Here is a 72,089-nt window from a genome sequence, read left to right as displayed (position 1 = left end):
AGCCCATAATAATAATCGATTATTTGGGTAATAATCGATTATCTGGGAGATGAAGAATTCCAAGAGCCTCTGTAATAATCGATTATTTGGGGTAATAATCGATTATCTGGTAAGAAGAATTCCAAGAGCCTCTGGAATAATCAATTATCTAGGGCAATAATCGATTATCTGGGAAGAAGAATATGAAAAGCCTCTGGAATAATCGATTATCTTGAAAATAATCGATTATCTGGGCAACGTTGAAAAAAACAACCCTCTAGAATAATTGATTATTCTAAAAATAATCAATTATTTAATGTAGACAGGGTTTTTAAAGGCTTTTACTAATACAAATAATCGATTATTTGTATGAATAATCGATTATCTGCGCGACGTTTGGTTTTTCTGAAGCATTTTGAACGGTTTTTATGCGCGCCAAACCCTTAACTTCCCATTACTCTTCAGTTAAGTAACCTCTCCCCACTTAGAAACGTGCTAGGGCATAAGAACCTCCAAACCCTCTCATTTCTCCATATTCTCACTTTCTCTCAAACTCTCAAACCCTAACCTCTTCATCTCTCTCATTCTCTTCTTCTCCACCAAAACCCAACCATGGCTTCTTCTTCCAAAAGACCCAAGAAGCTATAAGTGAGGGGGAGCAAGCGTCCTCTACCCTCAGGGCAACTAATTTCCAAGTGGTTTGCGGATGAGAAAACCCAGGAGTACTACTTCGAATGATATGCGGGTCAGAGAATCATCCCTCCCAAAACCCTGAAGTTGGAATGGTTCAAAAATGAAGGGTTTAGCTTCCCCACTCTGCTAGAGCACCAAGACGTTGGGAAGTTCTTGGAGCTGGAAGGACCCTACTACCCTGAGCTGATCAGGCTGCTTCTCTGCTTTGCTACCAGCAATGAAGGGATAATGCAATCAGTTGTGAAGGGCAAGCTGATAAAGCTTGATGGACCAACCTTGAAGGCGGCTGCCAGGCTGAGCGGAAATGGGAGTTCCAAACCCCAACCCTTCAACTTTGGTGATTTTGAGGAGCTGACGACCTTTAGAGATTGTCAGAGGAATCTTGAGAACACCAACTACAACAAGTTCTTGGCGGGAGGTATGAAGAAAAATTCCCATTTGATTTCTTTTATTATTTCCTGGATGATTAAACCACGTTTGCACAACCATGCTCAAATGTCAAGGGATGAAATTTTGCTGATGCATGTGATTAAAAAGAAAATTAAGATTGATTGGGTGTCAGTGGTGAATGACTGCATGTGGAAGGCGAGAAGGAAAGAGGATGGTCCAATTCCTTATGCCTTGTTGCTGTCTAAGATTTTTGAGAATGTAGGGGTGAAATTGACAGGGGAGAAGAAAATTATTCTCCATGCTTCTAACAAGATTGAAAAATCATCCTTGCATCACATGGGGATGCTAAAACAGGAAGATAAGTGGGTATTCAAAGGAGATGTACCTCCAACTCCTGAACCGGCAACAGATAAGGATGGCGTTCCATCTCATGATGAGGACCAGCCACCACAGGTCGAAGCTGAACCTGACAAAGAGCAAGAGGCGGAGCCTAAACCATTCTCTCTATTCGAGCAAATTATGATTAATAAGCTTGATGTTGTTATGGAGATGTCTAGAAGGCATGATTCAATCTATTCGGGTATTCTTGATCGGTTTGATACCCTTGATCATGAAATTCACCGACTTAAGACTCACCTTGGGATGCCTGAAGACTCAGATTGATTAGTACTCTGTTCTGTTTTGTTAGGAAGTTTAAATTTCTAGTTTTTAAAATTTCAATTTCGATTGGGTTGTAATCATTTTAATTTTGGAACAAATTTATTGCTTTTTGATGTTGAACAATTAGATTTCAGGTGAAATTTGAAGTTTAAATTATGATATATTGTGGTTGAATGATTTTGGTTTGGTACATTGGTGGTATGATGTTCTGTTTTGAGCATTGATATATGGTGTGATGTTCTGTTTTTTGAACATTGATATATGGTTCTTTAAAATTTGGTTGGCATTTTTGATCATGATTTTGGACTCTAAATTGTGATAATGAATGGAATCGTGTGATTTTAGCTGACCAATTCATGTTTTAGTTGCTGATCTGATGATTATGACTTGGATATTATAATTCAAGTTCACAAAGTTTTTTTTGGCTGACCAATACCTATGATATGATAAATCAGTTTTTGGTATTGTTCTGAGCATATAAGGAAGTGTGCATGAGGCTTATACTTCTGGACATAACAATGTTGGTTTGTTTTTGATGATGTCCAAAGGGGGAGAAAGGTTTTGTGCTTGGTTTGTTTTGCAGGTCTTGAATGTGAAGAAAAAAGGGCAAAGCAAAATGGACAAAATGGCTTAGCTTAGCTTGGTTTGTCATCATCAAAAAGGGGGAGATTGTTGAGATTGGGGGAGATTAAGATTGTTGAAATCACCTCTGAAGATTAAAGGTTTTGATGATAACAAATGTGTGGAACAAAGCTGACCAAGGACATCAACAACTTAGAAGTCAAAAACAAAGTCAAAGGAAAATGTTATGTAATAGGAGTAGCTTTTAGATTGTTTTTATTGAGTTTATATTTTGTGTGTGCTTTGTGCATAAGCTAATCTTTGTCTAATCTAATTAGGAGTGTATGATGATGAGTTTAAAAAGGTTTAAGAAGTTATTTTGAGACTTAAAACAGAGTTTTCAAAACTAACTCAAAATAATCGATTATCATTAAATACAATTGATTATTCCAGCAACAGGCAAAAAGGATGCCTTGCTGCAATAATCGATTATTTGTGAAATAATCGATTATCCTAGAAATGACTCTCTGGAATAATCAATTATCCAGCTAAATAATCGATTAAATTGTTATTGGTTGATTTCCAGAAATCATGAAGAACAAAATAATCGATTATTCTTTAAAATAATCGATTATCTGGTTCTGAAAAACTTATAAATAGTTTGACCATTTTGAAACTTCAGAACAGAGTTAGAATTGAGAATTAAAATTAGAAAAACGTGTTTGTGAAGTCTTTGTGACATTCTTGGAGAGTTTTCTTTGTGAATCCAAGAAGAAAAACGTTTTTGAAAAGATTTGAGAAAAGATCATCATCATCACATTCTTGAAAGGAAAGAGATTAAGATTTGCTTCTGAATTCCAGGTGAATTCGTTCCTTAATTCTTTGTGAATACTTGTAAATCTTGAGTAGGTTTCTCAAGTGGTAAGGAATTCTTGTAGTGGGTTTCTACAAGGGGTGCTTTCTTGAGGTCAAGAAAGTGGTTATCTTGAATGTAGGAGTGTATGCATGTGTGGTATTCTTGTAAACCTTCTTCATTAAGATAGTGGAACAAATCTTAATCAGGTTATGATTGAGGACTGGATGTAGGTCATATGTGGAGTGGCTGAACCAGGATAAAAGACTTGTGCAATCTTCTCTTACCCTTATCTTTTACTTTGTGTAATATCTTGATTGTATTTTGAAAAGATTATTCTTGATTAACATGTTTGCATGAGCAACATTGGTTTGAACTGAGCATTACATATTGTTCTATTGGTTAATCAAGAAAGCATATATGATTCATTCTTCATTAACAAGTCTTTAAGAAACTTCATTGAAAATTCATTTTTAGAAATGTTTAAATTGAAATAAAGATCCTAAAAACTCTGAAATTTTGTAAAGTGTCATAGAATCCAATTCACCCCCCCTCTTGAATTGAGCCATTCTTTTTTAACACCTTGCCTACCAACTCAAGGGGCATTCCACATCATCAATGGGAGGATACCATTGCATTCCTCAAGTCACCTTTGTAGGCCTGGAGAGGTCGTGCTGAAATACTCACCTTTGTAGGCCTAGAGAGGCCGTGCAGAAATACTAACCTTTGTAGGCCTGGAGAGGCCGCGCAGAAATACTCATCTTTGTAAGCCTGGAGAGGCCACATAAAAATACTCACCTTTGTAGGCCTGGAGAGTTCGCGCAAAAATACTCATCTTCATAGGCCTAGAGAGACCATGCAGAAATACTCATCTTAGTAGGCCTAGAGAGGTCGCGCATAAATACTTATCTTAGTAGGCCTGAAGAGGCTGTGTAGAAATATTCACCTTTGTAGGCGTGGAGAGGTTGCGTAGAAATACTCACCTTTGTAGGTCTGGAGAGACCTCGTAGAAATACTCATCTTTGTAGGCCTGGAGAGGCCGCACAGAAATACTCACCTTTGTAGGCATGGAGAGGTCGCGCAGAAATACTCACCTTTGTAGGTATGGAGAGGCCGAGCATAAATACTCACCATTGTAGGCTTGGAGAGGCTGTGCAGAAATACTCACCTTTGTAGGCCTAGAGAGGCCAAACAGAAATACTCGCCTTTGTAGACCTGGAGAGGCCGCGCAGAAATACTCAACACCAAGAGCGGTAAAGGTTGTTGGACCCTCAAAACCAACACAAGAGCGATAAAGGTTACTGGACCCTCAAAATCAGTACAAATAAATAAAGTCACACTATCACTAAAATAAGCAGAAACAGCATGGAGTCTCTACATCAAGTCGGACGCCTAGATGGTACAGTTTATCATCCTTGTTACCTAATGGAGCAATCAACTCAACACTCAGCTACTCCAAAGGGCAAGAATATAGGTAAACCCATCTACCGAAGGAAACAATGTGGAAGCACATATTGTCAAAGCAAAAGAGAAGACCCGAATCTTCACCTCACTATCACGAGGAAGAAACTAGAGGAAGTAACATGGAGCATCCACACGAAGAAAGAAGATCAGGTGGTATAGTTTGCCATCCTTGTTCCCAATGGAGTATGCAACCCAACACTCAACAACTTTGAAGAACAGGGATATAGGCAAACCTATTTGTCCAAAGGAAATAGTGTGTAAGCATCTACACGAAGAGACAAAGAGAAGACCCAGATGAAATGTTTACGTCTTTACTTGCCTTTGGAAAAGCAACACATAGCTATCTAAAAGAACAAGTAAAGAGGGGCATCTGTAGACACCTAATTTCATCCGGGCACAAAAACAAAGAAATGGACTTTCAACATGAAGAAAAAGCTTCCAAAGGCCCTAAAATAACACTAGAGTAGGCCAAAATGACATCCAAGGATCCAAAGAACCAAGTACCAAAATTAGTAGCCTGGAACAGGCCGTTCCCAAACTAGAATGGGACGTCCCAAACTTAAAAAAAGGCCTATAACCCTAGGTCAGAATGCCCCATTCTAACCTAGTCTATTATGAGTAAAATTCAAATCCAGAATGGGCCATTTCACTTTAGGAACAAGCCGTTCCAGATTCAAATTTTACACATAATAGAAGTGTCGAGAATGGCGCATTCTAGAATTGGAACGACCCGTTCTGGTTGATTTTTGTGCCTATAAATAAGTAGGCTCAGGCATAGTGCTCAAGATGGAAATTCCTATATCTGATCAGTCTCTCTAAAATCTAATACTTTTCTCTCTCTCTTTTATTGTATTTCTTGAGATTTGTGAGGCATATTGTAGTGTGAAAGGGGACCAAAAAGTGCCTCAAATATTCCACATCTGAAGAAAACTTTATAAAAGCTTGCTCAAGAGGTATTCCTACCAATCTTCTTCTTCATTTTCTACTTCTTTTATTGTAAATATTGCTATAACTAAAAGAAACAATCATGTAGACATCTTAGGGTAAATTAGGTAATTTAAATTTAAAGCATGTAAATAATCATTAATAAAGGGAACCTAATATTTAAATTATTGTTTGCAATTTTGCTAGTTTCGTCATAGGATACCGATTTAGGGCATAGTAAGATGCCTAATACTTTCCCTACACGTAATCGACCCCCGAATCCAATTCTAGTGTAAAGGCCATATTGGCATTTTAAAATCCTTTTCTTCTTTTTTTCGATATTTTGAGTAAAATATTGATGGGGACTCCATGAACTCTTTTCAAAACCATCAGTTAGGATTAGTCTACTTATCTCTTATCATGTCTTGAACATCCATTATCCCTGTACTATTTCCCTTTCTTATTTTTGTGTAAAATACTTTCTTGTTCTTTGTCTAAGTCTGCCATCAAACATAAGTTTGTTATTTATTGTGACACCCTCTACCCCATGTACATAGATAACTTTAAAACTTCTTAACACAAAAAATTCACAAAGCAAATCCCTTTTGTTGAGTGACTCAAAAAAGGCATACAATAGAGGAAAAAAATTGATGAATTACTTATGCTTCGTTGGGTGAATTTATCACAAACCCATATAGAGACTAAAATTCACTTAGCCAACAAGCTTTGTTAAGCTAACCTAAAGGGACCTTGACACTAAAAGAGCTTGGCTTAGTGAATAATTGTTCGCTCAACCAAGATTTATCATGTTCATCCATTTTGTTTAGCAGGATTAATCTTGTTGAGTAAAAACTTGCCGCTTTCCCCTTTAGGCTTTAAGCTATGAAGGCTCCTTGATAAAACATAAACTAGCTAAGCGAGAAAATTTAGAACACTTCACATGCATGACTCTCCAAAGGTCTAAAAGTAGCACTTCAAAACATCAATTATAACTCCAACACAAAGATCCTTGCATAAAATAACACGTGCAAATGCCAAATGAACCAAAATCAATCCATAAGTAAGACACAAAATCCCAAAACCCAACAAGGAGAAGATACTCTAAATCTCATCATTTAGCCATCAAATTTGCTCAAAACAACATGAAGATCACACAATCAACCAGAATTTAGGAGGTTCAAGCTTCCTTTACATCAATTAGCTTCATAGAAACTAAAATCGAAGGAGAGAAAAACATCCCCCAAAACTTCCAAAACCTAGTTTTCTCCACTCCAAGATCAACAAATTTCTTCTCTAATGATCTCCCTTCAACTATACGAGGCTTTGATACGCATTTGGCAAGTGTATCTATTGTCGTAGGTAGTAAATTGGACAAAAGTTCAAGTTATCAAATCTACAAAGACTTGAGTTATAATCATTTAATAAAATTTTGGTTCTAAACAGATGATTTAATAAAAATTTATAATTATTTAATGATAATTTGATGAAAATAAAATAAAGAAGTAAATTGTGAAGATTTTAAATTTATAATGAGAATAGTTAGAGACTGATTCATCAACTTTCCCCATGCAAATCCTTTTAATTTCCCATTAAATGTTAAAATTATACAGTTAATTCAACAACTCACAATTATATTTAAACCCTAATTTCTTACGTGAGAAATTCTAGGTTATTTAAGAAATATGTCAATTCCTTGGTGTGGTTCTTGCCTTTAGTGTGATCCATGGAAAAAATGTTATTTTGCACATGCGTTCCTTTAAAGAAATTATTTTTTTTGAAAAATTACCCCATGAAAGCCCCACGTGTAGATCTTTCTTTGCTCTTATCCTTGTGTTTTTATCTTCTTGTTTTATACCATCTATATGTATCATTTGTTAAGTGTTTTTGAGTGATGAAAAAGTTTGTGATATTATTCAACTTCCCTTCTAGTATATATTTTTTTCCCACAATATAGTATCAAAGCTCAATCCTTAAGGGGTTGAGCATTTAAAAAGTGCTAAAGGAAAATATTCAAGATGGCTAACTGAAATGGATAGTTCTTGCCTAAGAGTACTTCTTTACAAGATCACCTATCTTTAATGGCGAGGATTATCCTTAATAGATAGACATGATGCATATGTTCATTAAGTCTATATTGTACAACATTTAGGAGATCATCATAGAAGAAGACATTTTGGTTTCAAAAGTTGTAAGTGAATATACTCGGGAAGATTGTAATATCTTGTAACTTAACTTTAGAGCAAGATATATCATAGCTTGCTCCTTATCCATAACTTTGGAAGATCATCATAGATTCGTGACGCCATTAAAGTTACTCACGAAAGAACTAAAGATGTCAAACTAAGGAGAATTGCTACTCTTTAGAGGCACTATAAGCTTTTCACCATGAAGGAGACACACTATTGATTAAATGTTTGAAACATTCTAGACTATCCTTAATGGTCTCAAGTCCTTAAGCATTAAGTTCACCAAAGTTCAAAATAATATGAAGATCCTTGATAGTCTGCCTAAAGTCCAAGAGCCTAAAGCTACAACTATTTCTAATTCTCGAGGTCTTGAGACTTTTACTCTTGATAAGCTTTTAAGAGCTCTAAGAGTTCATGAGATTCATTTGTTCAAGAGAAACAAGATCAAGACTAGTGAGTCTTCTACTTTCAAGACAAGTGAACCTAACTAGAGGAAAGATAGATGCAAAGCTTTCAAGGTGCATTCTAAACCCTCTGATTTAGAAGTTGACTATGAGGATAACACAGATGATGAAGTATCTTTGATATCCAAAAAGTTCAAGAAGATGTTGAAGAAGAAAGGTAAGTTCAAGACCTTCCAGCGAAGATAGAAGAAAAAAAAGTTCAATAACCCTACCAAGAATAAGGAGGAGAAATCATATGCTTTGATTGTAAAAAGTCAAGGTATATGAATGTCGAGTGTCATCCTAGACTAAGGGAAAGGTAGACCAAGCAAAAAAAGAAAAAGGAGAAGAAGAACTTGATGGTCACCTAAGATGACCTGGAAAGCAACAATAGTAGCAGTGGTTCAAATGATAAAAAAAGCTAACATCTATCTCATGGTAGATATAATATAAGAAAAGGTTAATGTAAACAATGATCCCAATATCTCATATGATAAATCTAAGTGTAGCTCAAATGATAAGGAGATGTCTTATATATGTGAATCTCTTGGCCAACTCACACATTATTACTCTTTAGTACAAAAAATTTAAAGAAAATATGTATAGACATATGAAGACACAATTAATTTCTCAAATTAATGATAGTAACATGAAAGGGCCCAAGAAAAATTAGATTATCGATTAGAAATGATATTTTTTGTTATTACCATTATGGAATTGTGCTATGTTCTTAAAATGTACTTTGAGAAAGTATATTTTGAAAGTAATTTTTTCCTCTTCCAAAAATTTTTAAAAATAATTTTTTACTCCTTTTATTTGGGAGTGAGTGCTAAAACATACATCTAAAAAGTTTTTTTTTTGAAAGAGTAAAAATATATTTCCAAAAACAATTTAGAAAAGTTCTTTCTATTCTAAAAAAGTACTTTTGGATAAAAGGTATTTAAGAAATTAAAAAAAAGAAGAAAAAAAGGATAAGGAGGTGTAATGTACACATATATTTAACAAAAACCTATACATCAAAAGTTTGGGTCAAATCCAACATATATGGATCAAGTAATGAATTTTGATTTTTAAATTCAACCCAACCATACACATAACATATTGTTAAATTTATTATACATATATAAATTAAAAATACAAATTAAAAGTGCCTAGCCTCAAATTATTTATATTGTTTAATGTATTTCATAGAAATTTTTTATTTTGATACAAATAGAGTATGTATATATAAATATTAATTTACTTTTAGAAAGATAAAATATATATATTTTTTATAAAAACATAAAACGATTTTAAATGACGTGAATAATTGACTAACAAAAAATTACCCAAATTAAACTTAACCTAACCGAACTAGTAAAATTTTGATCCAGTGAAATAATTAGCTTTTAGTCAAATTCAATACACACTAACCCGTCAAAATTATATATACATTTATTTATATATATATATATTGCAATAGCAGTTTATTATTTAATACATTGTCTAAAAATTGAAAGTACATTTATTATTACTTATGCAAAATTTTTAGGCAATATATTAAATAATAAACTACACGTATTAATTTTTTTAAAAACTAACATTATCCTTGTTTCACAGAGAGTGTAGTTTTAACTTTAAGGCTTCATCGGTTATGAAATTCTAAAGAAAGAGACAAGAGAAAAAACAACTTATTTCTTATCAATATATTAAAAATATAAAATCCATAATTTAGATGATGATGGAAGTGAACAAGTGGAAAGCAACCAAAGGACTACTATAAAAAAACATTAGTATCAAACAAAAATGATGCGAAATGTAACACGTACGAGTTGTGCATCTTGATTAAAAGTTAAACTTATTATATGAATAGAAGCTGGTCCATGTCGAATTAAGTACAGGAAAAGCATACCCTAGGAGGCTAGAAAAAATAATAATAATGGCCCTATTCGCCACCATCTTGCTTTCCTCTTACAATAATTAAAACAAATTAAGAGATGGATAATGAAGTGACCTAAATGAACAAAGGGAAACAAGGAAGATTCTAGAAGTGGAATAGACTTATGCAAGTGGGCCCCTTTTTTTGAAAATTATATATATATATATATATATATATATATATATATATATATATATGATTCTAGAAAGAGTAATTTAAAAAAAAAAAAAAATAGATTGTAGTTATTTTGTTTTTAAAAAAATTGAAAACTGCTTTTCTAAAGAAGATAGTTTAGACAAACAAACAAAATGGAAACTGATTATTTTATTAAAAAAAATTCCATTTAAGAAAAAAAAAACTTAAATAAAACAGACTCATTATTTTATCTTAAAAAAAAATGCTAAGCTAACAAGTATGTGAACACAAAAGTTTGAAAACTTTTATTTTGATGGTGAAGCGATCGATAGAGTAGATTACTATATTTGAAAGTGATTAGGGGTTTGTGTGACAATAGGATTATATTCATGCAATGTAATTAAAATAAATAAAAAAATACTCACTTTCGTGAGATGTTTGTGAATATGGGTTTTAAAGGCTACATATGATAATGCAAGGATAAATTTACTTGATGAATGTAAACAAAAATAAGAGCAAGATCTTATCCCAATTAAAGATGGATGGTATTTTCAAGGAATTTCATTCTAATGTTTTTCATATTGAAGAACTAACTGTAAAATCAGTCCCTTATAATCCTGCAATAAAGAAACAAGGAGCAATGTTCTTATACTTGTACACTAATTTATTTATTTTTTGGATTAAAAAAATTAGGGAAAAGGGAGTTATATACATTAAAAAAAAAATATTGGCTAAAACCTACTAAAGAGGTGGGTCCTCTTAACGCGCTTCAAGTAATAACATGTAATATCACAAATACACAGTTGTTGATAAGGATGTACAAAAGATACTTAAACATATATTTTCTTCTCCTTTTAATGTTCACGTTCTTAATTTTAAAGATTTTGCAAGACAATTTGTGGTTAAGCATTATTACATAAGAGAAGAAGAAAAAAATGTTGCTAGAATCACTGGTGCATTAATTAACTACTTCTAAAAAATATTTCAAGTGGTAGAAGTTAGATACATTTCACAAAAATATTTTGTTAAACGATTAAAAACTAAAATGACTCTTGAAACAATTTTTGTGCTTAAATCATGAAAGGAAGGAGATGAACACAAGAAGAAGAAAAAAAGATATATTAAAATAAAAATAAAAAAACTTTATTCTCTTTAACATGACTTGGATATTTTCCATACTTTCCTCACATATTTTACAATAATTTGTAGAGAAAAAATTGATACCATACTAATACTTTTATAGTGAGTCATAACATCAGTGCCACAGAGAGGGAGGGGATTGCAGAATATCACTCTAATTCACATTGGTGTCCAAGTGAAGAAAATTCTAGCAGAAGAGCCCAATAAAAGCCCAAACTAGAAGCCCAGAAGCCCAAAAATGTTGCCCAAACAATCTCTTCTCCTTGTAGAATGCATCATTCTTCTGTGGGGTACTGGCTGTCTGGCTGATTGAAGAACTTGTTCCAGCTACACAATAATGACACTTGCACTTTATTAAAAAGAAGAAAATAATAATAATAATAATAATAGTGACACTTGCATGCTTATAGCTTTCTTAATGAGAAATCAGAATAAGCTAGTTTAGTACTAAACAAAGTTTCATGTCAATTTCATTACCAGAAGGACTTGGGGCAGGACTTGTGCCACTTTTGCTGGAGCCTTTCTCCAATTGATAAAAAACTTGAGCATCTGGTGATTTGGGATCCATGTGCAGCAGCTCTGCTTCCATTAAATTTTGACAACAAAATAAATTTTCTTACTTTATGTAATGGCCCAAAATTAGTCAGAAATTGCTTTGGAAACTATGAATTTATTAACATAATTGGATGCCAACAAATACATAATATATCTACGAAAAATGTAAAAGAATTCTTTTACTATCAACGAATAAGAAGTTATCATGAATAATAAGATTTTTATCAGTAATTATTAAATATGTCATTCTTAATATGATTTATAATTGATTAACTGTATTTTACGTTTTTGGTACATAAAGTTAAATTTTAACAAAATTTAATATTAATTATAATCTAAACCATTATATTTTTTTAATTAATATTTATTAATGTATTTAATTTATTCTCAAAAGTGCACTTCTCTCAATTTTAAAAGGAGTTAAATCCTAAAGCATTATCTTTTACTTTTAGTTTGTATACACCAGAAGTATCTTAGAGACAAATATATCTGAGTTGGATAACACTATTATCAATGAAAATTCTCTCTCCCAGTATTTAATACAGTAGTATACATGATTAGAATTTCAGAATTCTGATCAACCTTTTACTTTTCTTAATTTTTCAAAAGGAAATTATTACTTTTTAAAATAAGTTAAATCATACTAACTGAAATTAAAAAAGATTAAACAGTGAAAATGTTACCGGGGCACTTGGAGACATTGACAGGGGAATTGCAAGCTGTTGGGAGGTTCAAAGCAAGAGTAGCATTAATCTGCAAAGCACCAAGGTCAGGATCATTGCGATCTTTGATAATGAGACACAAACACTTTTTGTTGTTCTTGAGAACTTGCTTGAGACCACTACAACAATCTGGGGCTGGTGCTTTTGCTTGACCAGCAACATAAGGCAAGCATGGTGATAGCCCCGCCAATTGCTGAGTGCATTCCTCTTTGTCCTTCGATGTGTCTCCCATTGCAATGCCAACTATCATTGATGTTAGCAACATCACCAAGTGTGATAGGGGTTTTGTGTTTTGGTACCCCATTTTGTGTAGGGTTGAGAAATCGGGGAGAAAAATGGGTGGTGTGGTTGAAGTGAATGTGAGAATGGGAGTACTTATATAATGCTTGAGTTGTATGGTGTTGGTGAAAAAATGGTATTTATATAAGGATGAAATGAAAATATACCCACAATGTAGAATAATTCTAGGGTTTAGTACTTTTATAATAATTATGTTAAAAATAATATTAACAATAATTTTTGATTAGTTGATGGTGTAAAATTTTCTATGTTTATGGTGTATTGAATTTTAAATTTTGATTTTGCATAAAATGTGCTATATATGATTTAAACTTTAAAGTGGTAATTGAGTACTCTTTGGACCTTTTAAGATTGGTTTTGCATTTTATATTGATCAATCAACTCCTAATGGGAACACTTGGTTTTAAGATAACATTGATGTTATGATTGGAATTGGAACAAACAACCAACAATAACAATCTATATCTAAACTAATGTACTTTTTTAATGTGTAAAAGCAAGAAAACAATGGTGTGGACTAAACTACAAAAAGTGTATTAGCTTAGTGCGTCACTTCACCAACCCCACTAAAGCAAATGATGCATAGGGACTATAGTGGCCTTCAGTTCTGTGGCATGCGTGGATGACAAGTGGCTAGAAAACATGATAGCATGCATATACCCTTTAAATGACTTCATCATGATAATAGTATTCATTCTTTTTAGGGAAAATGTCTTGCACTCGTTCAAAACAAAAATTGAAAGCTACTTCATGGTAGGAATCCTTAATATATAGGAATTTTGAGCCAAATTTGAATTTAATTTACTGGAAGCAGTATTCCTTTTGTTGAATACTCTTTAGACTTTAAGTTTCAATATAATATTTACCCTTTGTCATTATCTTTTTTCATTTTTAACCCTAAATGAATACGGATACTTTTTTCCAGATAAGTAGGTTATGTGGAAATAAAATTTAGCCAATAGTGTTAATTTTTTTATGGTTATTTTATATTTGATTTAATGACCAAAAACTCTTTTATAGCCACCAGGTGCTTCACAGCTTCAGTAATTTAAACCGATTACAAAATTAATTTATATACACTCAGCCTTGGAATGAGAAAGAAAAAGAAACAAGAAGAAACCTATCACTTGGCTGATAACAAACGTTTGAACGGAAAGGAAAAACAGTTCATTATTAACAATATGGATCTTAGTTATAAGTTGCTACAATTAACTGAAATAACAAACTTAGAAGTAACAATTAATTGTGTCTTGAGTACAATACATAATCGAGAGCAAGTGAATGTTGTCATTTTGGGTTTTTTTTCTCTAATAATGTTATGGTCCAATTCAATGTATTTAGTTATCTCATCAAATACAATATTTGTAGTTATGTGTAAAGTTGGTCGGTTATTATAGTACATGACAACCAGAGTAACTTGACTATTCCAAGATCATTTAGCAAATAGATATGCTACTAAGCTTCATATGTCGCCTAAGCTAGAGCTCTATATTCAGCTTTCGATGAAGATTTAGACATTGTCGGTTATTTCTTGCTTCTCCATGAAAAACGTGATATCCTAAGGAAGAAATAATAGCAAGTTATTGATCTTCTAGTATGCAAGCATGCTCCTCAATCTGAATTACTGTACTCTTTCAGTTTGGTATTAGTTTTGACAGAAAACAAACCTTTTACATGTGACTTTTTTTTTATATTTTTTTTATTTTACGTATTTAAGCACTCTTAATCCACAAATTGGCTCGGTTGGCTCACTGTAAAACATATATATGTCAATGTGAGTATAAGTGAGATATATACAAGAGTTTGTCAATAAGTTTTCTATAAGTAGAGGCATCTTGTAAGAGTTTTCCTAATTCCTTTTGAAGTCTCATATTATTATCCATTGGAGTGCTACACGGTTTTGCTGCTAAGAGACTCCTTTAGCAAATCCAAGGCATATTTTCTTTGATACAATGTTATTGCTTCCCTTGATCTTGCTACATCAAATCCTAGGAAGAACATCAGGTGACCCAAATCCATAATGCTAAATTGTAGATCCAGATATTGTTTGTTGGAATTGATCCAACATGGTCACTCCCCGCTAATACATCCATATAGACCAAAATGGTAGTAAATTTAGTAGTACATGAGGATTTTGTGAATAAGGAATAATTAACCTTGAATTGAGAGAAACCACAGGTTATAGGCACTTTAATTAGCTTGGCATTCCATTGCCTATTTACTTGTTTCAGATCGCATTTATGGTTTTTCTAGCTTATGCACCAAATCTGGTTCAGAAATTGATAAGCCAGATGGAATTTCCATATACACTTCCTCATGTAAGTCTTCATGAAAGAAGGTTGTGTTGGCATCCAATTTCTGTAGGTACCAATTATTTGGTACAGTGATAGACAACAAACCTCTAAAAGTAGTTAGCTTGATAACATGACTGTATGTCTCATTGTAATTAATTTGATGAAGGATGTGTTCTATAAACGCTTATAGTTTTCTTTATTGTTCATATTGGTGTGGTTTTACATAGGAAAACTTTTAAGTATTTTTGTCGTAGTATGTTCTATAAACTAAAATTATTTAAGAATGGATTTTTAATATAATTGTGGTAATTTTTATTTAATTTTTATTGAATTATTTTATTAACCTCATTTATAAAGTGCAAGTTGTAGTTGCAAATATGGGTGTTTGCAAATCTAAGTACGAGGATGAGATCAAAATTGCTATCTATGTAAGTATAAAATGAAGAACAGGTATTATTTATAAACGTACATACGAAGACAAATAATATAGAATTTACTCATTGTGATCTCTAATTATAAGTCGCTTATTGCTTAAATAAAGTAATACCCTGAATTCGAGTCCCATTGCACCCATAAACTTTTATAATGTGCCAAAATTTTGAAACATAAAAAATTGGAAAACATAATGTAAGACATCACGCCAAAATCTTGAAACGTAAAAAAAAGTAATAAAATAATAGATAAGTTGTCCAAGTTAAAGTTCGTTAGTTTGGGGTTTCGTTTGCAAAATCAATTGAGTTGCACCAATTCATACCAGGTTGATTATGCATACGACCAAATAACAGATTCAAACCAGTTAAGGTATTGATTTCTAGTCCAACTAATTGGTCTAAGGTAGTTTATAAACATTGATTTTGTTGAGATATAAGCAAAGTCTTACATCATTCAAACAAGAGGATGGACATGAGTTTATATACACACTTGTCTCCATTGGTCGAGAGACCTTTTGAGTGATGTCCAAAAGCAAAACCGTGAGGGCTTGAGCCCAAAGCAGACAATATCTTACCAATGTAGTGACATGTGTATATGCGTGTAACCCCTCCCGGTGTACAACAAGTGGTATCAGACCTGATAGTCTGATCAGGTGACCGGCTCAACGAGTATGATGTCTCACCAATGTGGAGACATGTGTATATGCATGTAACCCCTAACCCCTCCCGGTGCACAACAAGTGGTATCAGAGCTGATAGTCTAATCAAGTGACCGGCTCGACGAGTATGATGGCTGGCACTTGGATCCAAGTTTGGGATCCCTTGTGTCGAAAGTCCCGCTATCATGAAGGAGGTCATGATGGAGCGGCGGTGCAAATACTCTGATCGTGAATGAGCTCTGTGAGGCCACCTCAAAGCGGACAATATCTCACCAATGTGGAGACATGTGTATATGTGTGATAACCCTCGATGCTCAACAGATTTTACTATCAATCTAGAGACTAATCTAAGAAAATTATCAATATTTAAGAAACTACTTATAAACATAATATCTCATACGTTAAGAATTACTAATATAGTTTTTTTTATTTGAAAAATATTAAAAACAGTACTTCAAAACTAAATTAATGATTTATTCAAATGATTGAGTGTCATGGATGGTGAATAAAGAACACCATGCTAGCACGCTCTGTTTTCCCACAAATAGAGACTCGGACATGTCTCATGGACATTGATCCATGTCCATAACAGATCAAGACAAAATTTTGGGATTTAATAATAGACATGACCACGTCAATAGTATAAAAATTAAAGAACATGTAAGCCAAAGAAATATAAATTTAAAAGCAAAAACACAAAATATATCATCAAATTATAACTTCGATAGGTGTACTCTTTCTAAAAAAAATGATAAATATTATCAAATCCCTTAATATAAAATAAAATACATTTTTTTATCTAATTAACGTAGCATAAACATATGAACTATTTATAAACTAATATTAAAATTATTTATATACACATATTTGGATGGGATTGAATTAGTTTTCAAAATTAAATATAAAATATAATCTAATCTAATAAAAAAGTTCAGTCTTCGTTTTCTTTTACTTTTTGATTTATTGAATTGGTTTTCTCAGTTTCTATCTCATTAAATCGATTAATGAACACCCAGGACAAATTACCTCAATCTATTAACACCGTAACAACCCTAATCGGATATAACCTTATTTATTTAGTTTTATTGAATTATTAGTTCAATTTTTTATAATTAATATGCTTTTAAAAAGTTCTTATAATTTAATACTTTATAATAAATTTTACACAACATTTTTATAACTTCGCTAATTTAAGCATTCAAACTGAATTGCACTTTCGGAAAAGTGAGAATTGTACACCCACCCTCCAACCACCAAAAACACTAGAATCACTAATTTAATGATTTTATTATGTGATGAACAAATGAAAATTATATTTTATAGCCTTAAAATGGAGACTAAAATTACACATATTTAGCACTGCCAAATTAAACAATGATATTATATAAACTAAGTCAAATATAAATTAATCAGCAGACGCAATTTCTTGCACCAAGCAACCCAATCTTAGAAAAAAATTCCTAGATTGGATGGGAGTTCAATTGGCAACCCTGATCCATCAGGCTATGGAGGTTTAATCAGAAATAATTCTATGGCATCACGGAATTTTGGGGTTTTATGGCTACGAATTTGTTTGCTAAACTTATATATTGCTATATATCATACATGGCATTAAGCTAGCTTGGGATTAAAGGAAACACACAAGTAATATGTGAGTCAAATTTCTTAGAACATTTCCAATGCTGAGTTCTTATTTGTATCTTAAAGTTAAGCACCTGATATTTGTAAGATACTCTCATTGAAGTATGATGAGCTGGTAAGGTGAGTTCTAAAATTTAAGCATTATTGTTTGTATAAGAGACAGTTGTTTAAGAATAAAAAATGATTCGATGGCTCAACTAACATATTTCAAAGAAGAGTGAACAAAAAAGACTGCAAGTTCATAAACCAGTAAATCAAACCTATACTGTGAGACCCAAACTGCTGAGAACTTCCACTTCAGCCAGAGCGAAATTGCGGGTAACCTCCACATCACCATAACTGGACAGAATTTCTATAAGGGGAAGTTGCTACCCTACCTTTAAATATTTATGGGTTTCACTACATTCTTATGGATGGATGAATAAAGAATTTGAAAATTTTAATTTAATTATTAAATGAACAATCTAAATTATATTTATACAATAATAAGTAGAACAGAAATATAGAAATTAAAATTATAAGATTGCAATAGTGTTATGAAAACATTAAAAGAATTAATAAAATAAAAGAAAAAATTAATTTACACTATAGAAATTCAAAAATTCAAGACAAAAAAACAAAATATGTTAAAAAATTATTAAAATTAAACTAGTTAAGTATATAATGATACTATTACAAAGGAAATTAGAACATAAAATAGAAATAGAATGATTAAATAAATTAGAAAGAAAATGGAAGAATAAAATATTAAAAATAATATAAAAATATTTAAAAATATATATAAAAGTATTATATAAATAAATTATTAAAAATGGCAAATTTAGGACAAAATTATATTAGCTCAACAAAGAGAAATGGAGGAAGTTGTGATAATCTCACATCGTCCACTCAATGATCATAACCCACTCAGCTTTATTTTTCTTTTTTTTAATATATTTGAGCTAGAAAATAGGTTGTAAGTTTGTTATTGAGTGAGTCGGGTTATATGTATTGTATCACATATCATGTGACTCTTAACAAAATATTGATTCTCTGTTGCATGCTATCTTCTTTTCTTACTATTATGGTACCAGAGTTGTAAGCTCTACTACGCAATCACAATGGATGCAACCTTGAATCAATCAAGTCCCTATTATATCCACCCAAATGAAAGTCCTACTACTGTAGTGGTTTCACTGTTGCTGACCAGAGAAAATTATCACATATGGGCAAGATCTATGAAACGTGCCTTGATCTCGAAAAATAAATTTAAATTCATTGACGAAACAATTGAAATTCCAAATATTCGTGATCCAAATTATGAAGCATGGGATCAATGTAATAATCTCATTCATTCTTGGATTCTAGGTTCATTGTCTCCCTCAATTGCTCACAATGTCATTTATATAGAAAATGCTATTGAAGTTTGGAATGATTTAAAGGAAAGGTTCTCTCAAGGAGACCTCATCAGAATCGCAAAATTACAACAAGAGCTACATAACTTGAGGCAGGGTACATTGAATGTTTCTGAATATTTCACTGAATTAAAATCATTATGGGAGGAATTAGAGTATTACAGGCCAACACCTCAATGTACTTGTCTTGTGACATGCATGTGTATAACTATCAGAAAATCCAAATTATATAGGCAACAAGATAATATAATTCATTTTCTGATGGGATTTAATGATTCTTTTGGGGTGTGAGGTCCCAAATCCTTCTTATGGATCATTTACCTACATTGAACTGAGTCTTCTCAATGGTACTATAATAGGAAAGGCAACCGACATGAAGTTGTAAATGATTCAAAGGTCTTTTTGATGGAACCTCTTGAAGAATGATTGGTGTTTCCTTCAAGCTCCACCTTCCATGTCCTTTTTTCTCTTGAGGCTCTTCACAACAATGGCGGAAGCAACAAGTTCAAGCTTCAAAAGCTTGAAGAAGCAACGAAGAGATGGTTCAGTTTCTCCTTGGTAGTGAAGAAACTTAAGGAACCAAGCACAAAGGAGGAATTCCTTTGTGGAGTTCTTAAGGAGAATGGAATTCTCCACAGTTTGGGACTCTTGAGAGAAAGAGAATTTTCAAAAATTTCTATCTCATAAATGTCAAAAGTGTTTACAAATGAAGGATTTAGAAATTTATAGAAGTAGGTAGCTTGTGCAGAAAGCTAACCTTAACCATGGTTTAAGAGAACCATGGTTTGGTTTGCTTGAACGACCACCCTAGTTTAGGAGGCTTGTGATGCAAGCTTCTATCTTAGCTTGCTTTCCAAGCAAGCTAAGTTAGAAGCTTGTAGCACAAGCTTCCTAAGGCTTCAAAGAATAAGAAGCAATTCGGCCAAAAAAGGAGGCTAGGCGGCCTTGGCTTGTTTTGCTCACTTAAACCATTTCAAAAATTGTTGATTTGGTTTAGTTAGGTTCATCCAAAAATGGTGAGACCTAGCTAAATAAAATCCTTGAAAAATATGGAGCAAAACAAGTCCAATTTGTAAAATTTTGCCTAGGCCCAATTCTGGCACAATTACTAATCACACCCTCAAGCCTTGCTATTTGTCACCCCACTTCTACTACTGAAAAAGTAAAAATGAATGATCTTTAATACAAGGTCAAATGGAGTAAAAGTCTCCAAAGAACCTACTCTAAATTCATTATACAATGATCTATAAAAATGAAATATGTGTCTCACAAATACAAAGACAAAAAGGAAACTTGTACAAAGAAACTATGTACAAGTTATATACAAAAGAACTATGTCTTCTCTTCAAGATAAGGTGGTCCATATGAAGAGTACCTTGGGCTTAGAAAACCCACTAGTCTTTAAACTGTCCAATCCCTCATGTATGCTCCTGACCATAGTTCTAGTGATTGGGTCCTTGGCCCATGGTCCATCATCTTTGCTAATGCAGTTGAAAATAAGAAATCCTTTGGTAGAGGTAGAGGTTCAAATTTCAAGAATGGAGGTAGAGGAAATGGTAAAATATGCACCTATTAGGGATACTTGGCACATAGTGGAAACCTACTATAAAAAGCATGGTTATCCACCTTCTTTTGGAAACAATAGCTTTTATGTCAATAATTCAGTTATGGATGATAATGAAGGTTCAACAAATAATCATAGTATGAAAGATCATGATGGGTCTGGATCTATGACATTTTCCAAGGAGCAATATCATGCATTACTAGCTTTATTATAGCAAAATATAGTGGATTCTTCAAGCAAGTCTCATGCAACCAATTTTGTTAAATCAACAAGCTATTGTAGTCTTTCAGGTATCAATCATTATGTTTTATCTACAACAACACAAAATTTGCATACATCATGGATTTTGGATATAGGGACTACTGATCACATATGTAGTTCCTTACATTGGTTCACCACGTATACATGGATTGATTCAATACCAATCTAATTACCAAATGGGAGTTCAATGATGGAAAATTTTTCAAGCACAATAAAGTTGACAGAGTCATTAAAGATTGATCATGTTTTATTTACTCCACGGTTCACATTTAATCTAGTTTCAATTTCAAAGTTGTCAGCAAACCTTGGATGTACATTGATATTTGAATCTAAATCGTGTATCATTTAGGGGAGGAAGCTAAAGATGATCGGTTTGGTAGAAGAGTTTAAGGGCTTTACTACTTGAAGGTTGATCAAGGATGCTTAACAACAACTAATAGTATTGTAGTAGCTCATAGCCTAGTGGCTAGTACACTCCCTAATTCCACTTTATGGCACCTAAGATTAGGACATTTATCATATGATGGAATGACAATTTTGCACAAACAATATGATTTTATTCCAATGTCTAAACATGTTGCTTGTGACATTTGCCACTCATCACGACAAAAAAGATTCTCTTTTCGCTACAACATTTCTAATGCCAAATTTATGTTTGATCTTGTTCATATGGATATATGGGGACCATTTTCTACAAAATTTGTGTATGGATATTGTTATTTTCTCACTATGGTGGATGATTATAGTAGATATACATGGGTTGTTATGATGAAAACAAAATATGAGGTGTCATCTCATATTAATACTTTTATACATATGATTGAGACTCAATTTGAAAGAAAATTGAAAGCCATTCGTAGTGATAATGGACCTGAATTCATGCTTCCTAAATTTTATGCTTCTAAAGGGTTGTTGCATCAGACCTCATGTGTTGCTACTCCTCAACAAAATGGGAGAGTAGAAAGGCGCCACCAACACATTTTGAATGTTAGCAGGGCACTTATATTCCAGGCTCATTTGCCTAAAACATAATGGTCCTATGTTGTGTTGCATGCAATCTACCTTATTAATAGAGTCCCAGCCAAGTTGCTATGTAATAAATTCCTGTATGAAGTGATGCATGGAGAGAAACCAAATCTCAATTCATTAAGAGTCATTGGGTGCTTGTGTTATGTAGCTACTTTCAGCACTCATCACACCAAATTTGATCCACAAGCACACAAGTGTGCTTTCTTGGGAATTAAAAGAGGGGTCAAAGGTTTTGTGCTCCTGGATGTTCATAGCCAAGAGATAGTTGTTTCTCGTGATGTATCATTTTATGACTTACATTTCCCCTTTCACACATACATTTCTTCACTACATCCTACCAATGTCATACCTCACATTTACCTTGATGATTCTCCTCCTTCTAATCCAAATAAAGATTCTAGCTCCTCTCCAACTCTAGATGTTGTTGCCTTTTTAGAGCCCACACATACTAATAGTGACACACTCACATATGCTTAGCAAATTCGACATTCCACTAGACCAAGACATAAACCTGCATATCTTGAAAATTATGTTTTCAACTCGCTATCCTTAACACCTTATCCTTTATCAAATTCCCTCACATATTCTCATCTCTCACAAAATCACCAATCTTATATAATGGCCTTAATAGCAGATATAGAACCATCATCATATGAGGAAGCAAGTAGAGACTCACGGTGGCAAGATGCAATGCAAAAAGATGTGGATGTGTTGAATGCTAGTGGTACTTAAGAGTTTGTTGATGCACCATCTGAAGTTGTGCCAAGTGAAAATGAATGGGTTTTTAAAATCAAATGTCATGTTGATGGAAAAATTGAAAGATTTAAAGCTAAACTTGTGGCCAAGGAGTATAGTCAAACAGAAGGACTAAATTACTTCAATACTTTCTCACCAATTGCTAAGTTAACCACTATTTGCATGTCGCTAGCTTTAGCCTTTATTCGTCAATGGTACATTCATCAGCTAGATGTAAACAACGCATTTCTAAATGGTGATTTTGAAGAATGTGTTTATATGATAGCTCCCTAAGGTGTTTCAGCTCCACGACCAGGACAAATTTGCAAGTTGCTTAAGTCTCTCTATAGGCTTAAACAAGCTAATCGAAAGTGGTTTGAGAAGCTAGAATCATTCTTAATATCCTATGGTTTTACTCAAGCTCATGTAGATCACACCCTCTTCATCAAATCTAGCTCTACATCATACATTGTTTTGCTTGTATATGTGGACAACATAATTTTAGCTAGTACTTCTTTGTCTGAATTTGATCGAATTAAGTGTCTATTGCATGATGCCTTTCAAATCAAGGATTTGGGACATCTTAAGTACTTCCTTGGATTGGAAGTAGCTTATTCTTAACATGGAATTTCTCTTTGCCAACGCAAGTATTGCTTGGAACTTCTTTTAGATTCTGTACTTACTGGATGTAAACTAATTAACACACCTTTAGATCTAACAACTTGTTTATAAAATGATGATGGCTCCTTATTTTCATATGTTGCTTCTTATCATAGATTTGTTGGTCAGTTGCTGTATTCAACCACTACTAAACCGAACATTAGTTTGCCACTCAACAACTTAGTCAATTTATGTCAACCCTTACTGAAGCTCATCATAGAAAAGTAATGCGCATACTTCGATATCTTAAACAAAGTCTTGGACGTGGGCTTTTCTTTCCAAGAAACTCAAATATTCAAATCCTTGGATTTAGTAATGCTAACTGGGGGAGTTGTATAGATACACGACGCTCAATTTTCAGGTATTGTTTCTTTCTTGGACACTCACTTGTTGCTTGGAAATCAAAGAAACAACCTATTGTGTCATGTTCTTCTTCTGAAGCTGAATACAGAGCTTTAGTTGTCATAGTTAGGAAGCTACAATGGCTTACATTTTTGGTCAATGATCTTCATCAAACTCCTAGTCGTACCTTTGTTTTGTATTGGACAATCAAAGTGCATTGCATATAGTAGCTAATCCTGTATTTCATGAAAGAACAAAACATTTAGACATTGACTATAATGTGTTTAAAGAGAAGTTGCAAGATGGTCTGATGCATCTTCTTCTAATCTCGTCCAAGAATCAAATTGCTAATCTTTTTACCAAGGCATGTGGACCAAGGGTGTTTCTTGATCTTTTGGCCAAGCTTGGGATGATAGACATTTATCACCCTCGAGCTTGGGGGGGGGGGGGGGTATTAGCTCAGCAAAGAGAAATAGAGGAAGTTGGTGATAATCCCACATCGTCCACTCAGTGATCATAACTCACTCAACTTTAGTTTTCTTATCTTTTTTTTTTTTTTATGTATCTAAGTTGGAAAATAGGTTGTGAGTTTGTTATTGGGTGAGTGGGGTTATATGTATTCTATCACATACCATGTGACTCTTAACAAAGTATCGATTCTCTGTTCACATGCTATCTTCTTTTCTTATTATTAAAGGAGCCCAAGATAACTTGTTGCATTCAAATTAAAGATCATAAAAGTGTATTTTTTTTTTTTAGTTTCTATTTTATTTAGATTAAGTCTTTTTTTTTTAATTTCTAAATAAGCTTTAGTTTGTAATTGGGTTAGTTAGATAAATTTGGGGTTTTACTAAACCTAGTTGTTTGGGTTGTGACCACATAAAAACACTTCTAACCATAATCATATTAGATTTTGATGTAAAAGCATATTACTCGGAAGATTTTATTGGCTAGGGTTCTTGAAAGAATTCACCAAAACTTATCAAGGAAGCTAATCTTTGTGGCGTTTAATCTTGGCTTATCAATTTTTAATACTTTAGAGACAAAAATTAGTCAATTAAAAATTAAGATACTAAAAATGTACAACAATACTTGAGAGATTAAAATTGTTTAATTAAAATTGACAAAAATATATTTTTTGTCCCTTATATTATTTATTAGTGTCAATTTAGTCTCACGTTAATTATTTGAATCAATTTAATCCCACATCTTTAAAATATATTTCAATGTTTGATTTTTTGTCCCATTTGTTTAAATACTTAATGGATATGACACGTGTCATGTTGTCATGCCACATGGCATGCTATCATGTCATGTGTCATGCTATCATACCACATGGCATGACACGTGTCACATCTATTAAGTATTTAAATGGAGAAGACGAAAAATCAAACATTGAAATACATTTTAAAGATGTAAGATTAAATTGATTCAATTAATTAAAGTGAGACTAAATTAAATCTAATAAATAATATAAGAGATAAAAAAATATATTTTTGCCATTGAAATTTAATAAACTAAAATCACACAACTGTTATACTAGAAGAATCAAAAATACATTTAAGTTTTATAATTACATATCCATTTGATTATGCACCAAATTTAAAATTTGTTCAGTAATAAATTAGACTAAATCAATTATAATTTAAAATTTGTTTCATTATTTAAGTACATTAGTTTATATGAATCGAACATACATGGATAAAGAAATATGTTGAAAAAGTATTCTAAATAAATATCCAAACTTTTTTTTTTTTTTTTTATTTTGTTTCAAATTTTTTTGACAAATCAATAAATTAACTCGTCAATCAACCTTTAGACAAATGAACTAAGACAACCAACCTATTTTTATTTGGATGACAAATCTAAAGATTTAACCCGATTTTATTTAGTAGTCCACCACAATCCAACCCGATTTTAATAAACCCTAAGCCAACAAGATTGTCCCATCTTGTCATTCAATTGTTTTCTCACCCCTAGTTTTGTAATCGAAAATGATTGATGCAATTATTATATCCATAATACAGTAGCTCTTTCAAAATATCTAACCTCCTAGCCCACAAAGTCACCAACCAAACCAAAACACGTGCTGTCCATAGATTTCCCAAGACAAAAATAATAATAATAATAATAATAATAATAAATAAATAAATAAATAAATAAATAAATAAAACTCACCCGTTGACGACACATAATCGAATGTACAAGCTTCCTCAACGTGTCAATCGAACCAATTCTCATTCCCCCAACCCAATCCCCAAACTCCAACTACAAAAGCCACTTCCCAAAACGACATCCCTCTCCAGCGTTCCACCGCGACAATGGGCGTGGTCGTGATCGACGGCACCACCGTGCGCGACTTCGTGCGGGACGAGGCGGCGTTCGCCAAGAGCGTGGACGAGCAGTTCGCGGCGCTCGACCTCAACAACGACGGCGTCCTCTCGCGGTCGGAGCTCCGCACGGCGTTCCAGTCCATGCGCCTCATCGAGTCGCACTTCGGCATCGACGTGGCCACGCCGCCGGAGCAGCTGGCCGCGCTCTACGACTCCATCTTCCAGAAGTTCGACGGCGACCGGAGCGGCGCCGTGGACCGCGGCGAGTTCCGGGAGGAGATGAAGAAGATCATGCTGGCCATCGCCGACGGCTTGGGGTCCTTCCCCATCCAGATGGTCCTCGAAGACGACCCCCACAGTCTCTTGCAGAAGGCCGCGGATCTAGAAGCTTCCAAGTCTTGAAAACGCTAAACGCCGCCGTTTGACCTTCGGTAATTCTGCTTTTTCTTTTGTGTGTGGATGAGTGCGTGTTTGTATGTTTGAAGATGGAAACACGGGTTTATGCAATGTTATTTCAGTTGGTTTTTTTTTTTTTTTAAAATATGTATCAACCTTCTAAATCATTTCATGTTTCTAACAGTGATGAACAGATTAAAAAGTTGTGTTCAGAAATTTAGAGGAAATATAAGAATTTTTTTTTTTTTATATGTGAGGAGTATAATAATTGACTTAAAAAATAGAGAAGAAAAACGATTATATATCCTCTAGATCTTCTTTATAATAGACTAGGGAAAAAGTAAAATAAATAATTTTTTTAGGAATTAAAGATATAATTCTCCATAATTATAGAAACGAAAAATAATTACGGGATGACGTATTCATTTTATCTATTAATATATATTAGAGAGGGTAAAACATTTTGTATATCTATAGTTAAACAAATGATTATAATTTTTTGTGTTTAATAGTTATACTGATGGTTGTAATATTTTTTATACATGTTTTCTTTATTTTAACCTTTATTTATAAGAAAATATTGTATAATCGAATGGATAAAAAAATCTAAAAAAATTAGAGATTAAAATAATTATTTAAAAATATATTTTATTTTATTTTTTCTTTGTAATAGATATAGATAAGATTGTTTTACATAAATAGAAAAATATAGTTTTTTATTTTTTATAAAATAATTTTAATATATATATTTTTATTTTATAGCAGATATATATATTAATTATGATATATAAATTAACTGAAAATCAAATGAGATGTATGAGTATGATTAATAATATGGTATTTGAGATTAAAAAATATTAAGTAAATAAAAATAAAATTTTATTAAAAATTTGAGAAATGAAAACGAACAGAGAGAGGGAGTAAGGGCGCTGAGTGATAATGTGACTGGATGTTTCGAACTGGGATTTCGTGAGAGACTTCAAACATGAGAGATACTGTTGATCGATTATGTAAGAGCATCTACAATGGATGGGAGTTGCTTATAAGCAACTCCCAACCACTTTAAATGGGTCACACTGTGCCACATCACTCATAAGCAACTCATATTATATTTTTACAACTTTTGTTCCAATGAGAGTTGTTTATAAGCACCTCAACTTTTTTACAACTCATATTACATTTTTTGACACCTCACATTATATTTTATGATAAATTTTTATAAAATTAATTATTATGAATAATAAATAAATATGAATAACTAATAATTAAAACAAATTTCATAATTAAAAAATTTCAATAATAAAAAAATTACATTATAAAAAAAATATAAAAAATTTTAATAATAAAAAGAAATTACATAATAAAAAAATACCAAAAATTATAATAATATATAACTAGTCTAATTTGCATAAATTAAAACTACAATAATATTTAATCTCCTAATTTGCGCCTAATAAAATTACAAGCCAATTCATGATCTTTGAGCTGCTTCTCAGTCATTCCAGATGTGTCCTTCATGAGAATTTCATACATTGCACTAAAGTTAACTGCTTCCTTCGCTTCAACCAATTTCTTTACTGCAGCACTTCTTTCTAACATTGCTTTTGTCATGTTCTCCAACTCCTCTTTGTTGGAAGATGTTTCGCCAACCTTTCCTTTACTTTTTCTCTTCGCTGCTTTTTGACTTATTGGACGAGACATTGGTGTTGTTGGGTCATATTCTTCACAATCATTGGCTGCATCTGTGTTAGAAGACGTTGAGTATTGCCCAGATTTTGAAATCTTTGATCGTTTGGAAGAGCTCTCCATTGATTTCGATTTCCATTTTGGCTCATCTCTTAATAATAGCCATGCATGCTCAAAATTGAATTTTTCACCTACATCTTGCGAGTAAATTTTATATGCATTTGCCATGATGTCTTTTTCTGAGTTGCCACTTTTTTTATTTATCACGAGCTTGTTTATAACATCCGACAAATAATTGAACAGCTTTATTGATTCGAAACCAACGACTTTTTAACTGACATGGATTTCTTACTGGAAATTGATTGCGATTGTTGTTGTAATTCTCCTTGATTCTAATCCAGAAACTATTTCTAGTTTGATCAACTCCAACAATTGGATCCTTCGAAATGTTGAGCCATGATTGAATAAGTAAATTATCCTCTTCAACAGAAAAACTTACACGTGATTTTTTTTTAGTAGATATTTCTTCTCCTTGTTGCCTTCCAACATCAAGTGTGATGTTCTCTAGCCCTACTTGAGACTCGGATACGGAACCAATTGGTGAATCTGTTTCGGAAAAATTTGAAGGCCTAAAAATTATATTGGGATTGGTTGGTATCGGTGGTGGATACATAAAAAAATGGGGATTTGGAAAATTATTATTGGTTGAATGTGGTGGTGGTGGTGGATACATAAAAAAATGGGGATTTGGAGAATTATCATTGGTTGAATGTGGTGGTGGTGGTGGGTATGTAAAAAATTGAGGATTTTGAGAATTTTCATCGGAAGGGATTGGAGGTGGTGGTTGGTTTTGTAAAAAATTAAAATAACTTTGAAAATTAAATTGATTGGGATCCATGTGGTAGAATATAAAAAAAAATTACAAATGAACAAAAAATAATAATTTTTTTTGGATGCCAATAGTAAACGTAAATAATAAACGTGAATAGTAATTTTTTGAAATAAATTGTAAACTTGGATAATGAAATGCAAATTAACCGAACAATAGATTGCAAATGAACTACACAATGTGAAAAATAGAGTGCAAATGAACTACTGAATGTGAAAAATAGAGTGGAAATGAATTGAAAATTGGACATCAATTTATACATAAATGTCCAACGGCTTTTTAACGTCTCTCCAACGGCTTTCAACGTCTCTCCAACGTCTCTTTTTTCTTATTTTCGTTTATGAAAGTCTCTCACTCTCTTTTCATTCTCTGCACTCTCCCTCCCTCACTCTCCTGTCACTCACTCTCCCTCCCTCACTCTCCCTTCACTCACTCTCCCGTCACTCACTCTCTACACTCTCCCGTCACTCACTCTCCCTTCACTCTTTCTTCACGGTCGCGCATGGGGGACGGTGGCTGCTGGCGGTCGCGCATGGGGGGCGGTGGCTGCTGGCGGTCGCGCACGGGGGGCGGTGGGGTTCTGGAGGTCGCGCACAGGGTCGATGGCTTCTGGCGTGCGGGGTGGAGGGGTCGCGCACAGGGGCGGTGGCTTCTGGCCCGCGGAGTAGAGGGGTGGCGCACGGGGGCGGTGGCTTCTGCCGCGCACGGGGAGTCGAGGGGTCGCGCACTGTTGGCGGTGGCTTCTGGCGGTCGCGCAAGGGGGGGCGGTGGCTTCTGGCGCGCGGGGCGGAGGGGGTCGCGCACGGGGGCGGTGGCTTTTGCCGCGCACGGGGGGCGGAGGGGTTTGGCCGGTGACGCTCGAACGGCCACTGGCGACACGAGCCGGCGTTGCCAAACCTCCCGGACGAACGAACAGGACGTGAAAATGGTTTTTTCTGTTTTTCTTTTTCATAAATGTGGTCCACGTAGATAAATTTCAACCAATGAAATTGTTTTTGTCAGTGCTAAGGGTTGTTGCTTGTACAAGCAATTCACAAAAAAATTTAAGAAATCCAGCTGCCATGTAGGACAAGTCCAACAGGGGTTTGTTATAAGGAACGGTGCTTAACAATAAGAAACCCTTCAAGCACCCTCCGTTGGAGGTGCTCTAATTTGGGGAATAAATACTTGTATAAAGGTTGCTGAAAAAAAATACAGTTACACTTTGGTTTTGTTATAAAAATCAAAAAATGGTTATTTTTTTTTTAATAATTTAGTGGGTTTTGATTTGGAACCAAATAATAATGGGTAATTTTATTGTTGAATGATGTAATCCTGATTTGGATATGAATTTTGGATGGACATCTAAACATGCCTTAGTGATTTGGGCATGCACCTCATCGAGCTTGTTTTTTTTTTCGTTCTTGGAGTATCTATTGTCGATAACAGTGACTAATCTCCTCGTTACGTTGGAGGCACCTCAAAGAGTGGGATAGTTGACCCCAAGATTTAACGCGACTGCATACACAAAGCTGGATTCGAACCCCTGACATTACTTAAACGTGGATTAATCCCTATCACTAAACCACACGCTTGGGGTATCACTAAACCACACGCTTGGGGTTTCATCGAGCCTATTTGAATGTGCATTAATTTACATCCAAATTATTATTTTGACTTTCATAATTAAAAGTTTTATATTTATTTTTATTTTTTTTAATTTTTATAGTTGCATAACTTTTTCGTTTTAATCCTTATAGATGTATAAATTTTTTCCTTTAGTACGTATAAAAATAGATGACAGATGCTATGAATAAAAGCTAAAATGAAATATTCTTAACAATAGAGATTAAATGATGATGTTTATGAAATTATATGAAAAAAATTAATTAAACATTTTTTAAATGATGAACATTTGACATGAGATTTTGTCTTTCTACCGTTTTATCTCGTTTTTATGGGATCGTTATGGTTATGTAGACAAATCACTAGAAGTTAAAGTTGGTCTTTAAAATGTTAAGACAGATGGATGAAAATTCGGAATAATTTTTGGTTTGCAATATTCTTAGTAACCAAAAGACTTTTGTGTACACACAATTTATTAATTTAAATGGTACTATATTTGATATCACCGATGAAGGTCTCGAGTTCTGTACATAAAAATAAATAAATAAATAAATTGTAACTGAGAATAAAAATTTTATTAAATGTGACTCATCAAATTAGTTAGTGATAAAGTCAATTAATAATTTACACCATTAATATATAGTTAGATAGAAAAAATTCTTTTATATTGGTCATTCTAATTTTGGAAATGACTACTATGAGTAAGGAGTCAAACTAGATAAGAGATGATATTTTATGATTATTGGACATGGGATCAATAATATGATGAAGATGGTCATATTAAGTATTGTTATCTTAGTAATTCGTTAAAGTAAGTAGTGTCCCAATTTGTTTCAGGACTTTACTTTGACTGAGAGCCAACAAAATTTCACTAGAGGAATTTCACCTTTGGTGTCAAAAAAATCTCTTTATGTAAATATGTCTACTAAAGTCAAATTTATGGACACTTATAGAATTTACTTGAGTAGATGTGTCTAACAAAATAAGATTTGTGATCATAGAAAGTGTCAAACTTGCATCATATAGAATACAAATTCAAAGCAAATACCGTACTAATTCTCTCAATACTCAATGACATAGTGATGTTCTTATCAAAGTTCTTAATGACAAATATTATACAAATGAAGAACCAATTTTAAGCTTTTAATAATTAATTCACTAGAGAACAGTTTATTAAAAAACATTAAATGTCATATAACAATAATTTTTTAAATAAAACATCATATAATGTTAATAATGTTCAACTACTCATAAATGATATTGTAATAAGGTCGAGACTCGATATAATAACGACTTAAAATATTTGTAAAAAATAATAAATATGAAATATTTTAGTTATTTAATATTTAAATGATTTTTGACATTTCTTAGATAATAAATATTTAAATGAAGGCATGTGGGTTGTGGCAGATGACGAGGAAATAGGAAGTGAGTTAGGTGGGATGTTATCAATTGGGGTTTGAACATGGGAATAGTCATTTAGGTTTATGGAAGTAGGAAAGTTAGGAGGTAATGGTTGGATAGACAATGGAGGAATGAGGCATTTATATGGTCGGAGCTTAGAAATATGGACGACAAGGTGAATCTTGGAGGTCGAGGGAAGGATTAGGTTGTATGCGACAGACCCTATGCAACGATGGATTTGAAATAGGCCCACGAAATTACAATTGAGCTTGTGAGATACACAATTGTGCATGGTGGATTGTCGATACGGCTGGAGGCAAAGAAGAACCCAATCCCCTTCAACAAAGGTAACATCTCTTCGTCTTTCCAAAAAGCACTAACAAATAATGGTTCCGATCAGATGCAATTAAATTAGGTACCCCATGGAGGCAGTAAATCTCAACCACTAAATGTTGGGAAAGTGGAGTAGCAACGAAAGTGGTATGGAGTGCCAAAAAATGGGCAAACTTACTCAGACGGTCACAAATTACCTAGATTGTTGTATGTCCATGAGAACACAGATGAAGGGTAATAAAATCCATGGAGATGTTCTCCCAAACTCTCTTAGGATATTACAGGGGTTGTAATAATCCCATTGGTTTTTATGGTGGGTACTTGTAGTGTTGTCAGGTGGTGCACTGACAAATGAAGGAACGGATGTCCCAACCATCTTAGGCCAGTAAAAAGAAGTCATCAATCAACAAAGAGTAGGCTTTAGACTAGAATGGCCAATTGGGGATTCCATGACATTCATGAAGAAGTTTTTGACGCACGATGGAAATGTTAGGAACATAGATTCGATCTTTGAAGAACAACAAGCCATTGCGAAAGGTGAAGTGATATGTACCATGAGAGTCATTTAAAATCTTGATTTTGAATGTCTGAACTTCTGAGGTATGGTATAATAATGTTTTCATTCTTGTATGAAGGATGCAACCAGAGATGAGATCGAGAAGACAAGGCCAAAGAATCCAAAAGGTAATACATTGAAGGAATCAAGAGAAATGGGATGATGGACCATGGGCCAAGGGCCCAATCACTAGAGCTATGGCCACCTGGAAGACCAGTGGACACCTTGAAGATCAGTGGGCTTTCTAAAGCCCAAGGTACTCTTCAAATTGGACCACTATCATGAAGAGAAGGCATAGTTCTAGTTGTAAATATCTTGTACATAGTTCTCTTATATAGGCTTATTTTTACCTTTGTATTTGTGAGGCACTTTAGTTTCTTTTATTAATCATTGTATATTGATTCTAGGGTGGGTTATTTGGAGAGTTTGACTCCATTTAACCTCCTTTGTTGATACACTTATTTTCTATTTTTCCAGTAGTAGAAGTGGGGTGGCATTTAGCAATGCTTGAGGGTGTGACTAGTAATTGGACCAGAATTGGGCCTAGGCAAAATTTTACATATTAGACTCATTTTGCTCCTAATTTTTCATAGATTTGATTTAGCTAAGTCTCATCATCATTGGATGAACCTAACCAAACCAAATCAAACATTTTTGAAATAATCAAAGTGAACAAAATAGGACCTTGGTCGCCCACCTTTGCCTAGCTCTTTGTCTTGGCCGAATTGCTTATCCCTTCTCAAAGCATTGAGAAGCTTGTGCTACAAGTTACTCCTTAGCTTGCTTCCCAAGCAAGCTAAGTGAGAAGCTTGTGGATCCACAAGTTTCTAAACTCACTTGGAAGATCAACTAACCTTACCATGGTTCCTAGTGAACCATGGTTAAGGTTAGCTTGCTCCTTAAGTTACCTACCTCTATATATTTGTAATTTCTACTCTTGTAATTGTAACACCCCGAATTTTTCTACTAATACTACGAATAATTATTATTTATTTTTGTATTTATGAAGATTATTTCCTTATAATTATTGTGATTAATTAAATGAGTTTGATTGAATTTTTAAAGGTTTTTAATAATAATCATTTATGAAAATTATTTTGTATAATATTATTAATTATGATATTTTTTTATAATTATTATTTGAAGAAAATCATGTTTTAATTTGTATTGATATTTTACTTTAATTTGATATATATATATATATGTTATTTAATTATTTATTAATTAGCAATTATGGATTTTTATAGCCACGGAGCGGACTGTTCCACTTTGGGAACGGGCCGTTCCAACTCGAGCTACATGAGTTAAATTTCAACCCAGAACGGGCCGTTCCACTTTGGGAACGGGCCGTTCCGGATGTGATTTTAAAAGAACAAAGTTTGACTCAGAACAGGCCGTTCCACATTGAAACGGGTCGTTCCGGAAACCCCAGAACAGGCCGTTCCGGTTTTGGAACGGCCCGTTCTTGGAGAGGCTTTTGTACGTGTTCTACGGGATCAAAACGGGCCGTTCCGGATTCGGAACAAGCCGTTCTGGCTGCGGCCTGATGACTATAAATAGAGCATTTTGCACTCTCTAAAACTCATTTTTTCATTTTCTAATCTTTTTCCTCCTTTCTCTCTGAAGACGAAGGGAAACCTAGAGGGGGCGACCAACAAGATTCGGCTCTTGCTTATCGAGGTAAGGGGGAGTGAGAAATCTTGCTCTAGGTGTGAGAATATATGTTGGGTAGTGGGATTGGCCCCCAATCCTATGTTTGTTGTATGCTCATGTATGAGGGGTTTTCCCCAGTTATATGTGTTTCTTTTATTTCTTTTCTTATATGTAAATAATTGTATGATTTGAGATCTCTGTGGGTTCTTGAGAGAACCCTATGAGAAACAGACAAAATATGAATGTTTTTTGTTTTGCTATCTGATTGCTCTATTGTATTCCTTGTTGAATGTAATGTGTAAATATGTTATTAATTTTGAGAATAAATATGTTTTGATATGATTTAGAGTGCTCTATGGGTTCCTGCGGGAAACCCTATGAGAAATAGGCAAAATATGAATATTTTCTGTTTTGATTTCTGATTGTTCTGTTATATTTCTTGTTTAATGAGATGTAAAAATATGTATTTAATTTTATAAATAAACGAGTTTTGATATAAATTAAAGTGCTTTGTGGAGGCTTTGTGAATATGATGAGATAATGTGATAATATGATGATATGATGAGATAATGTGAAATGTGATTGAGACATGAGATATGAAATGTGATAATGAAATGTGATGACGAAATGTGATGATGTGAAATGACCATGGGAAATGATAATGTGATATGAGAATGCATAGAGTCTTTGATTGACATGCATCATTTGCATAAGTGTTTTAAGGGTACGATATGGAATACACCGCCAGAGAAGGCCTCCTAGTGTAAAAGCTTTGGGGATTAGTCCTTGGGGATAGCTCGGTTTGGAAGTCTCAGTCTCGCCCATTGTGTGCATGGGATGTATCTTGCGCGGCTTAGCTATCCCGACGAGACTCTGGTAGTATATCCTTCTAGTGAGAGTGCGCAGAGGGTGTGACCCGGCATGTACTCCTAGACTACTCTTCGTGTATTGCTAGCGGTAATATGCCATGTGATGTTTTACTGGCGCCACATGCATGATAATATGTAGTATGTGTCCATACATGTACATTTTTATTGTTATATGATAAATTGATACTTTTATGTCTGGGATTAGTGAGATGTAATGTTGTTGTTAATATATCTATTCTATATCTGTCTTGTTTGTGTTTGGATATCCGGTGTGTATTTCTACACTGTGAGCCAGAGTGAGATGTTTCTCACTCCCTTTTCTCTTGTGTTGTTTTCTCTAACTGTCATACATGTTATTATCAACATGAGGCTGAGAATGTTGGTGATGAAGCTTAGGCTTCTACGTTGGGATTTGCTCTGATAGGACATGTGACATCGGGGCATAAATAGGATTAGATTGGGATGTTGTTTTTATTAAATTAGTTTAAAAAAAAAACTCAATTTCATTTCCTTGTAATTTCTCTACATGTTATTTGGATTAAGTTTATGAATGTGAACTCTTTACCTTTATGTTGTTGGAGATTTGATTGTCTTATGTTGAATTGTATTTTATTTTATTTATTTTATATAATTACTATATATGTATGTTGGGGTACAGGGTGTCACATTAAGTGGTATCAGAGCCGGTCGATCCAATCGGCTGTGAGTTATGTACTTATCACGACTCTGTTGTGTACTCTGACTGTGTCTTGTTTTTTGTGTACTATGGTGATGTTTTGCTTTGATGATGATGATGTTCTTCTTGTGTTGATATTGTTGAGTTTGATATTGTTATTTTGTAATTAGAGGAATGATAGTCATGATAGTGTTAACTAATACCATTATGAACGCTCTTCTTCATTCTTATGATTTCTTATTTGTTTGATACTTCTTGCTTACGTAAGAAGTAGTGATTGAGTGATGTGGCTTGTGTTGCAGTAGTGGTAGATGAGATATTGTGCTAATATTGTAGGAACTATTGAGGCCTTAGATTTAGGTAAGACATTACTTTTTTTTAGTGTATTAAGAGTTTACGATTGGTAAAATTTTTGAAAGCTATAGTTGTAGTGATTGAATCCAAGGATGATGTATGTTGAGAATTGGAGTTTTGGTATTCTTAAGGAGTGATTAAAATGTTGATGATTTTTAGAATTTGATGGTTGCATGTTGACCTTTTATGGTTTAGGTAGCATGTGAATTTTATTTTCTAAGCCTTTTGTACTAAATATGTGAGTTGTTTTGGTTTAGGATTGTAGTGGAAAGCTTGAATATGAAGTTGAGGTGTGAGTTTGGAAGGGTTGAGGTATTTTTGTGGGCCTAGATATATTGATATACTATTGCTGTTTAGTGTAGAGGATATTTTCGCTGCAGTTTTGTTGTGCCAGTATGAGTGCCATATTGACAGATTTAGATTTTATGGTCTTCACAAAAGTTGTAGCCTTGGACGTTATCTTTCCAATGGAACTGGAATCAGGTAAAACGGAGGTCTAGAACTCCAGTTATAGCTACTTTGGTGATCAAAGGTCTAGCTGTAAGCGCTGAATATATCTGCTGCAGTTTTTGAAATTTTTAGCTAAGAAGATGATCTTTTTAGAATCTTATGTCTTCGTAGGAGTTGTAGTAGCTTATTCTCTTAGCTTTCTTTTGAGATAGGTTTGAGATCATTTGGATGAGTATAACTCTCTAGGTATCATTTTCTTTGATCATTGTTGAAAGGATAGGTATGGTGTCATGATATTTTTGAATCGTTAGGCAATGCAAGGATAATAATTGATTTTGTTAAGATTTTTTGGGGTGTTTTCATGTGGATTGAGAGGTTGTTTAAGGTTGTATGATGCTATGTGGTAAAGGTTGTTCATGTATATGCTTATGGATGGTATATTTGAAGGTTTAAAGTAGGTATTCTAATATGATTTAATATGCATGTATGTTGATATGTGGATAGATGACCTTAGGGATCAATTGGTGAATGTCGTGTGGTTAGTGAGATTGACCTTAGGGTGTGGTATGATCATATTGTTGTTGAGGGTGGAGATATATCCAAGACGGTTGTATGTTAAGTTATCTAAGTACTACTATTTTATTTTATCTTATTTTATTTTATTTTATTTTATTTTTCGATTGTATGAGATAAGTTTTCTAGTTCCTGTAAATTCCAGTTGAGGTAAACATGGATCTGTCTCAGGTAGAAATTGTGTTTAAATGGGGAGATATCTAAGCCAGTTAGTGAGGATAAGAGTTTTATGAGGTTAGCTTACTATTATTGGAGATTTATTAATTGAAGGAATTTCTAAGATAGCATTGCCCTTAACTACTTTCACTAGGAGGAGTATTGTCTTTATGTGGGATAGTAAGTATGAGAGTAATTCCAACTCTTAAGGCAAGATTGACTAATGTTAATATTATTGGATTTTAGTAAGTCTTTTGTGGTATATAGTAGTACTTATAAGATGAATTTGGATTCATTGTTGATGCAAGAAGGAAAGGTAGTAGCTTATGTTTCTAGGCAATCGAAAATTCATGAGAGGAATTACCTTATCTATGAGTTAGTGATTATGATATTATATTAAGATTTGGAGACACTACTTATATGATTCTAAGCTTGAGGTATTTAGTGATTGTTAGAGTCTTAAATATCTTTTGACCAAGGGAGATAGTTGGAATTTCTTAAGGACTAGGATTTCAATCTTAGTTGTTATCTAAGTAAAGGCAATGCGGTGACAGATGCCTTGAGTAGGACGATCTTTCGTCTATCGTTTTGATGATTTAAAGGTTAAATTTGATTGAAGAGTTTAGAGATTTAAGCTTGATTTGTGAGCTTACCCTTAGAAGCATTGAATTGAGTATGTCGAAAGTGACTAGTGAATTAATGGATGAGATTAGAGGAGCATAAGAGTTAGATCCTTTCTTAGTGAACCAAGTGGAGAGGATTGGTAAGGGTATAGATAGCCCTTTTCGAGTGGAAGTTGATGGTGTTTTGTGCTTTCAGGATAGAATCTATGTGCCTTATAATTCCGAATTAAGGAAGATGATCTTAGAAGAAGGCAATAAGGGTATTCTTAGTATTCACTTAGGAGCTATTAAGATGGATTAGGACCTTAGGAGGAATTAGGAGGATGTATGAGAGTGGCGTAGTAGAAGCGTGGTGGTTTAAGGTGAAGAGAAGAGTAGGGGAAGTTGTGGACTCGTGTGTAGTATTCCAGAAGTCTAAGGTGGAACATTAGAAAGTCAAATGCAGGAGACATATCCATTTTTTATTTGCTTCAAGTAATTTCGGGGACGAAATTTTTAAAAGGAGGGGAGAATTGTAACACCCCGAATTTTTCTACTAATACTATGAATAATTATTATTTATTTTTGTATTTATGAAGATTATTTCCTTATAATTATTGTGATTAATTAAATGAGTTTGATTGCATTTTTAAAGGTTTTTAATAATAATCATTTATGAAAATTATTTTGTATAATATTATTAATTATGATATTTTGTTATAATTATTATTTGAAGAAAATCATGTTTTAATTTGTATTGATATTTTACTTTAATTTGATATATATATGTTATTTAATTATTTATTAATTAGCAATTATGGATTTTTATAGCCACGGAACGGGCTATTCCACTTTGGGAACGGGCTGTTCCAACTCGAGCTACATGAGTTAAATTTCAACCCAGAACGGGCCGTTCCACATTGAAACGGGTCGTTCTGGAAACCCCAGAACGGGCCGTTCTGGTTTTGGAACGGACCGTTCTTGGAGAGGCTTTTGTACGTGTTCTACGGGATCAAAATGGGCCGTTCCGGATTCGAAACAAGTCGTTCGGGCTGTGGCTTGATGCCTATAAATAGAGCGTTTTGCACTCTTTAAAACTCATTTTTTCATTTTCTAATATTTTTCCTCCTTTCTCTTTGAAGACGAAGGGGAACCTAGAGGGGGCGACCAACAAGATTCGGCTTCTGCTTATCGAGGTAAGGGGGAGTGAGAAATCTTGCTCTGGGTGTGGGAATATATGTTGGGTAGTGGGATTGGCCCCCAATCCTATGTTTGTTGTATGCTCATGTATGAGGGGTTTTCCCCAGTTATATGTGTTTCTTTTATTGCTCTTCTTATATGTAAATAATTGTATGATTTGAGATCTCTGTGGGTTCTTGAGAGAACCCTATGAGAAACAGACAAAATATGAATGTTTTCTGTTTTGCTATCTGATTGCTCTATTGTATTCCTTGTTGAATGTAATGTGTAAATATGTTATTAATTTTGAGAATAAATATGTTTTGATATGATTTAGAGTGCTCTATGGGTTCCTGCGGGAAACCCTATGAGAAATAGGCAAAATATGAATATTTTCTGTTTTGATTTCTGATTGTTCTGTTATATTTCTTGTTTAATGAGATGTAAAAATATGTATTTAATTTTATAAATAAACGAGTTTTGATATAAATTAAAGTGCTTTGTGGAGACTTTGTGAATATGATGAGATAATTTGATAATATGATGATATGATGAAATAATGTGAAATGTGATTGAGACATGAGATATGAAATGTGATAATGAAATGTGATGACGAAATGTGATGATGTGAAATGACCATGGGAAATGATAATGTGATATGAGAATGCATAGAGTCTTGATTGACATGCATCATTTGCATATGTGTTTTAAGGGTACGATATGGAATACACCGCCAAAGAAGGCCTCCTAGTGTAAAAGCTTTGGGGATAGCTCGGTTTGGAAGTCCTAGTCTCGCCCATTGTGTGCATGGGATGTATCTTGCGCGACTTAGCTATCCCGACGAGACTCTGGTAGTATATCCTTCTAGTGAGAGTGCGCAGAGGGTGTGACCCGGCATGTACTCCTAGACTACTCTTCGTGTATTGCTAGCGGCAATATGCCATGTGATATTTTACTGGCGCCACATGCATGATAATATGTAGTCTGTGTCCATACATGTACATTTTTATTGTTATATGATAAATTGATACTTTTATGTCTGGGATTAGTGAGATGTAATGTTGTTGTTAATATATCTATTCTATATCTATCTTGTTTGTGTTTGGCTATCCGGTGTGTATTTCTACACTGTGAGCCAGAGTGAGATGTTTCTCACTCCCTTTTCTCTTGTGTTGTTTTCTCTAACTGTCATACAGGTTATTATCAGCATGAGGCTGAGAATGTTGGTGATGAAGCTTAGGCTTCTATGTTGAGAGTTGCTCTGATAGGACATGTGACATCGGGGCATAAATATGATTAGATTGGGATGTTGTTTTTATTAAATTATTTTTTAAAAAAACTCAATTTCATTTCCTTGTAATTTCTCTACATGTTATTTGGATTAAGTTTATGAATGTGAACTCTTTACCTTTTTTTTTTTGAAATTTATAGGTATGAAATATGTATAACAATTATTTTTTTAATTTTTTTAATAGAAACCGGGTCATGCGGTTTAATAGGTGACCCACCGGTCTAACCAGTGACCCATTGACCCAGTACTCTCACTGATTTAATGACCGGTCCGATTTTTAAAACACTGGTCTCGACTCCACTAGTGTGTAATTAAAAGGATTCTCTCATTTGGTGTCCACTTTTATCTTTCTCATTTTACCCTTAATAAATATACATAACTATAATCAAGATAAATTTGTCACTCTCTCTCTCTCTCTCACTCTCTCTCTCTCTCTCTCTCTCTCACATCAAGGCCTAGCTTAGATATTTAGGCCATTTTTATCTAATAGCAGTAGTTAGGAGGGTTGCTATTTATTTCTTCTATTTAATTTTCTTCATCGAAGTCAAAAGAAGAAAAGCTTCCACACAAATTTTCTTTAATTCTTCTTTAAACTAAGTTTCCAAAGAAAATTCAAAAAGGGTCTTCTTTTTTAATATAAGAGTCTTCTAATGAAGGAGTAAGGAGGCTCAAGGTCGACTTATTCTTCCATAATTTAAATTTTCTCTCCAAGAATTTTATATTATATTTCTTCAACCAAAATACTTTAACTTTTAGACAAAGGCTTAGTGGATAGAGAGCCTCCAAATGTTGATGAAATTCATACGAATGCTGAAATAGCCAGCTTACTGTCTCATAGTAAAACATAAATTAAGTAACTTCAATTGAGTAGACATTTTTGGAGTTAATGCCTTGAAATTATCATAGTATTTAACAATTTTAATGGGTAGTATGACTTGAACGAAAACTATGAATAGGAACCAGTCCATAAACCATAAAGGTACCTCAACAGCTAATTCTTTTAAAAACTGATATACCATGAATGTCTGGGGTTCTTTTCAAAAAGGATCTTATATCAGGCTTTTTGTTAATCAAAGTAATTATAAGAGGGGGACTTAAAGGGTCTCGAAAAACCCCTTTCAATAAGAAGGTGTTGGTTATAGTCTATAAATCAGAAAACTTTTATAATCCTCAATTTAGAGCAATTAATTATGGAAGGATCCTTTTTATCCATTTTTAGAGTGATCTCTATAGAACATGTATCAAGTAAAATAAATTGATAAATTTTTTTATTTTTCTCAAGACTTTGTGATTTTGGAATCCAACTTCAATCCAGAGGGGCAAGCCTTTTCATGATTTCAAAAGCATTTAAATTTTATAATTGATGTTCAAGGGTAATTATGGAGAAAAGATAAATACTAGAAGAGGGGTTGAATAGTGTGTATAAAACATTTGCATATTTTTCATAGTGAATTAGTAACACTAGTTAGATGAAGCACGAAGAATAATTAGATGGTTATGAAGGTTACACAAATGTTATGTTCATCTCACTTAGATGTTATACAACCAATACATAGCAATGAATTTTTACTAAAAAGAATAAATTTAGAGAGTATGTTTTTGTACAAAGTATATGTATCGCTTAAAATTGGTGTCTTTGTAATTGATGTCTCTATTTTGTAAAAAATATGTCTCTGCCTTTTTTGTACTTTGAATCTTCTTATATAGTAATTTAAAGAAGATGATTATTGCAACACTGAGTCTAACTCACAAGTTTGTTTCTTCTATCTTCATCATCTTTTCTTGTGATGGCAGCTGATCGTTTGACTCATTTAATGTGAGCATTAAGTACATTTCACCAAATGACACCTCTTATTAGATCAAGGAGACTACTTATCAACTTTTCATACCAAACGGAGCTTGCAGAAGTAATGTCAGTACAGAGCAATTATAACAATAACTTTATCTACTTTTCTTCATGATTTCAGGGATATTGGTTCTGATGAAAAACATAATTCTTCATTAAGTACTGTATGTTTCATATGATTTATCACGTCTTATAGACGATTTGTGTCATACACTTTATCTGATAAGTTTTTCAAATATATTCTTCAAAGACGTTTTTGCATATATTTATTCTTTATAAAAATGTTTTATTTATTAGTATTACAACTTTAAGTTCAAGGGATCTAGATCATCTTTTGAGTTAACGATAATTATTCTCTTAAACAACTTAAACCAGCTCTTGAATCTACCAGGGTTGTAAAGGTTTTATGAAACTTATTTCCAATTTTTAAAGATACCTTTATTAACCATTTTTGTTGTAATTTTGTTTTTAATCTAATTTAGCCTTTCTACTTCTTTGTGTAATTTTTTTACTATTTGTTCAAGAGACTCCTTTATTCTTTGTTTTAATATTCACCCAAAGCCTACTTCTAATGCATCGATTTCTACTATCATAAAAGCTTCAAGATAAGGAATTCCTAAACACGAAAGAGTTTTTACTAGTGCTTTAGCTTTGATTACTACTTGGGTTAATTCAAGAGTCCATTAAAAAGGAGTTTACAAATTATTCTAACTTTAGGAATAAAATCAACGAGATAATTAAGACATCCTAAAAATTATTGTAACTTATTTTTATCTTTTATTTCATTTGAAAACTTATTGACAAATTCTATACTTCTTCTTATTGATATAATAATTCCTTGGTATATTTCAAATCTCTTATTTTAATTTGTTCTATTTTCAATTTATTTTTACAAATGACCATTACATTAGTTTTAATAATATTTTTGAAAATATTTAAATGTTTTATATGTTTTTTTTATTGAATTAAAGTATATTAAAACATCATTTATATATGTTGGAGTAAAATGAGAACAAGGATTTATTATATTTGTACTATCCGTATCGCTAAGCCGAGTTCGAGCTCGGCATCACAGCGCGAGTCGACATCGGACACGTGCTGCTCGACATCGGCCAAGACAAGACCCACCATCTAAATAGATTATAACCGATCTCAGGCCCAAGACCTAATAAAACCCTAATTCACACTAAGGTACGTGCATTACTTATACGAGACCCATACATCCACAAACACTAACTTGAGCATCGAAGTCTCTTTTGCAGGTACCACCCCCACTTGGAACAACAACCGTACCCAGCGACGGAGGCTCACCGATCTTGCCCAGCAGATCGTCCCTACGACCGATCTCTGGTAAGAACATTTGGCGCCCACCGTGGGGCTGATCAAGACAGCCCTTATCGGCCACGCTTATGGTTTTCACCCGAAGCCATGGTAGACGAGCAACAGATGACCTAGATCGCACAACTAGAATGGACAGCGAAGCAGCACTGAGAAGACTGATCGAACAGGTCGAACAGATGCGGTAACAACATGCCGTCGACCTGTAGAGCATTCGTGCCAAACACGAAATCAACCTAGCAGCGCTGCGTGCCGCGAATGAAACTAACCTAGTGGCGCTATGCGCCGAGAATGACCGCATTCGCGCCCAACTCCCTCGGCGCCCTTCTGATCAACCCCCTCAACCGAGTAATCAACACGAGGAAGAGGGGCACTCGGTCTCTCAACCACCGACTGCACTTAGGGCACCGACCCCCAGGCCTGCCACACATCGCTCAAGGGGGAAGCACTCGCCTGGTATACCCAATTGTCGGCGGGATCAATCGACAACTTTGACACCCTAGTCAGACGGTTTATGGCATAGTATGCAACGAGCCGACCTCATCACGTTATATTAGCCGCCCTGGCTAGTCTCAGACAGGGCGACGACGAACCACTGAGGACGTTCATGGAGCGCTTTGCCAGCATCTCGGTTAAGATTCAAAATTTGAATCCTGAGGTCGCCCTACACGCCATGCTCATGGCACTCAAGCACAGACCGTTCGTTGATAGCCTGTGTCGGCGACCTCCTGTTGAGATGGAAGAACTCCGTGCCTGAGCTGCAAGGTACATCCAGATGGAAGAACACTCTGCCTTTCGTGACCAGGTTCGCAGAAAATCACAGGCCAAGCCGGATCACGGTCACAAAGACAACATGAAGGTCACCAATGATAGTTAGTTTAAGAAGGCTACTTGGACAAACAAAGGGAGAAGGTATGACTTCTACACCCCCCTAAATGTGCCCCGAGTACACATCTTGGAGGAAGCCAGCAATAGTAACCTGCTCACCCTGCCACCCCCTGGACACAATCCCAGTAGCGCAAACACATCCAAGCACTGTCGGTACCATAGGAACCATGGTCACACAACTGAGGAATGTCGCACACTTAGAGATCATATAGAGGAACTCGTCCAGGCGGGACACCTTGGGCAATACGTCCAGCGGCACCAAGGTCACCGCGGAGGCTATAACGGACGAGGACAAGGGCGAGGCCGCAATTCAGGCACTCGCACAGACCAACCCTCCGGATCTCATCAAAATTCTAGTGGCGCGGTGCAGGCTGAGGCAAGTCAAGAAACAGGGTCAGCTCCCTTGCAGGGAGTTATCAACACAATTGCAGGTGGTTTCGCAGGGGGAGGCTCTAGCAGCTCGGCGCGAAAAAGACACATGCGCAGCATCAACAATATTCACTCCATTACCTCGGCCTCGCACCAAAGCTCACCACCAATCACCTTCACCGACGACGACTACACTAGCGTTTGCCCAAACCAAGATGATCCAATGGTCATCGTTGTGGAGGTCGCCAATTTGGAGGTCCACAAGACCCTGACCGACCAAGGTAGCTCGGCTGACGTCCTATACTGGTCAACGTTCCTCAGGTTAGACATCCCTCACTCCGTCATCCAACCTCATACAGAACCCCTAGTTAGTTTTGCAGGAGAGCGAGTCTACACTCGAGGGTACGTGGACCTGCTAACAACCTTTGGAACCTCTCCTAACTCAAGGCAGATTATGGTCTGATACCTCCTCGTGGAAGCCAACACGTCCTACAACATAATCATTGGAAGGTCGACGTTGAACCAACTCGGAGTAGTCGTGTCTACCCCGCACCTCACGATGAAATTCCTAGGGAGTGGTAGAAAAATCATCTCTGTTAGGGCAAACCAGAAGACAGCTCGGCAGTGTTACACTGAGAGCTTGAAAGTCTCACCATCCGAAGAGCGCCACAAAAGTGACCCTCCTACGGTAGCTCACATCACCCAGGTTGACATCACTGACCTGGACCCGAGGTCTGAATCCCACGATGAACAACCGAGTCTCATTGACGAGCTTGATTACCTTCAAGTCGGAAAACTCCCTGGCCAATGTACAAAAATAAGCAGACAGCTAAACCCGGAATTACGGAAGCAACTTGAAGCCGAAATCTCAAAGAACACTGACCTTTTTGCGTGGTCAAGCGCCGATATGCCAGGTATAGTCGCTAACTTCATCTGTCACAGGTTGGCAATCCACAAGGAGGAAAAACCAGTAGCCTAGAGGAAGCGAAAGGTCGGCGATGAGAGATGAGAAGCCATCATCACCGAGACACAAAAGCTACTGAACGCGGGCTTTATCCGTGAAGTCAGATACACCATGTGGCTGGCAAACGTGGTACTGGTGAAGAAGAGCTCAGGGAAGTGGCACATGTGCGTCGACTACACCGACTTGAATAAAGCATGTCCCAAGGACTCGTACCCTTTACCGAGCATCGATAGGCTGGTTGACGGAGCATCCGGGCACGCCCTTCTCAGCTTTCTAGATGCTTACACCGGGTACAACCAGATTATGATGTACCCACCGGACGAAGTGCACACGTCATTCATCACTGACCATGCCAATTTTTGCTACCAAGTGATGCCATTCGGTCTCAAAAACCCAGGAGCCACCTACCAACGAATGATGGATAAAGTTTTCCACCAATAGATTAGGCAGAATATGGAGGTATACTTTGACGACATGGTGGTCAAAACCACTTCAGTTGAAGGACATGCTGCCGACCTAGCTGAGGTGTTCAGTCAGATCAGAAAACACAACATGTGTCTCAACCTAGAAAAGTGTGTCTTCAGCGTCCAGGGAGGTAAATTCCTTGGTTTCATGATCACCAGAAGGGGCATTGAAGCCAACCCGGAGAAATGCAAAGCCATCATTCAGATGCAGAGCCTCCAGATTGTGAAAGACGTCCAGCGCCTAGCAGGAAGGTTGGTTTCTCTTTCACGTTTTATCCCCAGGTTGGCAGAGAAAGCAGGGCCCATCTTCACCCTGATGCAGAAGCCGAAAAACTTCGTGTAGACGGACCAGTGCGAAAAGGCTTTCAAGAGCTTCAAAGTCTTCCTCACGACTCCACTAGTCCTCTAGAGGCCGGATCACCACGTCGACCTCCTCCTCTTCCTGGCCATGGCAGAAGGCGCAATCAGCGCAGTCGTAGTACATGAGCACCAGAAGGTGCAAACGCCGATCTACTTCATAAGCCGAGTCCTTCAAGACACGGAAAAATGGTATCAGATGATTGAGAAGCTCGCACTAGCACTTGTCACCGCAGCTCGGTGCCTCCGACCTTATTTTCAAAGCCATCAGGTAGTCGTCAAAACAGACTACACGATCAAGCAAATCCTGAGAAAGCTGGAGCTCGCCGGACGGATGATAGCGTGGTCGGTAGAGTTGTCCGAGTTCGGCATCAAATATGAAAGTCGCGTCCCCCTGAAAGCTCAATGCCTGGCAGATTTTATGGCCGAACTAACTCCAACCTTTGCCGACCAACCACAGGTATGGACTTTACATGTTGATGGGTCCTCCAATTTTAAAGGTGGCGGTGCAGGTATTATCTTGGAAGGGAAAAATGAGGTCGTCTTAGAGCAATCTCTCAAGTTTGGCTTTAAAGTGACCAAAAACCAGGCAGAATATGAAGCGCTTCTCCCAGGGCTAAGGTTGGCTCACGACCTTGGAGCGTGGAGAGTGAGTTGCAACAGCGACTCAAAGCTCATGGTGGAATAGCTCAGCGGGACGTACCAGACTAAGGATACCCTACTACAGAGGTACTTCCATATAGCCTCCTAACAGATCTCTTCCTTCGAAGAATTCATAATACATCATGTACCCCAAGAGCAAAACGCCAGAGCCGACCTCTTATCGAAGCTCGCTAGTACCAAACACTTTGGACAACATCGAACCATCATCTACGAGACCTTGAATTCACCCAGCTTGGACGACAAGTTCGTCAACACTAGTAACAACGAAGACCAAGGATGAATGACAGGTATTTGGAACTACCTAAAGGAGGGAATTTTACCCGAAGATAAAGATGAAGCTCGGAAGATGAGGGTAAGGTCAGCTAAGTTCATCATTGTCGGAGACGAACTATTCAAGCGCGGCATCTCCACCCCATCGCTCAAATGCTTGAGAGAGCTTCAAGCCACTTATGTCATCGAGAAAATCCATCGAGGGATATGTGGTATGCACTCCGGAGCATGCTCGATGGCGACCAGGGTACTCCGAGCTGGATACTACTGGCCCACGTTGAAGTCAGATTGCCAAGCCTACGTACAGAAATGCAAGGAATGCCAGCAGTTCGGCAATGCACATCGACAATCGCCCAAAGCCCTCCACCAGATGATGACATCGTGGCCCTTTGCCCAGTGGGGAATGGACATCCTTGGGCCATTTCCCCCCGCAAAAGGTCAATTCAAATTCCTTCCTGTGGCAATAGACTACTTCACTAAGTGGATCGAGGCATACCCACTCGCCAAGATCACCGCCGAGAACGTACAGAGATTCACCTGGAAGAACATCATATGCAGGTTTGGCATTCCACATTCTCTGGTCACCGACAACGACAGGCAGTTCATTGCGCAGAGTTTCGAAGACTTCCTCCATGAACTCAGAGTCAAACATCTCCCGACCTCAGTGGAGCACCCACAGACCAATGGCCAAGCCGATGCTGCAAACAAGGTGATACTCCGAGAGCTCAAGAAGCGGCTAGGATGCGCCAAAGGACAATGGGTCGACGAGCTTCCCAGCATCCTCTAGGCATACCATTGTACCCCCCAATCAACAATGAAGGAAACGCCTTACAGGCTAACCTATGGAGCCGATGCTATGATCCTAGTGGAGGTCGGTGAGACGTCTCACCGGCGTCGTGTTTTCGACAGTGAGCAAAATGCTCAAGAGAGAGCGACCAACCTCGACCTGATTAACGAGCTCAGAGAAGAAGCCTGGATCCATGAAGAAGCTTGTAAGATCCGAGCCTCCAGAAGGTACAATACGCGAGTCTGACCTCGCTGCTTCAGGGTTCGCGACTTGGTGTGGCGACTTTTAGGAGACGCCCGCAAGGACTCGTCAGAAGGGAAGCTCGCGCCTAACTGGGATGGCCCATTCTGAGTCACAGAAAATTTAGAAAATGGAGCATACTGACTAGAAGAACTCAGCGACAAAGCCATCCCGAGAACATGGAATGCCACGCATCTAAAGTTCTACTTCAGTTGAAATTGTACGAATGAGCTGTGCACTCTTTTCTCGACTCAGTCTTTTGTCCCAAGAAACAGAAAAATGAGTTTTGGCTAAGAGGGTTTTTAACGAGGCACACCCATAACATTAATAAAATGACTCATTCCATTCATGACTTCTTGATTTTACCCTGTTTTATTATAAAATGCATTATCTTAAGTTGAGGTCGAGTTCGAACCTTGATACGAATAGTTTTATCTCAGGCCGAGGTCGAGTCCGAACCTTGATACGAAATCTCAACCTGAGGTCAAGTTCGAACCTTAGTGCGAATTGTTTTACTTTACACTGAGGTTGAATTTGAACCTTAAGAACAAAATCTGTACCCGAGGTCGAGTTCGAATCTCGGTACACATTATTTTACTTTACACTAAGGTCGAATTCGAACCTTAAGAACAAAATCTTTACTCGAGGTCGAGTTCGAACCTCGGTATACATTATTTTACTTTACACTATGGTCGAGTTCGAACCATAGTACAAATTATTTTATCATTATGCTGAGGTCGAGTTCGAACACTGATGCGTAATCTTAAGACAAGGTCGAGTTCGAACCTTAGCGCGAATTATCCTATCCTATGCTGAGGTCGAATTCGAACCCTAGTGCAAATCACTTTAAACTAAGCCAAAGTTTAAACGTGTTTTCAAACCACCAAAACGTGCCAAAACTAAGCCTAAAACGTGTGCGCAAAACCAAAGGTCAAAATAGAACCACCAAAAGCGCAAAGAGTAAATCTCAGGAAAATGATATATACACAACAAAGTTTATGAGTTCAAAAACATAAAAGAAAAATACATGAAATAAACTAAGTTATTACAAAACCCAGCAGTCCAGGCAGAGGTTCTCGCTCGAGCTGTCCTAGAGGTCGTCTTCTTTCACCAGCCGCCCAAAGCACACCTTTTTCTCCCCATGCATGGCCGAGAGGTCGACACCAGGAGCAAGCAACCTCGCCTGACGAGCTGCCTTGACGAAGCCCCTCTTATGCTCCAGCAGGACAGCTTGCTCAGTCTCAACAAGCCTCCTCTCTACCTCTGCCTTAGCCGCGACCAGCTTGTCCAGGTCTGCCCTTAGAGCTGGGACCTCCTCTTCCTTCCCACCAAGAAGCACCTCATCACACCAGGTCAGCCTTCAACGCAGAGACCTCGTCCTCTAGGAAGCGTGCGCGACTTCGAGAGGAACTGGAAAGCTCTTGAAGATTGCCAACCTGAGCCGCGTAGACCTCATTCGCCCTCAGAGCAATCTCCAAAGATTTCTGAGCTCTGGCGAGATCCCTCCTGGTGGCTTGTAGCTCGGCCTCATTCTGCCTCTTGGCCTTGCCAAGAGCATCTCCTAAGGCCTTGTTCTCCTCCTCCAAAGGCTGGACTCGGAGCTTAGCCTTCTCGAGGTCCCCTTGCAGCTTCGCCCACCTGTGCTTCCAATGGTCCACGATAGCAAGCGACCGCTGCATGAAGACCTCCGCAGAATCCAGACTCTCTACTGGTCTGACCTTCTCGATCATCGCCTGATTAGCCAAGCGCAGCGAACCCCTTGGGTAGAAGGTCTCGCGGTCACCCCCGAACTCCACAGTGAGTCCACATCCGAGGAGGCGCTCACGTGATCCAACCTCGTCAAAGGGCGATCCTTGTCAAAGCGCTGAGCGATGAATTTACCCTTGGGAGCCTCCTTCGAAGGGCGAGATGGCGGTGCAGTGGCTGCAGGGTTAGGTGTTGGGACCTTGGAGCTCGGTCACTCTCTGCGGACCTCGACAGGTGTGGAAGCGGACGCAACCTACGCAACAATAGAGGCATTCAGGCCCAGTGTTCCTGAGGTTAGTTCCGCTCGGACCTCGGTGGCAGTCGGCTCAGGCCCCGCCTGCACACAACAAAAACCAAAATTTTTCCTAAGCCACAAAACAAGAAGACAGGCAGTATAAAAGTAAAATCACAAGGAAAGGCACAAACCTCGGCAGCATGGGCAACCTCCTCAGCAACCACTCGGGAAATTCCCTCAGGTGGAGGACTCCCGATGAGGTCGACTGCGTCGGCGTCAGTAGCCTTCGAAGTCACCTCCTCTGCATCTCGAGGGCGGAGGTCCCCCCGATCTCCTTCTCCCCCCTCTTTCTTTTTCTGCGGGTCTCCAAGGGGGAGATCTCCTCCTCTTGAGGCTCAGGGACCTCGATCTCGGTAACGTTATAGCGAGACTTCAACTCGCGCCACTTGCTCCTTCCCATTATGCCTGCAAAAACAAAAGCCAAATACATGAGTAAAAGAAAATTTTACAAACCCTGACAACTAAGGAGGACAAGGTACTCACTCTCTAGACCCCTCTCCTTGTACGCCGAGTTAGCAAGTGACATGACGAGCTTGCAATCCAAGGGACGAGGAAGCACTTCTAGGTTTTTAATGACAGCGGCGTCCGAGGTCGTCAATTGAAGGTTGGCCGACCCGTTAAACCTGACCGGAGCCTGCTGCCAGTAGAGAGGGAACCTCGGAAACCCGCCGAAGTGGAACACCTCATCTTTCAGTGGGTTGACCTTTTTGGGCAGAACCCGGAAGAACTCTTGTTTGAAATTCTTGTAAGATTGGGAGTAAAGAGAAAACAACCCCCCAGCCTTACTCCCATTCAAAGACACCCAACCATAGGGAGGTACGCCCAATTTCAGTTGATAAAAATTAAGGAAAACAGGTAGAGACAACCCTACCCCTAGGGTCGAGCACAGGACTTGAAAAGCCCTCAAAAAATCCCAACTATTGGGGTGCAACTGGCAAGGAGTCGAGTTGACAAAATTTAAAAAATCACATTCAAATTGGGTAAAGGGAAGACATATGCCTAAATCCCTAAAGAAACACTGGTACATGTAGAAAAAAGGAGGATTGGAAGTACCCCCCATATATACACGTTCGCCGGGCTGACAAGGTTCAAGCCGGATGAGCTTAGAGATAGACGATTGGCAGATCCTGTGTGATTTCCACATCGCATTGATCTCCAAGAACGACTTAAAGACGCTCTGGAACTCTCCGACGTCACCCTTGACCCACTCGTAGCCAGAGATGACGGGGAAGGGTTCGCTGGGTTGGTTCCCACCTTTTTTCTTTTTAGCAGCGGCCGTCTTGACGGCACCGCCTTGTCGCGCGCCTTGCCCTTACCCTTGGCTGGAGTAGAGGGGGCGGCGCCGCTATCACCAGCCATCGAAAACAGAAAGATCCGAAAAATGGAAAAGACGAAGAAGAAGGGGAGGAAGACCGACAGAGGGGAAGAACGAGAAGAGAGGACAGAGAGGACGAAGTACCTGGTACTCCTTTGGTAATGAGAGAACAGTGATGAAATACGGGGACCTGATTGCCGTCGAAGACCCGATTTCTGGCTACAGCGACGACGGAGACAAGAAGGATAGAAGATGAAGAATGAGCAGAGAAAGGGAAAGCGTCGAGAGCACGCCAAGCGCCAAAGAAGAAAAGGTAAAATGAATATGGAAGGACGCGCGAAAGGGAGAGAGAAAAGGACTCTCAAAATTTGAAAACGGACGTGGCACGTGGCAAGGAAACGAAAAAAGTGATGGGCATTAAATGAAGCCCATTATGATGGGTACGACCATCATTGCAAAACCGTCAATGCTCATCAACACGCCGCCTGCACGTTTTGGAGAACGAGGCGACGGTTATGACACATGGCGTTAGGACAGAGAGGCGTACGCGAAGAGCCACGACCCCTTGTCGAGCTCGGTCTTAACACCTCGACCCACGGTCTTCGGAGCTCGGGGGGCAAGTGTACTATCCATACCGCTAAGCTGAGTTCTAGCTCGGCATCACAGCGCGAGTCGACATCGGACACGTGTTGCTCGACATCGGCCAAGACAAGGCCCACCATCTAAAATGATTATAACCAATCTCAGGTCCAAGGCCCAATAAAAGCCTAATTCACACTAAGGTACGTGCATTACTTATACGAGACCCATACATCCACAAACACTAACTTGAGCATCGAAGTCTCTTTTGCAGGTACCACCCCCACTTAGAACAACAACCGTGCCCAGCAAAGGAGGCTCACCGATCTTGCCCAACAGATTGTCCCTACGACCGATTTCTGGTAAGAACAATATTATTAATGATATTTTGTAATTTTGAGGGAGCATTTTTTAATTTCATTGACATAAAATTCCATTCAAAGTGTCCAAATGGAACAATAAATGTTGTTTAGCATTTAGCTTTTTCTTTTAATTTTATTTGATAAAATCCATATTTCATATTGAATTTAGAAAATGTTTTGCCTTGATGTATTTTATTAATTATAAGCATGGATTCGGTTTTCTACTACTTTTGAACAAATTAAGTTTTTTTGAAAACTAATATTTTCTTAAGAAATATTTACATTAATCAAACCCATTCCAGGGGAGGTTATATCCTAGCGTTGGTAAGCCAATGTAGGTTGTAAGTCAAAGAAGGTGACATCAAACCTTATGGTGATCTCAATAGGTATAAATTATTGGCGTTAAGATGTCTAGATTAATGAAAATGTTGTCTAAAGGGAAAAAAATAGATGAAAACTTAATTTATAAACAAGAAGAAGAGGTTAATTCAAGCATAATTCAACATGAATTAATAACCTCATAAATAGAACACCAAACTCAAAATGGACTCGTCCTAAGTTAGAAATATCATCGATGTATAGAAATTTCATGGAATGATATGTTTAAAACTGAATATATAAATAAAACGATAGAAAAAGAACTTGGTCTAAAATCAAGTCACGAAACAATGCCAATATCGGAATATGAATATGAGATTACTAACACTCATAATTCTCCTACACAATAAAAAGAAATAAGGTTATCAAATTAATTTCCTAATTTAAATTCTTTATATTCACTATCATAAAATTTTATTGGTTTTATTAAGGACCTTTAGATCTAACTCCTTTTTAAGAAGTTCTTTTATGGTTATTCCTGAGTGAAGTACTTCCTTTACTATCTAGTATAATAATTGATTAGTATAATTTAATTAACTATGAATATTCTGAATATCTTTAATTATAACTTTATCATTTACCACTCATTTTTCTCCTTCATTTTGAAGGGGGAAACTACTATTTTTTTTTTATTTTGTAAATTAGGAAATCTAACTTCTTCTAGAGGTGCGATTATTCCTACTATATCTCTGTTATTAAAAATTTACAAATTTAATCAATGCATTAAGAACTTTAAATTCAACGGTTGAATCGTTGAAATTTGATGTAGAACATAAGTTATTAAATAGAGTAAGTCTAGGTAGACTTACTTCTAGAGTAAACGGATCTGTCTTCATATATATAATATATATATATATATATAATAAAATAAAGTATCGAATAATTTTCAAATTTTTTAGAAATTTGCAGATTTGATCTATGTATTAAGAACTTTAAATTCAACGGTTGGATCGTTAAAATTTATTGTAAAACATGAGTAATTAAATAACGTAAGTATATATATATATATATATATATATATATATATATATATATATATATATATATATATATATATATATATATATATATATATATATATATATATATATATATATATGAGAGTAGTTATAATTAACACCAGTGTAACTTTTACTAAGTGTTACACCGCTCAATAACTTTATATTAAATGCGAATTTTGTAAATCCAACAATTAAATTGAAAGTTCATATCACCTAGATCATATATACAAAATTTTATATTAATCCAAGATGATTTAATTCTTTATTTTTATAAAACAAAATTGACGTAATATATTCATTTCAAAATATATTATAATATGAATACTTTGATTACCTTCAAATTATTATTTAATTTTAACAAAATTTGATATACACGTATAAAGTGATATAAACTTTCAATCTAACAGTTGAATTTATAAAATTCATATTTAATATAAAGTTATTGAGTGGTGAAATACTTCATAAAAGTTATACCAGTTTAATTATAATTCCTATATATATATATATATATATATATATATATATATATATGACAATAACAGCAAACAAGTTTAACAAAATGAAAATAGAAAACAGGTTGAGCAATATCCTTTTCAAGGAAGAACGTGTGAAGTTTACGAACCAATCACACTCGTGCGTTTCAAACGTCTAACACTGCTCAAATGGTAGCGACACGCGTCAAGATTTAATTGGATTTTACCTTCAAACGGTGCGCTGAAGGAACATGGTAAAGCAACCATACCATGTCTCACACCACACGTACGGTGCGTAAGGGGTATTTGGGTAATTTGAGTCGCCCACAGGAATCGTAATCATCACACTTGCCCCCTCCCCTTACGTGCGTGCGTCGAAAAAGCTTCTTCACTGTGTATGTGTAATCCGTTCGCACAAATAACAGATTTTCGCTCCACAAATTTTCTCACATTTATAGGTATTTTTTTTTTCTCGGGAAAATAACGCAGCGAAAAGAAAATGTTGTTTATTTTTAATTTTTTTTTAATAAGGGAAGAAAATGTTCTTTAAATCCAACTTCGGCCAAAAGTAATGCTCCCACTCTCATCGTTCCTTCTTCGCTTTCGTTAACTTTGTTCTCTTTCAGCGATTCTTCGATCATCTTCGCCGATCGCTCCGAACAACGTTTTCGCGTTGTTGTTTCGCTTCTGCGGAGCAGAGAAAGATGACGATCGAACGAGTGAGTAGTGTTCAGTACAGTGAATTAGAAAACGCTGAAGCAATGCAAGCGGTGATGAATTAGTTTGTTGAATGCTGATCAACATTCATCGATCTTTGATCGCCGATTGATTGTTTTGTTTTTAGTTCATTTTTCGAACGCCAAATTCGGATTAAATTTTTTTTCCGACACATTCAATGCGTTTCCGAGAATTATTGATAAACTGTTTTCCGTTCGTTTTGCACTTTTGCTGCAACGATCACTGTACGAACTCGCATTGTAGGGCTTGTTGATGATTCGGATTCAGTAGTACTAGCTTTAGTTTCATTAATTTTCGCTTTTGCTTATTAATTGAATTGAATCTTGCTCGATGAAACAAATCGACATTCACTGTTCAAACACTGAAACCCTCAGCTTCGCATTAATTTCGTTTCATGATTTGTCTCTCTCTCTTATTTAATTCTTTACTATAATAAGAACTTGATAGCTGATATATAGTACTTTCACTAACGCTACGTACTTTTCTTTTGTTTTCTCTGATCAATTAATTGTCTATAAGCGAATAGTTGTGTTTTTTTTCTTTCTTTATTCTTAATTTTATGTTAATGTTTATGTGTTAAACTAAGCGTTGGTACTTTTTTTTTTATTTATTATTAATTTTTTGGTGAAATTGATTATTAGTTGCTGTTAATATTGTTGTTGTTGCGTACCATGCAGATTGTGGTGAAGAGTCCGTGTGGTTTCGTTGCGGCTGCTGGTGCTACTGATGAAGAAGATATGGTCTCGTTTCTTTCTTACCGATTTCACGGTCACTGCATAAATTAACATACGCGCGCGTTTTTCTGTTAAATATATAATGGTCTTTTTCTAACGCACCGCGATCCTTTTGGGATCCTGTGAGCTTAACGAACAATATCGCCGCATGCACGCACGCATAGCAGCGTTACTTGGTTGTTGAATGATTATATTTTCTATTTGTTTTTGCTTTTGCACGCACACACATTTAACTCACCCTCTTTCTCTCTCTCTCTATATATATATCTCATATGCAAATGATTAGGGAAAATCATGGGTATAAGTAAAACACTCGATATCTAGTAGTACTAATTATTATGGTAATGTCGATAATTACTATTATTATCTAACATGATATATATGGTGAAGGGCATTGATGCATTGTTTAAATTTATGTTGTCATTATGCAACAATTAATAAGATTATATATTATATGTGGTTCTAATGGATTTTAGAGATTGATCGTTGATTAGTATATATGGTGTTTTTTTGGTGATATTGATTAGTGTATATGGTATTATAGGAGAGTTCGTACTTGAAGAGGCAGGAACAGAAGGACGTCCACGTCGACGAGGGCAGAAGCGAAAGGAGCCCATGTTTGGGCAAACATGTTCTGCTGTTTCCACCCACATCTGAATCAATTAGTACCATAGGTAACATCCTTTGTTTGGCCATATGATAAACCTTTTGCCAAGTTTTAAATTGGGACGGGATTTTTTTTCTTCCAATAATGCCCTTCATTTTATTATGAAAAATAAAAAATAATAATAATAATTACACTCGGTTGTTTTCTTTGGTAATTTTGTATATATTTGATCCTTCTTTCCCTATATCCTTTCCAATGTAACTATGGTAAAATTTGTCATGAATATTGCAGCTTCTGAACACTTAAAAGTGGGTCGATTTCATGAAATTTATCACTCCGAGCTCTCACCCATTTCCCCCGTTCAACTAAAATCCGTCGGCATTGTAATGGTATTACTTTATACTCATACATCTATATAAAATAAAGTGCTACTTTTAAACTTTATATAGGTATTTAAAAACAATCTCTTTGGTTATTTCCTTTAACGGATGATGCTTGAATTCATTAGGTCAGTGACATAGGGGAGCACCAGGTGTCGCTAAGGTACCCAAGCCTTCAATCACTTCGCATGCACTTCAGCGACCAAAACTTTGAGAAGCCAGACGGGAAGAAGATCCCTGCACTCGACGAGAAGTACGTGATGGGGTTGGACTTCGCCACCAAAGCGCTTTCCAGGAGCATCCCAACTGAGGAATTTGAACAAAAAAAAAGCTCTTGGAGCTTCTGGGTCTCTCCCTCTAAAGAACACATTCAAGACTATGAAAATCCAGCTCTCATTGATGCCGCAAGGAGTATCATTTCAAAACAGGGTTCTTGCTGGTCTCAGCTCAAGTTCTCAGGGATGATGCAGTGGGGCAAACGCCGACAAGTTCGGTTCTTGGGCCGTCATGAGGAGAAAAAGGTTGAATCTTTTTCGAAACTGTGTAAGGAAAAAAGTGTCAGTGATGAACTCAGAGAAGGGACTAATGAAAAGAAGAGGAAGAAAGGTGAAGAAGAAACGGAGGCTACCAAGGAAGAGTCTTTTGCGGTTATGAGGATGACTCGTCAATGTAAAAAAAATCATCAAAATGTAAGTAGTAGCAGTGGGGTTCCAAAATCTAAGAAAGCAAAGAATGACCCCAAGAAGCTGCAACTCGTACTTTACAACAAAAATAAGCGAAAAATCTCAATTGACAGATGGTCTGCTGAGAGGTAAATAATTGTTTGTATCCAAAGTTCCAAATGATTATATTATAAGCTAGTATAGTGTATAGTTCAGTTTTTTCTTGCATGGTTCGATAATTGTACATTGTTTTTTTTCCACGTTTGAAGGTATAACTTGGCAGAGGAGAACATGTTAAAGGTTATGAGAGAAAAAGGAGCTGTGTATGGAAATCCAATATTGAGGCCAGACTTGAGATCGGAAGCACGAAAATATATTGGTGACACGGGTCTGCTAGATCATTTGCTGAAGCACATGGCTGGAAAAGTCGCACCCGGAGGTGCTGAGAGATTCCGACGGCGACACAATGCGGAGGGTGCAATGGAATACTGGTTAGAGAGTGCTGATCTTGTTGATATTAGAAGGGATGCAGGGGTACAAGACCCTTACTGGACTCCTCCCCCTGGATGGAAGCTCGGGGACAGCACTACGCAAGATTACGTTACTGGTAGAGAACTCAAAGAGATCAAAGAAGAAATCCTCAAGTTGAAAGAGTAAAGCCATTTTCTTTATTCTCAGTTTGTTCTGAATGACTTTGTTGGTTATTCACTAATTCTGCTGATTCCGAGTCACTATTGGTTACTCTTTTTGATGTACAGAGATATGCGTGAGCTAGCATCTAAGAAGGGCGACGATACATTAGCCATAGTGACTACTCCTAGTTCCTGTTTGTCTACTTTGAATTCGGAGGACTATGGTTCCTTGGCTCCTAAGCAGGTGAAGCATAGAAGTAGGCTTTTAACTAATTGCTAATGTGAATAGAAGTAGGACCAGTTTTAATTACTATTTAACGTTATATTGCAGGAGATTTATGCGGAATTGGTGACTAAGAAGGCTAAAATAGAGGAACAATTGAAGGAAATTTCACTGACTTTGAGTGGCATGGAGGTAATTTAATCATTACTATTTGTATCTTATTTAGATCGAGTTCATGGTTTGAATGATTTCGGATGTAAGGAATGTTTCTAATGATTGGTCTTGACTGTAACAGTTATTATTAGCGATCCTATATAACAGTTTTTAATTACTCTCAATATGACGTGTTATTAATTTTATAGATTAAAAAAAATTAAATACATGTCATTGATTCTTTGTGATTAATTATGGATATTTGGTGATCCTAAATTACATAATAATTTATGTGAGTACTTTACACAGCCCACAAAAGTGGAAAAAATCATACTTGTTAATTTGTAATTATGTTTTTTCGTTTTCATCGGGAATCAATAAAATGGGATTTGATGGAGGCTCTCTCTTGATGCAGGAGCAACTGAGAATGCTGAAACCATCAATATTATTAGAAGAACAAATAATGTCAGAATCGGTAACCCCAACGGCATTTTTGCCTGGACCAACATCAGTGGCAGAAAACTTTGGAGGAGACACAAGGAAGGAAAAGAAAAGCAACAAGAGCAAAGCAGCAACAAAATCACAAATGCAGGAAATAAGTACAGCGGAGGACAAGGCTGCAAAGATAGAAAGGCTGAAAAGTGGCTTCCAAATTTGCAAGCCACATGGGACCTTTGTATGGCCAAACATAGGTCTGTCTCCCCTCAACTATGATGATCACACTGTGGTCCCAACCCCAACATCAGCTTCCTCTTCCACCACCTCAGCTCCAAAACTCATCTCAAAACCCCAGATTCAGCACTTGTCATTGCCATCACCTAACCCTTCTTCCCCTGTAAAACCACTAGCAGAGAGGCGCCCTGTGAGCACTGCTACTTTGTCCCATGTAACTGGGCCATTCTCCCCTCGCCTTCCTCCACCATTATCCAAAATCATCACCACCTTCACTATTAACCTCAATGAGACCCCTTTCACCCTAGAGTAGTGCTGGCTAGTTGCTACATACCATATATATTTTAAACAAACCACACCATTTTGAGTCCCGTGTTGGTAAGAATAGGTTCAGAAGCCAACTTCATAATATTCACACTAAATTGGAAATGGAAACTTTTGCTAGTTCATATTGATATATACTACATATAATTGAAGTTAGATATTGCAAATATGCGCACTGAAAATGGTTAGTCAAACATTAAAATTAAACCAGTCAAATGCTGACGATTTCTGCATAATTTTTGGAGTAATATTTCTTCCTCTTCGTGATACGTTTTGGAAATGGTTAGTCTCTCACTTTTTTCCTCCTCAGAATCTGATGACTTAAAATAGCCCTATGACTTTTCTGGGCTTGAACATTAACATTAACATTAAATGGGAGGTAAAATGTTTCCATGTGTAAACAAGATTAATTTGAACCCCCATTCAGTTTTAAAGTTTCTGTTCCCACTTCCCATAGTATTTCGGCACACACATTTTCCCTTTTGGCAGAGTTATGGAGAACTTACCTGATAAGTGAAAAATCATTATAATAGCAGGGTGAGTTAGAGATAAGAAAATAAGTGAAATACGTATTATAACATGATTGATAACATGCAAGACGAGAAGAGAGAGATACAGATAAATTAGAGATGTCTTTCATTTATTAAGGTGTAAAAAAAAATTACTACACGAAATATACATCTATCATACATATAAAGGGTTCTATTATTTTTCAATTTTTTAAAAATTATTTATACTTTTTATTATATTTCTTTTCCACTATTATATGTCTTAAGATAAAATAGAAAGAAAAAATATGTGTAAAATAAATTAATTATCTACTTTATCAATAATAATTATCGTTTTATTTTGTAATCATTTTTATCTCTAATTTTGTTTAAAATTATTTTATATTTTTTTTAATTATATATTATCTCACTTGATTTATATTTTGTAATTTTTATTATTTTTAAACAAAGTACATTTGTGTCTCAACTCCACTAATTAATATAAATAATCATGTTTAGATATATAAATTACATATAAATTTTGAATAAGTAGATATTTTTAAATATATCAATTATATTTTAAATTTATGATAAATATATTATTTTTATTTATTAATAATTTATTTTAAAAACATTAAAATTAGTTAATAAATAATTATAAGAAGAAAAAAATATAAAATGAAAAAAAGATTTAAAAATTTTTGATAAAAAAATCTCTTAAAAATACTTTCCTGCAATATAAATCATTTATATTTTATATAGAGAGGTAATAACTTACGTACGTGTTGAAGATTGTTAGGACAGTTGCCCCACTAACATTTGAGTGTGTACACAATATACATACCATATATTATAATGCCTTGGACGGTGAATTTATTGTGTGGCTATGGTTAGCGAATTTGATTGTTGTTTGCTTAATCAATATGGCGCATATAAGATTGAGTTCCATGTTATTATAAGTCCCTTTCTTGCTTGCTCCACTTTCTCATTTAATTTGTGATGATACGGACTATTGGACTTTCCTATGCTCAGACTTACTACTTACTAGCTTCTAATTTTGTTGTTTAGGGAACTTGCTCTCCTAAGCACACACAAAAACATAAAAATAAAATTGTCTCTATAAATAATAATTAAAACGTAAAAGTCAAATTTGATAAAAATAAACTTCTGAATACTTAACAATTAGAGAAATATAGAATAAGAGAAATTTAAGAAAATAAATTAATAATATTATATTATATATAATATTTTTTTTCTTTATATTTAATATTATCGATTTATATTTTTAAAATTACAAGTATATTTTTACTGAGAAATGAAAATATTACATGTCAATTGATTAATTGTTGTTGATTAATTTATTTTTATAATAATATTTTTTTTATATAATACAATTATGTAATTTTTTAATATTAATATAAATTAAAAAAAAAATTGTGTCCTATGAAAATATGGTCGTAGATAGTCACTTACCTTGATTGTGTTCAAGGTTGCCATGGGTGCCAACTAGGAGGATGTTAGAAAAAAATATTACGTGACTCATAATTTATATTTGGTTTAATTATCCTGTTAAACTCATTAATTGCTTAACAATAAGAAGCTGTGAAAAAAAATAATACGAGTTATTAAGACTCATGATAAATATATTTTATTGGTTCGTAATGAAGAAACTAATGAATGACTATTATGATAATAAGTGAGTCTTGCTTATAAAAAGATATGTGATATTTTATTGTCTGATGAACTTCAAAAAAGATAAAGATTAGAAGAGTTATTTCTATTTTCTCTATTTAACTAAATATTTTGTTACATATTTAATAGTTTGGTAGCAAAGACTACAAGAGGTATGTTTATACTATTATAAAATAAACACTAAGGTTTTATTTTTCTAACATCTCACTCATTTGTTTTCCTAAGATTATTTAAATATGATTCTTATCACTTAATGTTATTAAATTTTCAAAGATCATTCTAAATCAATTCTATATCTTTAGAAGTTCTAAGGATCCTAATTTAATAACTGATTTCTCAATTTACCAAATTAGAGTCCTTGCATTAAGTTTAAGAATTTTTTCAACTAATTACTCTAAATCTATTCCTAACTTTAGAATCTTAGGTGATTTGATTCAAAACAAATTTAGAAAATATTTTCTAACCAAAATTTAAATCAAAAATCAAAAGATGAGTGATCAATTTGCATTAAGCATTAAAAATAGAATCAAATCATTAACATCAAATAATAGAACATCATATATATAAATCAAAAGATTACATTAGAGTTTGATAGATTACATTTAATCACAATAAAAGATGAGGATTAGCTAGTCATGGTAATATAAAGAAATCTCCATGTACAAAGAAAGTATAAAAGAAGATGAACCCAAAGTCTCTGTAGCCAAATTGACTCTTAAAGTTTTTCTTCTCTTCAACTTTGCTTCTCGCTTTGTTCTCCTTTGTCTCCCCTCTTATTCTCTCTCTTCATCCTTTATATATATATATATATATATATATATATATATATCTAAGAAATTAAAACAAAATATGCTATAAGTGACCAATCCACTCAACCATTTTAATTATAATTCTTCATGGTGAAGAAAACTCCATCCAATGAATCATTTTTATTTGGTTGAGCCCTTTCTAAAATGAAATTTAGTTTCTTACTCCTTTGGGCCAAATCCACTCAACCCATCCATCTAACTCTTTTCAAATGGTTAAACGAGTTTTTCTTATACAATCCTTTGCTATCTATTTCCAATTTGCTAAGCGCATCCAAATTGCCCAAGAAATTTTGTAAACTTTAAAGACCTAGATACTTAATCAAATCTACATGAAAAATAAAAATTCATTAGTCCAAAATCTATCAACTCTTCATAAAATAACATATTTACACATCCTTTTAATTTTTACAATATTTCAAAAATTAAAAACATATTTTCTTTTAAAATTAGTTAAATAAATATTAAAAAATTACATTATTTGAGTAAAATCGACATTTATCGATCTATAATTATTATTTTTGATTGTTGTAAATGAATCCCAAGACTAAAGAAAGATCAAAGAGTCAGTATTATTTTTTTAGCCGGTAAAAAACCTACTATAGACGGTAGTTTTTATGCCTCATCAATGAAGCATCAACCTGTGCGTCATCGTCCAACTCCACCACCACATGCCTCCACCCACCCTTCCTCACACACCTTCTTCTGCCAACATCACCCAACAAAAGAAAAAGAATAATAAGAAAGAGTACTTCATTTCATTGTTTATTATATTTTATTTAAAAAAATCTAAATCTCACATCAATTAAAAATTAGATAATTATATAATATATTTTCACATCAATTGAAATCTATTTTATTTATTATTTACTACTGTAAAAATTCATGTGTGGTATTAAAATTATAATGTTTAACTTTTAAAATTATTATAATGTTTAACTATATATTAAATATTTTTAAAAACACATTTATATAAATTAAAATGATTTAAAACATGTCAAATTTAAAATTATTAAAATATATAAATATTATATATATATATATATATTCATTTATATATACTTTATATATACACATAATTTTAAGGCTTATTTTTTTTGTAATATAATTGTACTAACCGTACTTCGCACCCGGGCTCCGAGCCCGGATTAGCAATACAAAACAGCCCCGGGCACGCGCTGCGCGACGTCAGCCCGGTATTTGAGCAAATCATACCTGATTCCGAGGATCTCGTCCCAGACCAGATCCGCCCTTCAATTATATCATATCATATCATGATATATCTTATCTCAAGCCCAAAAGCTCAAGACAAACCTAGATCACCTCAAGGTACGTGTATTATATATATGAGACTATTACTCATGCAAACCCTAACTTTGGCATCGGAGTCTCTTTTGCAGGTACCTCCCCCATCTTGGAGCACCAATACATCAAGCAAAGGAGGCTCACCGATCTTACTGGACGGATCACCCCTACGACCAAATTCCGGTAAGAACATTTGGCACCCACCGTGGGGCCGATCGAGACAGCCCTCATCGGCCACCTGTATGGTTTCTACTAGAAGCCACATTAGACGAGCAACAGAAGACGCTACACACTCAGTCACCATGGACAGCGACGCTGCGACCTTAAGGCGGCTGATCGACCAAGTTGAGCAGATGCGACAACAGAACGACGCCGACCTTCAAAACATGCGCACCCAGCACGAAAACGACCTTGCAGCGATGCGAACCGCTAATGAAGCAGACCTCGCAGTGTTACGTGCCGAGAATGAGCGCATTCGCGCCCAGCTCCCTCGACACCACTCCGAACAACCTCCGCACGAGAGCGACACTCATGAGGAGGAGGCACATTCAGCCTCCCAATCCCAGGCGACGACCAAGGCACCGACTTCACAGCCCGCCACGCAGCGGTCTCATGCATCAACGCACAGATCAGGGCAAGGTACTAGTAGGGCCCCCACCCATGTCTCCGAGGGCCAAGAACCCTTCCGCCGTCATCCTTTTGTGGATGGCATCATGGAGACCCCACTGCCCCGCGGGTGGAAGCCCCTCCACCTCGACCGCTACGACGGCACCACGGACCCCGACGAGCACATCGATTCGTACACAACTCAGGTAAACCTTTACACTAACAGCGATGCTATATTGTGTAGGGTTTTTCCGACCTCACTCAAGGGACCCGCGCTTCATTGGTACACCCAACTACCAGTCGGATCCATCGACAACTTTGCCACCTTGATGCGGCGATTCGTGGCACAATACGCCATCTGCCGGCCTCACCACACAACCTCGACCGCCTTGGCCAACCTTAGTCAGAACGATGATGAATCTGTGCGAGCTTTCATGGAGCGCTTCTCCAACATCTCGGTTCGGATCTGGAATCTAAACCCGGAGGTCGCCCTGCACGCCATGCTCATGGCACTGAAACCCGGATCGTTCGTCGACAGCCTATGCCGCGACGCCCCCCGCGACATGGATGAGCTACGTGCCTGCGCCGCCGGCTACATTCAGATGGAAGAGCACTCGGCCTTCCGCGACCAAGTTCGCGGGAAGGGCCCCGCAAAACCGGAACAGGGCCACAAAGATAAGGTAAAAGTCAATAATGACAGCCAATTCAAGAAGCCGGCCAGAGCCAACAGAAGCGGGAGGTATGACTTCTACACTCCCCTAAACGCCCCGAGAGTCCACATCCTGGAAGAAGCCAGTAACAATAACCTACTAGCCCTTCCACCACCCGGCCACACCCCCAATAGCGCCGATCAGTCCAAACACTGCCGGTACCACAGGAACTACGGCCATACCACTGACGAGTGCCGCACGCTCCGGGACCGCATCGAAGAGCTCATCCAGGCAGGCCACCTCGGCCACTACATCTAGCGATAGCCAGGTTCCCGAGGTGGCTCTGGAGGCTGGGGACGCGGGAGAGGCTGCGGGTCAGGAGCTCGCACAAATTTACCCACAGGGTCCCAGCAAAATGCTAACGGCGCGATACAGGCCAAAATAAGTCAGGAAACAGCGTCGGCTCCCCTACGGGGAGTAATCAACACGATTGCGGGCGGTTTTGCTAGAGGAGGCGCCAGCAACTCGGCCCGGAAAAGACACTTGCGGAACATCAGCTACGTCCACTCTACCACCTCAACCCCGCACCTAAGTTCGCCGCCGATCTCCTTCTCCGATGAAGATTACGCCGGCGTCAGCCCTAACCAGGATGACCCCATGGTCATCGTTGTGGAGATAGCCAACTGGAAAGTGTAGAAAACACTCATTGACCAGGGAAGCTCGACTGACGTCCTGTACTGGCCGACTTTCCTTAAACTAGACGTCCCCCACTCTCTCATTCAACCTCACACGGAGCCCCTAGTCGGCTTCGCGGGAGAACGAGTTCACACTCGGGGATACGTAGACTTGCTGACAACTTTCGGAACGCCACTAGATACAAGGCGGGTCACGGTCCGGTACCTCCTCGTGGAAGCCAACACTTCCTACAACATTATCATCGGGAGGCCAACCTTGAACCAACTCGGAGCGGTAGTGTCAACCCCACACCTCACTATGAAGTTCCCAGGCAAGGACGGTCAGGTCATCTCCGTCAAAGCTAATCAGAAGATAGCTCGACAATGCTATGCCGAGAGCCTGAAGATCTCCTCGTCGAGCAAGCAAAGCGACGGGAATCCCCCCACTATAGCTCCTTAAGTTTTTTGCTTAATCTTTTTTTACTTTCAGTACGAACAAGCTGTGCACTCTTTTCCCGCCTCAGTCTTCGACTGAGAGGGTTTTTAACGAGGCACGTAAGAACAAATCAATAAAATTATACGTTTTGCTCAATCCATTTCCTCACGAATTGCTTTTGTAACACTCGAAGTTAAACTGGCCTATTACACGAATATCCGAGGTCGAGTACGAACCTCGGGACTCTCAGCATAAGGTCGAATTCGAACCTTAATTACGTTGTTCATTTTAAAGCGAGGTCGAACACGAACCTCGAACATGAAAATCCAGGGTCGAGTACGAACCTCGGGACTCTCAGCATAAGGTCGAATTCGAACCTTAATTACGTTGTTCATTTTTAAAGCGAGGTCGAGCACGAACCTCGAACGTGAAAATCCGGGGTCGAGTACGAACCTTCGGACTCTCAGCATAAGGTCAAATTCGAACCTTAATTACGTTGTTCATTTTAAAGCGAGGTCGAGCACGAACCTCGAACGTGAAAATCTGGGGTCGAGTACGAACCTCGGGACTCTGAGCATAAGGTCGAATTCGAACCTTAATTACGTTGTTCATTTTAAAGCGAGGTCGAGCACGAACCTCGAACGTGAAAATTCGGGGTCGAGTACGAACCTCGGGACTCTCAGCATAAGGTCGAATTCGAACCTTAATTACGTTGTTCATTTTTAAAGCGAGGTCGAGCACGAACCTCGAACGTGAAAATCCGGGGTCGAGTACGAACCTCAGGACTCTCAGCATAAGGTCAAATTCGAACCTTAATTACATTGTTCATTTTAAAGCGAGGTCGAGCACGAACCTCGAACGTGAAAATCCGGGGTCGAGTACGAACCTCGGGACTCTCAGCATAAGGTCGAATTCGAACCTTAATTATGTTGTTCATTTTAAAGCGAGGTCGAACACGAACCTCGAACGTGAAAATCCGGGGTCGAGTACGAACCTCGGGACTCTCAGCATAAGGTCGAATTCGAACCTTAATTACATTGTTCATTTTAAAGCGAGGTTGAACACGAACCTCGAACATGAAAATTCCGGGTCGAGTACGAACCTCGGGACTCTCAGCATAAGGTCGAATTCGAACCTTAATTACGTTGTTCATTTTAAAGCGAGGTCGAACACGAACCTCGAACGTGAAAATCCGGGGTCGAGTACGAACCTCGGGACTCTCAGCATAAGGTCAAATTCGAACCTTAATTATGCTGTTCATTTTAAAGCGAGGTCGAACACGAACCTCGAACATGAAAATCCGGGGTCGAGTACGAACCTCGGAACTCTCAGCATAAGGTCGAATTAACCTTAATTATGCTGTTCATTTTAAAGCGAGGTCGAACACGAACCTCGAACATGAAAATCCGGGGTCGAGTACGAACCTTATGCTTCTGTCCAAGGTCGAGTACGAACCTCGATGCTTCTGTCTAAGGTCGAGTTCGAACCCTAATTAAATAATCTATCTCAAGCCTGAGGTCGAGCACGAACCTTGAGTCTCTCGTTAAAGGTCGAGTTCGAACCTTAGCTAAACAGCATATCCCAAAATTGAGGTTGAGTCCGAACCTCGACATTTCCGAGGTCAAGTACGAACCTCGATGCTCCCGATAAAGGTCGAGTTCGAACCTTAGCTAAACAACATATCCCAAAATTGAGGTCGAGTCCGAACCTCGACATTTCCAAGGTCAAGTACGAACCTCGATGCTCCCGATAAAGGTCGAGGTTCAAGGTCGAGTCCAAACCGCTAACTTGAGGAAGACTTTGAACCCTGGCAAAGCACACCCCACTCTCAATACCGAGGTCGAATTCAAACCCCGGCACGACCAACTTAAGGTCGAATTCGGACCTTGACTCCAGTCTAGGGTCATTTATGAACTTTCACAACAACTACTTAGTCAAAATTCGAGGTCGAATACGAATCTTAACACATTCATTTACGGTCGGGTTCGAACTCCCACGAAAAGTCCCACATCGCTTAGGAGTCAAGGCTAAGGGTAGTTTATAAACACTCTTCCTCCTACTAAACAAAAACTAAGGCCGACCTCGAATCTCGACTTCACCAACTCAAGGTAGAAGTATCACCATATACAAAAGCATATAGCAGACACCAAACATGTGCCTCAAACAGCGCGAACAGCCAAAATTGAACGCAAATACGGACAAGATAGAGCAAAATATATATATACAAACAAAGTTCTCAAAATTTGGTACATCAATTCAAGCCAAAGAAAAATAAATCCAACTATTACAAAGGCGGCCTAGGCTGAAGCATCCCCGCCAGAACTGTCGTCGGCATCGTCCTCCTTGACTAGCCTCCCAAAGCGGACGACTTTCTCCACATGCATGGAAGAAAAGTCGAATCTGGGAGCAAGAAGTCGAGCCTGACGAGCAGCCTTTTGGAAGCCCCTCTATGTTCAACCACAACGGAGCGTTCGACCTCCGCGAGCCTCTTGTCCGTGGCCGCCCTCCCCGCCACCAGCTCCGCGAGCTCCGCCTTCAAGGTGGAAATTTCGTCCTCACGGCCACCAAGAATGACCTCGTTACGGAGGCGCTCCTCAGCCGTCGTCGCCAACTTGCCCTTAAGAGAGGTCACAATGTCCTCCAGAGCCCGTACTTGGCCACGACTAGAGGTCACCTCATCCTCCAAGGAGCGAGCGCGGCCTCGAGAGAAGGCGACGAGCTCCTGCAGCTCCCCCACCTGAGAGGCATAAGCCTCATTGGATCGCAACGCAATCTCAAGAGACTTCTGCACCCGGGCAAGGTCACCACGCGCAGAACGAAGCTCAGCCTCGTGCCGCTTCGCCTCACCAAGGGCTGCGCTAAGAACTTTATTCTCTTCCCTCAGGATCTTGTTTGCCTCCTTCCAAGGTTGAAGTCGGCCCCTCAACTTGGCCAGGTCCTCTTGTTGCTTAGCCAAATCCTCCCGTTGTTGGCCCCACTTAGGCTTCCAGTGGCTCACTATACCCATCACTCTCTGCAGCATAACCTGGGCAGCATCAAGGCTGTCCTCGGGATCGACCCTGTCTATCAATCCCCGGTCCTCGGAGCTCAGCGAACCTTGAGGGAAGAACCCCTCCGCAGTCACCCCCGCTCTCCACAATGAATCCATGTCGGCGGAGGCGCTCACGTGATCCAGCCGCACCTTATCTATACCCTTCCCAAAGCGATGGGATAAGTATTGAGTCCGGGCAGGCCTCTGCGACGAGCCCGCCTGTGGCGCTGAATCCATGGCAGAGGACGGTACTCCCCGCTCAGCACCTAAAAAGTCCACTTTAGGGACCCCCGGCCCCGCCTGCAAAAAACTAGTCCCACGTCAAAAATAAGCAATGTGATGTACGAGAAACCACGGAAACAAGAAGACAAAACACCACCCACCTCAACAGCCTGGGCGACCAGCTCAGCGGCCTGCACCTCAAGTTCAGTGGTATTTCCTGCCTGCAAAAAATCACCCAAATCGGACAACCGGACAACATAACAAAAGGCAAAGGGAAAGTCCGAGAAAGACGATACTCACCACCTCGGCAACTCGGGCAGCCTGCCCGGCAGTCCGGGCCTCCACCTCGACGGCCTGCCCAGTAGGCTCAGCAATCTGAGCCACCTCCTCAGAAGCGACCTGGGGTGGTGGACTCTCAGTGAGGTCCACCACATCAGCATCAGCGGCCTTGGAGATCACCTCCTCGGCACCTGGAGGGACTGAGGTTTCCTCGGCCTCTTTCCCCCCCCCCTCTTTCTCTTCCGACTAGCCTTCAGGGGGGCAACATACTCCTCCGGAGGCTCAGGAACCTCGAGCTCGGTAATGTTGTAGCGGTGCTTAAGCTCATGCCACAAGTTTTTCCCCATAATGCCTGCAGATAAGAAACAGAAGCACATTAGTAAAAGGCAACTACACAAGCCCGGCAATCTATTGAAGCGTGCAATACTCACTCTCTAGGCCCCTCTCCCTATAAGGCGAATTTGCAAGCGACAGAACGAGCTTGCAATCCAGCGGACGAGGGAGCGCGACAAGATTCTTAATGGCGGCCGCCTCCGTAGCCGTCACCTTCTGATCTCCCAAGCCGTGAAACCTAGACGGTTTGGGACGCCAATAGAACGGAAACCTCGGCAAACCTCCGAAGTAAAACACCTCATCTTCCAAAGGGTCAACACCCACGAGGGCGACCTGGAAAAACTCCTGCTTGAAATTTTTATACGATTGGGAGTAGGGAGTAAACAAACCCCCATCCCTACTCCCTCTCAGGGACAAAATTCCATAAGGCGGAACGCCCATCTTCAACTGATAAAAATGAAGAAAGACGCGAAGAGACACCTCTATACCTAGAACTGTACAAAGAACCTGAAAAGCCCTAAAAAAACCCCAACTATTGGGATGCAATTGGTAAGGAGCCGCGTTGATGAAATTCAAAAAATCGCACTCAAACTGAGTGAAGGGAAGACAGACACCCAAATCCCTAAAAAAACATTGATATACATAGAAATGGGGGGGATCAGTAGACCTCCCCATGTACACGCCCTCATCGGCCTGACAGGGCTCAAGCTGAATCATGTGGGAGATGGAGGAATCGCAAACCCTATGCGCTCTCCGAAATGCATTCACTTCGAGGAAAGAGCGAAAAATGATCTGAGCCTCAGCCACCTCGCGTTTGACCTAGTCGTAACCAGGAACGCCTGGCTCCGGGCCCCTAGGCGGCGACGGGTCTTTCTTCTCAACAATGACCCTTCCGGCGGCCACCGCCTTGCCACGCGCCTTGCCCCTGGCAGACGCAGAGGATCCGACACCACTTCCACCGGCCATGAAAAGAGAGAAGAAGCAAATAAAAAGGAAGTACCTAGTACTCTTCCTCAGAAAACAACCCTAACAAAGAAGGGGTTACCGGAAACGGCGACGGAAGCACAAAGGCAAGAAAGCAAGAAAAGCTCTCATACTCGAGAAGTCAGAAGAAAGACAAAGAGTAAAAACGAAGAGTCGCGAGTGGAAGAAAAGGAAAAACTCTCCCC

At 37.1% G+C, this 72,089-nt stretch overlaps 6 protein-coding genes and 1 long non-coding RNA gene across 7 annotated transcripts; 5 read left to right on the top strand and 2 right to left on the bottom strand.

The window, feature by feature from the left end:
- Nucleotides 1-11,329: 11,329 nt before the first annotated feature.
- Nucleotides 11,330-13,020, bottom strand: LOC109809258 (non-specific lipid transfer protein GPI-anchored 14). Its single transcript, XM_020372513.3, has 3 exons — nucleotides 12,585-13,020; nucleotides 11,824-11,925; nucleotides 11,330-11,673 (listed from the first exon to the last, which is right to left on the bottom strand). The coding sequence occupies exons 1-3, from the start codon at nucleotides 12,925-12,927 to the stop codon at nucleotides 11,534-11,536; spliced, it is 585 nt and encodes a 194-aa protein (XP_020228102.2). The 5' UTR covers nucleotides 12,928-13,020; the 3' UTR covers nucleotides 11,330-11,533.
- A 13,105-nt stretch (nucleotides 13,021-26,125) lies between these two features.
- On the top strand, nucleotides 26,126-26,729 carry LOC109809020 (Calcium-binding EF-hand family protein). Its single transcript, XM_083062647.1, has one exon. The coding sequence runs from the start codon at nucleotides 26,255-26,257 to the stop codon at nucleotides 26,666-26,668; it is 414 nt and encodes a 137-aa protein (XP_082918773.1). The 5' UTR covers nucleotides 26,126-26,254; the 3' UTR covers nucleotides 26,669-26,729.
- A 1,364-nt stretch (nucleotides 26,730-28,093) lies between these two features.
- Nucleotides 28,094-28,576, bottom strand: LOC145950389 (uncharacterized). The gene has a single exon (XM_083061477.1). The coding sequence runs from the start codon at nucleotides 28,574-28,576 to the stop codon at nucleotides 28,094-28,096; it is 483 nt and encodes a 160-aa protein (XP_082917603.1).
- Nucleotides 28,577-30,821: 2,245 nt separating this feature from the next.
- On the top strand, nucleotides 30,822-33,592 carry LOC145950911 (uncharacterized). The gene is made up of 2 exons (XR_014428740.1): nucleotides 30,822-33,116; nucleotides 33,215-33,592. It is a non-coding gene; the product is annotated as an uncharacterized LOC145950911 (long non-coding RNA).
- A 13,663-nt stretch (nucleotides 33,593-47,255) lies between these two features.
- LOC145950388 (uncharacterized) lies at nucleotides 47,256-47,852 on the top strand. Its single transcript, XM_083061476.1, has one exon. It carries the CDS (start codon nucleotides 47,256-47,258, stop codon nucleotides 47,850-47,852), a length of 597 nt encoding a protein of 198 aa, XP_082917602.1.
- A 7,562-nt stretch (nucleotides 47,853-55,414) lies between these two features.
- Nucleotides 55,415-60,662, top strand: SWI1 (SWITCH1). The gene is made up of 9 exons (XM_029273060.2): nucleotides 55,415-55,992; nucleotides 56,689-56,751; nucleotides 57,290-57,419; nucleotides 57,644-57,741; nucleotides 57,861-58,543; nucleotides 58,664-59,047; nucleotides 59,153-59,270; nucleotides 59,358-59,441; nucleotides 59,818-60,662. The coding sequence occupies exons 1-9, from the start codon at nucleotides 55,978-55,980 to the stop codon at nucleotides 60,385-60,387; spliced, it is 2,145 nt and encodes a 714-aa protein (XP_029128893.2). The 5' UTR covers nucleotides 55,415-55,977; the 3' UTR covers nucleotides 60,388-60,662.
- Nucleotides 60,663-64,991: 4,329 nt separating this feature from the next.
- On the top strand, nucleotides 64,992-66,641 carry LOC145950386 (uncharacterized). Its single transcript, XM_083061475.1, has 2 exons — nucleotides 64,992-66,236; nucleotides 66,381-66,641. Exons 1-2 carry the CDS (start codon nucleotides 64,992-64,994, stop codon nucleotides 66,639-66,641), a joined length of 1,506 nt encoding a protein of 501 aa, XP_082917601.1.
- Nucleotides 66,642-72,089: the final 5,448 nt, after the last annotated feature.

The sequence above is a fragment of the Cajanus cajan genome, chromosome 8, assembly GCF_000230855.2.
Source record: "Cajanus cajan strain Asha chromosome 8, NIPB_CcT2T_4, whole genome shotgun sequence".
NCBI lineage: Eukaryota > Viridiplantae > Streptophyta > Magnoliopsida > Fabales > Fabaceae > Cajanus > Cajanus cajan.
This window is presented reverse-complemented; position numbering and strand designations above follow the sequence as displayed.

Excerpts from the sequence above, each read along its gene's own strand:
- LOC109809258 (XM_020372513.3), bottom strand. The coding sequence starts at position 12,927 with ATGGGGTACCAAAACACAAAACCCCTATCACACTTGGTGATGTTGCTA. Across the intron at positions 11,926-12,584 it reads CAATGTCTCCAAGTGCCCCG|AGCTGCTGCACATGGATCCC; the intron begins GTAACATTTTCA and ends TAATGGAAGCAG. Across the intron at positions 11,674-11,823 it reads TCCTGCCCCAAGTCCTTCTG|CTGGAACAAGTTCTTCAATC; the intron begins GTAATGAAATTG and ends ATTATTGTGTAG.
- LOC109809020 (XM_083062647.1), top strand. The coding sequence starts at position 26,255 with ATGGGCGTGGTCGTGATCGACGGCACCACCGTGCGCGACTTCGTGCGG.
- LOC145950389 (XM_083061477.1), bottom strand. The coding sequence starts at position 28,576 with ATGGCAAATGCATATAAAATTTACTCGCAAGATGTAGGTGAAAAATTC.
- LOC145950388 (XM_083061476.1), top strand. The coding sequence starts at position 47,256 with ATGGCAGAAGGCGCAATCAGCGCAGTCGTAGTACATGAGCACCAGAAG.
- SWI1 (XM_029273060.2), top strand. Across the intron at positions 56,752-57,289 it reads CTACTGATGAAGAAGATATG|GAGAGTTCGTACTTGAAGAG; the intron begins GTCTCGTTTCTT and ends ATGGTATTATAG. Across the intron at positions 59,271-59,357 it reads GTTCCTTGGCTCCTAAGCAG|GAGATTTATGCGGAATTGGT; the intron begins GTGAAGCATAGA and ends GTTATATTGCAG.
- LOC145950386 (XM_083061475.1), top strand. The coding sequence starts at position 64,992 with ATGGACAGCGACGCTGCGACCTTAAGGCGGCTGATCGACCAAGTTGAG. Across the intron at positions 66,237-66,380 it reads GCATCGAAGAGCTCATCCAG|GCCAAAATAAGTCAGGAAAC; the intron begins GCAGGCCACCTC and ends GGCGCGATACAG.